A 72,089-nucleotide genomic window follows, 5' to 3' on the forward strand; every position below is an offset into this window, starting at 1 on the left:
TGTTGGATGTTTTGGTATCTTTTCTGTTAGGGATCTTTCCTAATATGTTGTATACACTTGTTTAGGACCTTCTTCTCAAGTTTGCCAAGATCTTACTTGATTTCTTAGGATTCCTTTGCGAGTTATAAAAGGTAAGGATGGTTATTTCCTTAATTGCATAGATAGCATAAATCTAGTTTCTATATTTGAATATCATTGATATGTTTCCTTAATTAGATTCTTACAATGATATACTACTGTTGCATAACTTTGATTACAGTAGCATTACTTATTCATATTGAATTGATTCATGTATGATTTACTTACCAATTATATACAAAGTGATTGTAATTATTGATTTCTTTCCATATATGAAGTTACCATATATGTGATGATATGAATTGATGCATGTGTATGCTTAAGTATGGTTTGGAAAGGAGAGGTGTCCTTTTGACACTTCGTCCTTGGACTACTACGGGAATATTATGGGATGTTTCCGGAGATGCCCTCTGGACACCTTCCTAAAACTGTTGGATGACATATCTAGGATTGTCTAGTAGTGTTTGGCTAGGATGTCCTGTTATGTCGAGACCCTAATCGGAGGGGTATTGAGACCGAACGACCCGTGGTAGCAATGGGGATTCATGGGCGCTCAAGACCGGTAACCAACCCGTGAGAGGACAGGAATCACATTGTGGGGGCCATTTATTGGTAGGGTTGCATATGGTTAGACTTGGGCTCACGGGCGCTCAAGACCGGTAACCAACCCGTGAGAGGACGTGAGAGCTTCCCGTTTACCACATGTGAATGATCAATAGGGTTGATGAGTCCGTAGTCAGGGACTATGAGGACTCTAGTGTGAAGGATATCTTGGAAAGGATCGTCGGGGACGAGGAATGGACGTATCTGGATCGACTTGATGTAACTAAGTAGAAGACTTGCATTTGGCTAGGTTTTACCCTGACATGTGCCGGTACTTAGACCAATGGTGATGTGAGAGAGTGGTGACTTAACCCCCAGCCATGGAATGTCCCGAGGGATGCCGGACCCATTACCAACTGATGATGAGTGATTGAGACCTTCCTAAAGAAGTACGGTGCTATGACTTAAAGCATGTCTGCCAATAGAGACCAGCATACATAGAGTTAGATTCATTCATTCATTGCTTGTCTCATGTCATATTGCATTTATGTTTGTTCTGAAATCCTGCCATTTATGTTATTATGGATTTAATCGCTTTACCGAGTTTCTTTGAAACTCATTCCTTTATTGTACAATGTTTGTTAGACTATTCTGCAGGTACTGAGTATTATGACGGTCCCTATGAAGAAGCGCAAGGCGAAGAGGCATATCTCCAGGAAGGTGATTGCAGTTACAACAATTACACTGAAGATCCCGCGAGTGGTTATGCTCCGTACGATGCTTAGTCCGACCATTGAGTGGAAGCGTCCTTGTGCTGTTTATGAGATTTACACTTATAGGGATGTTGTCTATAAAGTGGAGAACAATTTAGTTACCCATTGTACTTGCTACTGGGATTAGATTTTGTCTAGTTTATTCTCTTTTAGAGCTACTTTTCCGCTGGTTGTAGAGTGGGATTTTGCCTCACTTTACTTATTTGTCTTAGACACTCTGATTATATCTAGCACTCTGATTTATTTATGATTCATTCTTTCCTTATTGGATCTATGGTTTATCTTCCGCACTTTTATTATGATTGTTCATGATTGTGTTATTGTTTATGTGGGAGGTTGACTACTCGATACCTGATCTTCGGGCTGTGGATCACACTCTCGGGTATGCCAGATAAGGTACCGGCTGGGAGGATGTGACAATAAGTCTAGAAGAAACAAAAGAAATCTAATCCACATCTTCAGTCAGCTCTTCATGCTCTTCAGTCTTCATCTTCTTCACCTTGTGCTTCCTCATACGGGCCGTCAAAGAAATCCAAACCTGTAGAGAAGTCTAACAACAGATTGTACAAAAAAAGGAATGAGTTTCGAAAGAAACTCAATAAGGCAAGTTAATCCATAACAACATAAATAACATGGAAGCAAACCATAACAAGATGCAATGCAATATGAAACAAACAATGTATGTATGCATCTAAACTCTATGTATGCTGGTCTCTATGGCAGACATGCTTTAAGTCATAGCACCGTACTTCTTTGGGTAGGTCACGCATACGGCTCCTGTTGGTAGTGGGTCCGGGCATCCCTCTCGGACAAACCATGGTAGGGGGTTAAGTCAACACACTCTCTCACAACCATTTGGCATAAGTACCGGCGCATGTCAAGGAAAAGCCTAGCCCAATGCAAGTCATCTAGTCAGTTACATCAAGTCAGTTCCAGATACTTCCATTCCTCCCCTCTCGGGATCCTTTCCGGTATCCTTCACACTAGAGTCACGGATATTACTCACCGGACTCATCAACCCTATTGGTTATCCACATATGGTAAACGGGAAGCTCTCATGTCCTCTCACGGATATAACTCACCGGTCTCGGGCGCCCATGAGCCCAAGTCTAGCCATATGCAACCCTCCAATAAATGGCCCCCACAATGTGATTCCCGTCCACTCACGGATATAACTCACCGGTCTTGAGTGCCCGTGAATCCCCATTGCTACCACGGGTCGTTCGGTCTCAATACCCTTCCGAATCGGGTCTGATATAATAGGGGTATATCCTAGCCAAACACTGCTAGACATCCCTAGGTATGACAACCATTGATTCGGGAAAGCGTCGATGGGCAACCCCGGAAACATCCCATACTATTTCCGATAATGTCCAAGGACAGAAGCATCAAAAGGATACTCCCCAATCCCAAACCAAACTTAAGCAAACACATTCTCAAAACAGTCATGACATACACAACCAGTAGTTCATCATATAAAAGAGAATGTAAAAGCAACATCAAATTAAGCAGTAATAAGTAATTCATATAACATAAATAATGAAAAAGATGATATAAACAAGTGCTACTGTTCCCACGTAGGAGATCAGAATTAAAATACAATAACAGTAGGTAATCTCATAGTTTCATAGAGTAGAAACCAGAGAACAAGCAATCTATGTAGTTAAGGAATTAACTGTCCTTACCTTGATTATCGCCGAAGATAATCCAAAGATCAAAGAGAGAGACACCAAACATGGCAAATAAACCCCTAACAAGCATAGATACAACATTAGGAAAGATACCTAAAAGATCAGAGAGCAAACGAATCAAATCGAGCAAAAATTGAAGCTACTGACTTCATTGGTCGATTGCCTTGGTCTACTGACCCAGTCGACCAATCAGTCGACCAATCGAGTCAGTACGAGATAGTGAAAACTGTTTTGGCCATAACTTCTTCGTTTGAAGTCGGATTGATCCGAAATTCGAAGGGGAACTTCCTAGGATGTATTAGAATCATATGGGAAGATAAAATCATCAAGTCATGGTCAAAAGATGGGTTCTTGATTTAACCCAAGAAACTAGGGTTTCAACCTTTATGGCTCTCATGAAAAGGTTATGATCACAGGAAGAAAGGGAATGGTTGCAATCAAGAACATAATAAGAAAATCTTGTTTAGGTTAATAGAAAAATTATGGGAAGATAATCATGGTCAAAAGATGGGTTCTTGATCTAACCCAAGAAATTAGGGTTTCACCCTTATGGTTCCCATAAAAAGGTTAAGATCACATGAGGGAGGGAATTGATGATTGGCCAATTACAACAAGAAAAATTAAAGAATATTGAATTTAGATCAACCTCCACATTACCCATGAGGTTTCCTTCACATGGGAGGTTACCAAAGGTTCTCCGGATGATCCCACAAGGTTAGGGTTTCAAAGGTTAGGGTTTCAAGAATTCAACTGGCTAGGGTTGAGATCATGATGATGATCATAGATCTCAAGGGACAAGATGAGATCATGGAGTGGATGGTTGCAAGAGTGCATCATCTTCTTCCTGATCTCAGCCAAGAACAGATTAAAGAAAGAAAATCAGAGATGGAGAAGAGAGAAAAGAGAGTAGACATATCTTTGATGCGAGAGGAAGAAGATTACTTCAAGTCTTGTGAGAGATCACCAAGGAATGCAAGGGAATTGATTAGATTAGGGTTCTAACTCGTTCCAGAGGCTTAGGAGGCATAGGAGGCGGAGTATTCCCGAGATTAGACTTAAATATAAGAGACAGGACCAAATTGGTAAATTCAGACACCATTGGTCGATTGATTGGTCTGTTGGTCCAATCGACCAATGAATCGACCAATCAGGACAGCAAGGTTCAAACAGGGATTCGAAGGGCTATACAGGGTCAAATTGAGTGAGGTTTTCTTCTACGAGTCAATCAAGAGGTCTAGTTTCCAGAGATACTTTCAGATCAAGAATTGGAGTTCATTAGGTCCACCAAATAAGCTCACCTTCTTTTATGCGCAAGCAGGATTTGTCAGACATAGTTCAGCAACTTCGGACAAGGATTTGGAAGGTTATATGGGGTCAAATTGAGTGGGGTTTTCTCCTGGAAGTCCATTAAGAAGTCTAGTTTCGGAAAATATAATCGGATTGAGCACAGGAGTTCATTAGGTATTTCAAATAATTCACCCCTCTTCGGTGCGCAGATTCAGAACAAAACTGATGGCTCTCATGGAAAGGCTAGGGGTAATCAAGATTCACCCTAGGGAAAGAGAAACAAAGAATGCATAATCTGAAAAGGTGTTGGGAAGTTTCCAACAGATAAAAGAACATTAGGGTCTCAGATATGGTTACCTCTCATAAGAGTTGGTTACCTCCCATGAGAGTTACCCATAATTAACTCTTACAAAAACAACCCAAGATAGATAAAGGAACATCTCATTAATATTTCAAAATCAAGAATGGAATTAGGAAGGGTCTACCAATGAGAGAAAAGAATGTAAATAAATTCAAGGGAAAGAAATCCTAATATCCCATGGGAAGACTAGGGAGAATAAAGATTCACCCTAGGGAAAAGATAAAGAAATCATAATAAAGAAAGTCTTGGGGAGGATTCAATGAATTAATAGAAAATAGAAGGGTTGCCAATTGGTCCAAGGAAAACAAGGACTAACTCCTCAATCATGAGGACACAAGGGAAGGTCATGGTAATTGTATGAGACCTTCCCCACAATCATATAGATAGGTAGAAAATTCAGGGAAAGTATCATCAAGATTGTTGGTGGAATCAAATTCAAGAATCATCGCCATATGGCTTCAAGAACATAGAGTGAATTGGGGAATTCACTCTAGGGCTAAAAGAATTAGAGAAGAGGTCATTACAGCAGTGTAATACCCTTCTCATAATCAGAATATCAGAAGTAGAGAAGAATGAATGAATTAAAGAAGAAACGAATTGAATATTAACCTTTTAGAAGAGAAGCCGATGAAGAAATCTGAACAGATGCTTGAGGGTCTTCCTTGGCTTCGAAGGAGAGGATCTAGGGCTCTTCCCACGTTCTCCAAAGGCTTGGAACAGATTGGGATTGAAAAACATGGAGTTCCCCCTTTTAAATAGCACACAGAGTCCAAGAATTACTAGGATTTCACCAAACTGACCAAATTGACCCTGCTGATTGATTGGTTGCCAAAAAGGAAGATCTAAGGTCCTTTCCACGTTCCATAGAGAGTTAGAAACCTAGTGGGAATGTTTACCACGAAATTAAAAAAAATAAAGCTTTTAAAAACCTTAAAAACAGAAAATTACCAAAATGCCACTGCCTAGACAGCTTGTTCAAAAATAGGGATTTAATGGGCCTAACTTCAATATTTTTGGATGGGCTTCTTTCAACACATCATACTACTTACCTAGTATGGAGGGATGTCTTCAAACCAGGTCCAACTAAGCTTTAGGTCCATCAACCAAGTTCTTCTTCACTAGTGAGTAGTTCAATACCAAATCAATTAAGGTTTCCATAAGGAAACACCATCATCAATATCCATGGGTTTTGGGTCAAACACCATATCTTCTACTGAGATGGCCCACGAAGACATCATCCCTTATTTTGGGACACTGGATCAACCCTAAGAGAAAGGTCTGACATGGCTTCCTAAGATTTTCAAAGATAGTAAAACTGAAATCACGGTCAAACTTCAAATCAACATTTAAACAAAACTGAAATCACGGTCCAACTTCAAATCAACATTTAAACAAACCCTTCTTTACCCAAAACAGATAGGGTGACCTGGCTAGGTTTGGGCTGTATTTCACATTCTCCCCCCCCCCTTAAAATAACTTCGTCCTCGAAATTGGGAGAGAACGAGGTTTCAAAAAGGCAGGGGTACTTTCCTATTATCTTGGCTTCCTTTTCCCAAAGTCCACGGAAAACAAATAACAATAAGTCTTTTTGTAAGAAAACAAGGAATAAATCTGACATGCTTTGAAATCAAATCGAAAGTATGATCATGGCTTCATGAAGATTTCACAAGGATCATGGCGAAGATTAATATGAAGATCATAAAACTTTAAGAATGAAAGGAGATTGTAGAAGAGATGGTTGCAAGGATCAATATGTTGCAAGGATGCAACATCTACTTCATAATCTCAATCTCAAAGAATAAATCATAGCAAGAGTAGATCAATACAACACAAGGGAGATTACAAATATTTGATTGAAGAATAGGAGATGAAAAACTTGAAGTCTTGAAACAATTAGAAGGAATAACAAATCATGAAGATCACACTTGATTTCTTTTCAAAATCATCATGTGGAGAATTCACAAGGTTATAGAGTGTATGGAGGTCCACTCTAGAACAGCAGGGATAGAAGAATCAGTCATGGGAATGATTTAAGATCATCCTCCTATCAAAGGGAAAGTAAGGCACAAGAAGAAATCATGGAGAGAATAGATCAACTTTGGGGTAAACTTCTACCAAACGAAACTAGGCAATTCGTACAGTAGAGAATAAATCTAACAATGCATATGGTACATATGTATTTAGTACAACAACAAGGTTAGGAATAGGTGGGATCTCACAATCATAGTCAACAGTAGTAGTACCTGCAATAGAGTCTAACAAAAGATGTTGCAAAAAGGAGTGAGTTCAAAAGAACTCAGCAAGGCAGTTATTCCATAATAACACAGATACATGATACAAAACATAACATGATGCAAGATGATATGAGACAAACAATGCAAGTATGAAACTAACTCTATGTATGCTAGTCTCTATGGTAGACATGCTTGAAGTCATAGCACCATACTTCTTTGGGTGGGTCTCAAATCACTCTTCCCTCAACCATCTCGGTATCTTGGGTTTTCCGATGGTACTTGGGTCTTGCATCCCTCTCGGGCAATTCATGGCTGGGGTTTAGGTCACCGCTCTCTCACATCACCATTGGTATAAGTATTGGCGCATGTCACGGTAAAGCCTAGCCCAATGCAAGTCATCTACTTAGTCATATCATGTCAGATCCAGATACGTCCATTCCTCACCCCGGGCGATCCTTTCCGGTATCCTTCACACTAGAGTCACGGATATTACTCACCGGACTCATCAACCCTATTGGTCATCCACAAATAGTAGACGGGAAGCTCTCACGTCCTCTCACGGATATGACTCACCGATCGTCGAGTGCCCTTGAGCCCAAGTCTAGCCATTTGCAACCCTACCAAAAAATGGCCCCTTTCGGGTATCCGCAATGCGATTTATGTCCTCTCATAAGATGTTTACCGGTCTTGAGCGCCCACAAATCCATACTACTACCACGGGTCGTTCGGTCTAAATGCCCTTCTGATTCGGGTCTGATACGACAGGGACATCCTAGCCATACATCTAGACAAGTCCTATGTATGTCATTCAATAATTCGGAAAAGCGTCGATGAGCATCTTCTGAGAACATCCCATACTATTCTCTCCGATGTCCAAGGACAGAAATCTCAATAGGACATTCCCCAATCCCAAATCATACCTATTCAATCACATTCTCAATCCCATCATATTATACATAAATGACATTTCATCATATAGAAAGATACATACCATAACATGATCAATTACATATGAATTTATCAAGAATACATAATCATGACAACAAAAGAATATGTAAACATGGCACTACTATACTTGAAGTACTTATAACAGCCATATAATGTAGGAAATATGATAAAGAAGGTAATTCTACTAAGTCTCTAACATAGAAGCAAGGATCACATAATCTATGTAATTATGGTAACAATTGTCCTTACCTTAAGTTGAGTTGATGACGATCCAATAGTCACAAAGGAATGATCCAATAATAGTGTTAAGACCCTAAACAAACATAAATAAGAGATTAGAGAAGAAATCGAGAAGATCGGAGATCGAAGGGTCAACACGGAGCAAGGTTGCTGTCAGCAGCATGTTTGGTCGATGCTCTTGGTCGATGGCATCGACCAAAGATAATCGACCAAAATTGTCTTCGGGGCTGCATAATGGGTTTTGGGGATTTTGGTCCGAAATTGGTTTTCCGGGGTTCGGATCGATCTGAAACTTGGAGGGGATGCTAGGAACAGTAGCAGGAGACTACGTATTCGGCTTCATTATTTGAGGCCGGGAAATTGAATCTTAATGCATAGCTAACTATCCTTACCTTGATTATCGCCGAAGATAATCCAAAGATCAAAGAGAGTAACTCCAAACTTAGCAAATAAACCCCTAACAATCATAGATACAACATTAGGAAAGATACCTAAAAGATCAGAGAGAAAACGAATCAAACTGAGCGAAAAATGAAGCTACTGACTTCATTGGTCGAGTGCTTGGTCTACTGACCCAGTCGACCAACCGAGTCAAGATGGAATTGCAGAAACTAGATTGGTCATAACTTCTTCGTTTGAAGTCGGATTGATCCGAAATTTGAAGGGGAACTTCCTAGAATGTATTAGAGCTATATGGGATGGTAAAATCATCAAGTCAAGGTCAAGAGATGGGTTCTTGATTTGAACCAAGAAACTAGGGTTTCAACCTTATGGCTCTCATGAAAAGGCTAGGGTTATAGGATGAAAGGGAATAATTGCTTAGCAATTAAATAACAAGAAGATCATCGGAAAGAGTTTAGATTAACATAAATATAACTCATGTGGTTACCCTCACATGGGAGGTTACCAAAGGTTTCCAAAAAGATCAAACAAGGGTCAGGGTTTCAAGAAAAGTTCCAGGTTAGGGTTAAGATCACGATGGTGATCATGGATCTCAAAGAATAGAATGAGATCATGGAATAGATGGTTGCAAGAATGCAGCATCTTCTTCCTGATCTCAATCAAGAACAAGATCGAAGAAAGAATAATTTAGAATTCAGAAGAGATACTAACCTTGAATTGTCAGATCAGAGATGAGAGGCTTCAAATATGTAGAGGAATCTTCGAAATCACCGGAAAGAGTTTTGTAAAGGTCTTCCCACATTCACAAAGTGTTTAGGAGGTAGCCGTAACTAAGAAACTCGAAGTAGGTTTAAATAGAGAGTGAAAAACCCTAAAATTGGATTTTCTCGGATTTAACACACAGTTTGTCGACTGCTTGGTCGACTGGCCCAGTCGACCAATGAGTCGACCTATCAGGTCAGCAAGGTTCAAACAGGGAATTGAAAGATCAAATGGGCTCTAAACCTCAAGGGCTTTTGCACACACAACAAGTGACAAACCTAGTGTGTAGAAATGCCTTCAAACCAAGTTAGATAACACTCCAAGTCCTTCAACTAATCTCATCTTCAGACAGGTGCAGCTTCCTTTCCAAATCTGCACAGATTTCCAAGTATGGAACTCCATCATCAACATCTATGGGTTCAGAGTCAAACACCATGTCTTCTACTGAGATGGCCCATAGTTGGCTTCTTCCTTTACTCCGGGTCTTCGAACCTAAAAACAACCGGGTTTCGGGGTCAAGGTCGGGGTTAGTGTGAAACCCAGCCCTAACCTTGACCCGGAAAAACCCTGTTGTTTGTAGGACCGACAACTCGAAGTAAAGCAAGAAGTCAGCTTTGGGCCATCCCAATGGAGGACTTGGTGTCTGGCTTTGAATCCATGAGTGTTGATGACAATGTTCTATTTATGGAAACTGAATCTTGATGAAGATCGGATTAGTTGATGGACTTGGAGTGCTCTCTATCATGGTTTGAAGGCATTTCTACCTATTAGGTAAGTCACTTGGTGTGTGTGCAAAACCCCTTTATGTTTGGTTTTGATCTGAGCCTTCAATTCCCTGTTTTGAACTTGCTGAACTAATTGGTCGACTGGACCAGTTGACCAATCCAATCGACCAATGGGTTCTGTCTTTGGTAATTAGGTCTTGCTTGCTCTATTTAAGTCCAATCTCGAGTCTACTTCGTATTTTCTACCTCCAAACTCTTTGGAACGAACCAAAGACCTCTACAAGTCATCTCCCTTGCGCTCTTGGTGTTTATCTTGACGGATCTTCGTCAAAACTCGTGTTCTTATACAAAAAGGTATGTTTACACTCTCTTCTTCTTCTTCATCCTTGTTTTCTTTCCTTTTTGAGTTGAGACAGTAGAGGAGATGCTGCATTCTCTGTTGCAAACATCTCTGAACTTATCTCTCATGATCTTCCTAAGGATTAATGGCTAAAGCAATGTTCGTAATCATGATCATTGCAAGCTTTTGAAGGAATCATGATCTTGTCTTCATTTGTCTTTGATTTAAATTATGATCTTCTTAGATCTATTTTACTGATCATATTAGTAGTCAATCGCTGTGTTTTCCTTACATGATCCATGATCTATCAATCTCTAGTTGTTTCTCCTCTGTCATACCATGCTTTCTTCAAGTATCGTGACTGATACATCTATGGTAAGTTTTGTTTCCTTATTTAGATTCAGGTTCTTAGATCTATTTCTTGTAGATCTATGTATGCCTTCTATGATATCTTTATCAAAATCAATGATTCATTCTCCTATTGTTCTTGTCTATGATTTGTATTTTTAATTCTTCAAGAACCATGATTAATCTAATTATGGTAACTTTTATTTCCTAATTTGTAACTCCAAAACTTGATTCGATTGATGTTTTGAAGTCCTCTTTATGTTAGGATACCACCAATGTAGTTTACCCCTTGTTTAGTACCCTTTTGAACCACCAAATTCGGTTCTTTATTCTTAAAACTTTGATTTTGTAGGCCACTGTCTCTGTTGGTTGACTGATTGGTCGACTGGGACAGTAGACCAATCCAATCGACCAATGAGTACAACAACTTCAGATTTGGTCTGTTTTGGATGTTTTGATATCTTTTCTTTTAGGGATCTTTCCTAATATGTTGTATACACTTGTCTAGGACCTTCTTCTCAAGTTTGTCAAGGTCTTACTTGAATTCTTAAGATTCCTTTGCAAGTTATAAAAGGTAAGGATGGTTACTTCCTTAACAACATAAATTGTATATCTTGGTTTCTATATTTGAATCTTGTTAGTTTATTTCCTTAATTAGATTCTTACAATGATATACTACTGTTGCATAATCTTGATTATAGTAGCATTACTTGTTTATGTTAATTGATTCATGTATGATTTACTTACCAGTTTTATACAAGATGTATGTTGTTATTGATTTCTTTCCATGTATGTGATGTTATGGATTTATGTTTGTGTATGATTAAGTATGGTTTGGAAAGGGGAGGTGTCCTCTTGACACTTCTGTCCTAGGACTACTACGGGAATATTATGGGATGTTTCTGGAGATGCCCTTTGGACACCTTCCTAAACTGTTGGATGACATATTTAGGACCGTCTAGTGGTGTTTGGTTAGGATGTTCCGTTATGTCAGACCCTAATCGGAGGGGTATTGAGACCGAACGACCCGTGGTAGCAATGGGGATTCATGGGCGCTCAAGACCGGTAACCAACCCGTGAGAGGACAGGAATCACATTGTGGGGGCCATTTATAGGTAGGATTGCATATGGATAGACTTGGGCTCACGGGTGCTTAAGACCGGTAACCAACCCGTGAGAGGACGTGAGAGCTTCCCGTTTAAAATATGTGGATGACCTATAGGGTTGATGAGTTCGTAGTCAGGGACTATGAGGACTCTAGTGTGAAGGATACCGGAAAGGATCGCCAGGGGCGAGGAATGGACGTATCTGGATCTGACTTGATGTAACTGAGTAGGAGACTTGCATTTGGCTAGGCTTGACCCTGACATGCGCCAGTACTTAGACCAATGGTGATGTGAGAGAGCGGTGACTTAACCCCCAGCCATGGAATGTCCCGAGGGATGCCGGACCCACTACCAAAAGGCGTTGTGTGATGAGACCTTCCCAAAGAAGTATGGTGCTATGACTTAAAGCATGTCTGCCAATAGAGACCAGCATACATAGAGTTAGATTCATACATTCATTGTTTGTCTCATACCATATTGCATTTATGTTTGTTTTGAAATCCTTCCATTTATGTTATTACGGTTTAACTGTCTTACTGAGTTTCTTTGAAACTCATTCCTTTTGTACAATGTTTTGTTAGATTACTCTACAAGGTTCGAGTATCATGATTGCTCGTATGAAGAAGCACAAGGAGAAGAGGCATATCTCCAGGAAGGTGATTGCGGTTACTACAATTACACTGAAGATTCCGCGGGTGGTTATGCTCCGTACGATGCTTAGTCTGACCATAGAGTGGAAGCGCCCTTGTGCCATTTTTGAGATTTATACTTATAGAGACGTTGTCTATAAGATTGAGAACAATTTAGTTACCTATTGTACTTGCTATTGGGATTAGATTTTATCTTGTTCCTTTTCTTTTAGAACTACTTTTCCGCTGGTTGTAGAGTGGGATTCCGCCTCACTTTACTTATTGATTTAGACATTCTGATTATCTTTCGTACTCTGATCATATACATGGTGTATTCTTTCCTTATTTGGAGCTTTGGTTTATCTGTTGCACATCGATTATTATTGTTCATGATTATGTTATTGTTTATGTGGGAGGTTGATTACTCGATACCTGATCTTCGGGGCTATGGATCACACTCTCGGGCATGCCAGTTAGGATACCGGCTAGGAGGATGTGACAGTTAGGTTAGGGCTGGGTTTCACAATAACAGCCTCGTATTCGACTTCATTATTTGAGGCCGGGAAATCAAATCTTAATGCATAGCTAATTGTGAAACCCTCGGGACTTTTGAGTGTCAATCCAACTCCCGAGCCAAAGATGCTACTTGAGCCATCTACATGTAAAATCCACAAGTCTGATGTCTCAATTGTTGCCTCTTGGTCTTTATCTTGTGGTAAACTGTTTTCCACAATAAAGTCAGCTAAAACCTAAGCTTTTATGGTTGTTCTTGGTTTGAACTCGATTTGGTACTTACTCAGCTCCACTGCCCACCCGTCCATTCTTCCTGCTACATCGGGTCTTTGAAGGATTTTCTTGAGTGGAAAGTTGGTCGGGACAATTATTGGGTGAGCCTGAAAGTAAGGCCTTAACTTCCGTGAGGCCACAAAAAGTGCCAGAGCCTGCTTATCAACGTCCGGGTATCTTGTTTCCACATCAATGAGCACATGACTCACATAGTAGACCGGGTTTTGAGTTGTTTCTCCTTTTACCAATACAGCACTTACTGCATTTGGTGAAATGGCAAGGTAGACAGTTAGACTCTCCCTGGTTACTGGTCGAGCTAAGACGGGTGTTGTCCCGAGTGACACTTTTAATTGTTCGAATGCCTTCTAACATTCTTCTATCCACGTGATTTCTCTCGAGCTTGGCGTGGCCTTCAATGCTTTGAAAAAAGAGTTGCATTTTTCTCCAGCTCGGGATATGAACTGATTTAGCGCTGCCACCCTTCCTGTTAAGCATTGAATTTCTTTTACTGTTCTGGGATGTTGCATTTCAATCAAGGCCTAAATCTTCTCAGGATTGGCCTCAATCCTCTATGAGAAACCATGAAGCCGAGGAATTTCCTAGAGGAAACCCCAAAGGCACATTTCTCGAGATTTAGGCGCATCTGATAAGTTCTCAAAACATCAAATGTTTCTTCTAGGTCTGCTAACTGCTGAGCCCAAGCTAGACTTTTACAAGCATATCATTAACATATACTTCCATGTTCCTCCCGATATGGTCTTGGAATATTTTGTTGACGGCTCTTTGGTACGTGGAACCTGCATTTTTTAAACTGAATGGCATCACTCAGTAATAGTAACTCTCTGTATTGGTCATAAAGGATGTATGCTTCTCATCCTCCCGACTCATTAGGATCTGATTGTATCCCGAGTAAGTGTCCATGAAGCTGAGAACTTCATGCCCAGCCGTTGCATCAATCAACAGGTCAATCCTGGGCAACGGATAGCAATCCTTCGAGCAAGCCTTGTTTAGGTCAGTGTAGTCAGTACACATTCTCCACTTCCCATTCGCCTTTTTGACCATTACAACATTTGCCAACCAGGTTGGGCACTCGATCTGTTCAATGAAACCTGATTTTTAAGTTTCTCAGTTTCTACTCTGATGGCCTCATGTTTTTCAATTGCAAAATTTCTTCTCCTTTGGATGATCGGGATGGCATCCTTTCGAATCCAAAGCTTATGCTCTGTTACCCGTCTGTCTATCCCGAGCATGTCATTTGTTGACCACGCAATGATGTCAACGTTGTCACATAAGAATTTGATCAGCTCCTCTTTTAATTCTTCGGGTTGTTCGGATCCGATAAACGTCCCACGGTCGGGTAGAGATTGGCTTAGTTGAATTCTCTCCAGTTTCTCGACTGGTTCTACACTTTGCATATTTTCTTCGTCCCGATTGTCACGGACTTCAATGGTCAAGGTGCTTCCCGAGCTTTCGACCTCCGTTTTTGCTTCCAGATAATTCACATAACATTGTCGGGAGGTGGATTGATCAGAGCTACATTCGCCCACCCCAGCATCTATCGGGAACTTAAGCTTCATTGAGGGTTGGTCGTCCCAGAATCACATTATATGCAAATAGGTCTTTTACAACCATGAAGTTGACCCATACAAGTGTGTCCCAAGGTGAGGTCCCGATCCCTAGATCCAAGTGGATTGTTCCTTCGCTATTGCCTGAAGATCCTGCAAAGCCATAAAGGGGAGTTGCGGACGGGGTGAGTAAGTCATCATCTATCTTGAGTCTTTTGAAAGCCTCATAGGACAACAGATCAACTGATGAGCCCGTATCAATCAGAACCCAATGGACTTCCCAATTGGCGATCTTTACTTTAATGATGATCGCATCGTCGTGAGGCGCCACAATCCCGCTCAAATCATCATCTATGAATGTTATGGGTTCCGGGCACACTGGATTTTGCCTCTTTTTTGGCAAGTGTACAGCTCCCACGAACCGTGCTTTCTGTTTTTGACTCCACGGTTGGGCCACCCATTATAACATAGACCAGTGTCTCCTCTTGATCCTCCTTTTCTTTTCCTTTGTCAACCTTTTTGGTGACTTCTTTCGAACTGGACAATCAGGCCCTTTTTCTTTGCTTGGGTGAGGTTTCTCGAGGCTTCCCAGATCTTCGAACATACTGGCCAAGTTTGCCTTCTTGGATTAATTTCTCAATCTCTAATTTGAGGATTCGACAGTTGTCTGTGTGATGTCCATAATCTTTATGGAAGTGATAGTATTTTGTCATATCCCGATCTTCTAGAAGAGAATGTAGTTTTCCGGGCCACTTTAAGGATTTCTTGTCCAGAATATTCATCAGAATTTCCGATGGTTTGGCATTGAGGGGGGTATAGCTTCCCGTCTTTGGTCACGCTTCCATCTATTCTTTGATCCTTGATTCCGATCGTTCGAAGAATTCTTTTCGGTTTCCCGATCGAGCTTTCTATCTCGATCAGCTTTCGCCCGAGCGTTTATTACTTCATAAACAATAGCTTGCTTTTGGCACTTACGCAACAGTGTCCCGTATGTCTTGGGTTTGTCCGTCGACAGGACTTCCAAAAGTCTCTAGTGAGTAATGCCACTCCAAAGTGCATTGTATGCGACTTGGTCGTCTAGATCCTCGATCTTAATGGCTACTTCGACGAAGTGAGTCTAGTGCTTCAGGAAATCCCGAATAGACTTGCTTCATCCCTACCTTATAGCAAATAGGTTGTCAAACGTTTCCTTGCTCCTGATCGCGCTTTTGAATTGGGCTATGAACTTTCGGGCAAGTTCCCTGAAGTTATGGATGGATCCCGGTTGCAAGCTGCTGAACCACTTACTGGCTGGTCCCTTCAATGAGGTCGGGAATGTTCTGCAAAGTAATTCGTCTTCCCATCCAAGGACAGTCATTACCGACTTGAAGTAACTAATATGTTCTTTCGGGTTTGTCTTTCCTTCGAATGGGAATGAAAGTTGGCATGATGAAATTTTAAGGAAGAGGCATATTCATGATTTCATCTGAGAAAGGTTCCCGATCAACTAGGTCTAGATCTTCATCATGATCCCAATCTTCCAATTTGCGCTCAACCTCCGCCATCCTCCTCCGAAGGCGGTTCTGCCTTGCTCCATTCCCATCGGATTCAGCGGTGTCTTCTCTTCTGGATTGCATTCGGGCAACCGACACCCTTGATCGGGTTGCTTGAGATTGGCTTTCTCCTTGATGCTCTATTTCCTCCCAACGGCTTCTTTGAGGTAAAAGATCCGGTCTTAGAAGGTACCGAGATTCGGTCTAGTGCATTGATCCTTGTCCCGTTTGGTGTTCTTTGACATTGGTCAGGACCAGTATGGATGGATCTCTGACCCTCAGCTTGTCTTCCTCTCGGGTACCTCTCCGTTGTCAGGATCTTCTGGAATTCTAGAAAGCTCTTAGTAGCCTTCCCATTTGAGTGTTTCGTCTTGGTTCCTGCTCAACTCCAATTTGATGGACCAAGTCCCGCAACACCCCTTGCATCTCGAGCATTCCCTTCCAGAGTTCATCTACATCTGTTGTAGTAGCATGCCCCTAGGATCCTTTGGACATACCCTCCCCGTTCAGATTTTCTAGAATCAGATTATCCTCGGGAGGATCCTGTTCCACTCTAGTTGAGCGTCCAGCCCCCTCATCTTGGTGTGTTTGATCATCTAAGTTTGGGTTCTCGCCAGCAGTTTCCTGCCGAGAGCGCCCATTATTAGCTCCTCGTCTTGCCATGACTTGAAGATTGTCATTCCCACAGTCGGCGCCAAACTGATGCGTCACAGTTATATCGTTGCTCCCGACTAAACCTCCTCTTGTTCTCGAGACGATGAGTCCTACAAAAAGGGTTAGACGCGGGCCGGCTCGAGTGTCGGGCAACCGCCTTCGATGGCTTAGTCAGACAGTGAACAGATTAAGATCTCGTGCAAGAGCTACACAAGACTATGTTCAAAATGTATTGGATGCTTACCAGAGAGGTGAGTCCTTGCTTTTATATTGTAAGTGTTACCTTTTGCGAATTTGGTAAGTTTACCTGATGATGGTTCCTGGGATTATGCCTCCTTGTCGTTGGTCCTGCTCAATCGGCTGCTGAGTTGACCTTCCATATTGTGAAACTCTCGTATCAAGAACGTTGTAACTATTGTAACTGACTGAATGCTTACTGATTGCCAAAGAAAATGTATTGCTATTCAAATGTTGATGTTGGCTCAAATATTTTGTATTATGAGTGCTTAATACTGGAAAGTAAACGTAGCCGGATGGGTGTCAGTAAATCAGTAAATCAATGTTATTTTTCCTTTTATTTATTTATTTTTGGTACCGGTGCTTTTTTTAATACTAGAAGTGTAATGTCGTCCACAAGGGTCGAACCCAAGACCTCTCCACTGAGAAGTATGAATCTTTACCACTGAACCAACCCTGCATTGGCTACCAGTAATTATTATTAGTTATTAGTAAAGATCAATTAATAATATAAATTGATAATTATTATCATTATGATTATGATATTATTTAGTATATTATAAAGTAACCAAAAGATTAGAGGGAGGTGTAGAGAAATTGGATCCTAATCATGACAGTGGAAAAAGAACCATTAAATATTTATCCAATTATTATTAGTAAAGAACAACTAATAACTCTCCTTTGAGAGTTCTAGTATTAATGAATAAATATTCTTGTTAGTTATAAGGGATTTCATTTTTCTGGGGAAAACAAAGACACATTGAATAACATATCAGGTAATTAATGTTTTCTTGAACATATTAGGTAATTAATGTTTTCCTGAAAATTGAGAATGGAAGACATTGGGAATTAAAATTATTTCAAGAATTTAAATATACAATTCTAGACATTATTTATTACTGGCTCAAAGGTTTATTGAATACAAAAGCATATTTGAGGAAAATGAAATATAGTCTGCCCCTTGAGTTTATGTTTTTACATAATAGTTAGTAGTGGTATGATATATATAACTTAAATATAACAGAAGGATTCACCTCTAGTCCCAAAGAAATTGAAACCTCATATTATAAAATATTAGTCTTTTTCAACTTGAGGTCTATATTTATATTATTTTATTCATGAAAGCTAATTTTTTTCAATAAAAAGAAAAAGAGGGGGGGAAAGAATATTTGATGATAGGAATCCTAACAAGCGTGCTTGGACTGGGTTTCCAACCTGAGGATTGGTCAAGGTTGGAAATTGTGGTTCTTTGATCAGGGCTACCTCTTCTACTTTTCCTCGCAATTCTCTTTATCTGGGAGTTGTGACAAATGTCTAAATATTGGGGAGAAAAAACATAACCTTCATTTTCTTTTTTTTTTTTGGGTAAGATTTTCTTTAATCCATAGGAGGACCAAAATGATATTAGAAAAATCCGGTGCAAAAATTGGTTAATAAGGGCCACCCGGATGGTCTAGAATCTAGACCAATAAAAATTCAATCTAGTGAGCCCTAATTGGGCTTAACCTAACAGAGTTAGGATTAGACTTCAAGGAGTTGGTTTAGTTGGCAAGAGACCAATGCCTTATGGTATGAAGTAAGGGTTTGAATCTCCCTTAAGACCAAAGGTAAAACTTCACCATATTTAGATTATATATAACAGATTAAGTTATCTTGAGGTTGAAGTCAAGATATGCATAAGCTGACCAAGAACAAGAAGAACTTGAAATCACCTCCTCCTCTTGTTTTGCTTACCAGTTCTTTTGCTTTCACAACCTCCTCTTCGCTCTCTCCTAATACAGTTTCTCACCGTCACCCTTGGAAAAGACCCATTCAGGTACTGTTACATTTTGTTGTTTAACTCTCCAAATAAATTTCTTTCATAGCTTTTTGGGTGGGGGTAGTTGCGTTCCATTGTAGTGCATTATTCTCATATCAAGGAAATAAGCAACACAGTAGAAGGTAATTTCCAACAGGGTGAAGATGGTGCTTTTAAAAAAAAAAAATTGTAGTATTGTTTCTGGTATGAACTTTGAATATGTCACAATGACGGTAAACAACGGTAAAAAATGGAACAGCCATCTCTAGTTATGACCAAAGTCTCAAACCCCTTGGCAATGAGTAAGGTAGGTTTTAGAACGAACACCAATAAATCATGAACAGAAAAATAGACAAACCAAAGGAACATAGATATTTAACATATATACACCAAAGCAACGTTTTTCATCCACGGGAAAAGAAATACTTACACAGTGCATATCACATGCATATTACACACAACCTGATATTCCCAGTCAAGCAATAGTAATAATCCCCCCAGCCAAAAAAATCTGCTAGTTAGTCTTGAAACAGCTCTAGAACACAAGGAAAGTTCCATCTGTGGGCACAATGGGTGGTGGTTGCATATATTCCCTCTGTCCCATGACTTATGGTCATACTCTTCTGAACCTAGTTGATCCTATAACAATAGTACCCATAGACATGCATTAATTAGTTTACGCTGCTCAACAGAATAGCTACGGTTATTCATAAAAAAACAAATACTACTTTAAGTAGGAGATCATAATTCGAATCCCCGTGGGGTCAGGGGCTTCTATCATGTAAATACCCCATCCCTATAAAAAAAATACTATTCTTTTTTCCTGCTGGTTGGGGGGGGGGGAGGTGGGGGATTGGATGGAGGGGGAGTGCGTCAAGCAATGCCGAAAGCAGTTACGATGTTTGCATTAATTACGGTGTTGGAAATTCTAATGCTGTAGAAGTTCAAATGGTTTATGGATAGCAGCTCGAACAAGAATTCTGTGCAGTTAAAAGATTAGATGAAGTTTCAAGTGCAAACTTTGAATGTCATGGTGACAGTAAAAATGGAACAGCCATCCCCAATTATGACCAAAGTCTCAAAACCCCCGGCAATGAGTAAGGTAGGTGTTAGAACGAACACCAAGAACTCACGAACAACAACAGAAACAAACGAAAGGAACACAGATCTTTAACGTGATTCATGCACCAAAGCCATGTGCTACATCCATAGGCGAAGTAGGAGAACTTACACTATCCAGGAAGAAGATAACAATGGAGATCTCTCAACCAACAGCCAAAACAGCACATCACACCCAAATCCCTGAAGTGAAAACCCCAAATCTCACAATTATCTCATAAGAGAACAGATGGTACATATTTTTATAACTTTTTAATCGGTAATTGGGTCAACCCGACTCACTACTTTCATCATAGATCTCACAAATCAAGTCATTTGAGTCGCCTACCAAAATATGATGGTGCGAGTCCATTATCAAAGTCGGATACATGATTTTGGGTCACACATAACAGTAGCTTAATCCTTCCTTTTCTCCTTTGGGTTTACATCAGATCAACTATTTCATCCATCAGTAAACTTTTGCAGGGGGAACCATGCTCCAGCTTCTACTAGAACCAAGTGAAATCCCCAGAACCTAATCCAAAGAACAATTACAGGCTGACAGCATCACTCAAGCAATATCTCAACCACATTTCTGAAGTAACAAAATAAAAGGGCATCCTTCCAACCTAACATAGGCTTAGCATGATCCAACATGCACCTAAGCCCTTATATCAAAGAGTAAACTGCCACAATGTTAAGTTGGTTCCATTTGGCTGTTCAGTGAGAGAGAAAAATACCAATTCAGCTTTTCCCACTTACCTTATAGTGGAGAGAAAAAATAACAACAGAACCTACCAAAAGACAAGGAAAGCTGGATAGTTTGTAAAAATTGACAGAAAGCAAGAACAAGAACCAAGAATGTAGGACAGCTGATGGGTCAGATGGTTGAAATTCATATAACTGGTTCAGCTCTTGAACATGGGCCAATAAATTGAGAATTTAGATGATGGCTATGAAAGAACACAAATGCCTTTTAATTGTGGAACACAGATCAGTGAGTGAAAATTAATCAAAGAATGACTAATGATAACGACAAGGTAGGGCATCTATGTTAATGTTCATCTATGTCGAGGTTTATGTCATGGAAAATTATAGGTGAAAACTGAAGAGGTCATGGATGAGTGGAAAAAATTTGATCCTGCTACTCATGCTCCATCTCCGGTAGTAGTTATTCAGAATCAACCATCTTCCTAAAGCAATCTTACGAAAAACATAGAAACCAAAACGTTCAACAAATATCACAAATATCCAGCTATGCTCTCAGTTGAACCCCAGCTATGAGGTTTCCCTCTAACATTAGCCATGGAAAACAAGATACCATTCCTGAAGCTCAAGTGAACTCCCTGAAGGGAAGCCTTTCAATTTCTAAATACAGACAGTTGAAAGCTATTCATGTTACTTACTAGAAACAATCAGGAAGTGGTTGAAGAATTCTAGAAATAAGGCAGAGCCACTTATTCTAATTCTCAAGTGAACAGCATAAGTCCCATAATTTTCAATTCCACCCAGAAATTTCAACATCTTCCAACAGAAATTGAGAAATTGAGACATACATGAGTAATCTGCTTTCAAGAGCTTCCTCTGATTCGGTAATTTCAGCTAAGATCCGAAAGCCATTTAACGTGCAGAATGAAGCCCAGGAGGAGGAAAAGAGGAAAAGAGGAAAAGCTGAAAGTAGAGTCTGTAGAGAGCAACGTGAATTCAAAGAGAAGAAACACTAGTTCCGGCTTAATTTCTGACATTGCTATAGTCTACATTGTAGTAGATTCATACACAATAATATATCTTCTTTTAGAAAACGGGACGTGTAGCACAATTGACCTAATGAAACCCCAGATCTGCAAAGAGTTGGGGGAAAAGAAGAAGAAAGGCTCGCCAGTTAATCAGAATGCTTCTTCGATACCAAATTCCTCCAAAGGTAGCGTCCACTTGCCATATCAACAAAAGTCCAGAAACCAGAACCAATTACAGAACAAACCTGTAAACCAGAAAAACTGAATCTTTAGGAAGAAAGCAAAAGGGGGAAAAAGAAAAGAAAAAAAAAACCCAAGAATGTATACAAACTGGGTAAGATAAACCATTGTTTAGGATACCTTGGTGGATGGAGACACTTTAGGTGATGATGATTCTTCCTCAGCATCGTCGGAAAGAGCAATTTCGGGTTTCGATTTTAGGTTTCTCAAGACGAAGAATCCAGCGAGTGTGGCGGAGAGGAAGATCAGAATCAGCCGCAACGGACACATTTTCTCTTTCAGCGAAGAAATCCCTCTCCACAGAGAACGAGAGAGAGGGATGATTAGTCGGAGAGAAAACTGGGGCTTTTCAGTCGGATTTTGGATTTTCCGACACGGAGAGAGAAGAAAATCTCGTTTTAAAGTGAAGCTCGCCGCACATCCAACCAGAGTTGTTGACTTTTCTCTGGGAATATTTCATGTCGAGAGCGTTACCTATAACCTAACCAAACCAACACACGCTTGCGACTTGCGACTTGCTTGTTTGGCCCCACGTTCTAGATATAGTCTGTACGTGGGTCCCACCGAGTCGCAGTGTAATATGCTGGTATCTGCAAGATTCTAATCTAAACTTCTTTCTAAACTTGGACCACAAATTCGTAGAAGGCATCAATGGATTGGACAAACCCGGAAATTGACAGATGACGTGGAACTGTTGAGATGAGAACACCGAGAGGTTACCAACCTCATATTTGACTTTTGGTCACCTGGTTTTGGTGCCAGCTGATGTGCGCACCATTAACCTCTTCTAGGGCTGCTAGTGTTTGGTTGGGAAAGAAGGCATCCTCTCAAGTCTTTTACTTTTCTTTTATTTTATTTAATTATTTTTTATAATAAAATTATCTCTAAGTCTTATTGTTTTCTTGGATTAGAACATTCTCTCAAAGGCTAATGCATTGTTCCATTGAGATTTATTCTTCTCACCTAATTCAGGCCAATATTATGTTCATTAGATGTGTGACATATGTTCCAACATCACATCAAAAGGTTAACATCCATTTACAGATCACATCAATCAATTTTTTTTAACTCGTAAACAGATTTCAACCATTTGATGTGATGTCGTGACATCTATCGCACATCTACAAATAAATGAATAGTCCATTTTTGAAAAGGAAATGAACTAGATCAATTTCTAACTTATCCCACTTGGGGGGCATGTATATATTGGGTTCTGACCATTAAATCTGTACTGAATACCAACAACAAATTAAAGTTGGGTTTCTTTCTGGCATGTGATGTTAAGGCTGAAAATTATAAGTTGTGATTCTCAGTCAGCAATGTAGAATATTGAATACTTCTTTTAGAGCTCTATCATATATTTAGGAATGTCAAATTTGATAGAGTTAATAGGTGAATTTTAATTTGTTAGTGTTTATAGGTAAATTAATTTTATTTCTCTCTTTTTAAATGTATGATGAAAAAATGTGAAAAGAGCACAATCTTAATCAAACCTAAATTAGAATTGGGTCAGCCAAACTAAGCTTGGTTAGGGCCAATCAAGACTTAGTCCCAGACTCTAACCCTAATCCAATCCATCTTGATTCATGGTTTGTAATTCTCGAGTCTGAATTTTTTTATATACAGAAATGGAAGATCATGCTTCTTTCACATATCTGCGCCTCATATTAAAGAGAAGATCAACCTCTAGTTCACCACATGTTTTTTAGACGACGCATGAACCAACTGCATGACCAAGTAATATTCTTTTACTATAAGTTAATGATTTTTATTTGAGAAGCTTAATTGCTACGCAGTCATTATATATAACCCCTTCATGGAGATCTCAAGATCTTTTGTATGACCTTGTCACATAAATCTTCCATCTGATTAAGCAGGAGTGTGATTTGGCCAACCACTAATGAAAATTCTTGATTTTCATTTAAAATCTTCAAACAATACTTCTATTTCAAAATAACAAGTGGAAAGATAAAGCAACATCCAGCTAGCCACATGATAGTTTCTGGAGAGAAAAAAACGCATGTAGACTTGCATATGATTCTCACACCAGCAGCAAATTTAGACATGCAGGGTACAAAGACTTCTCAACAAAGTCTCCCTCTACACCTTGACCACTCATGCAAATCATTTCAATAATCTTGTTTTAAATGAACTAGAAGAAAATTTGTGTATATATATTTTTCAATCTAATAAAAATATTTTGATATGTGCAGAGGTACCTCACTAGTAACTAGGAGTAACAGGTTGGAACATTGGGACATACAGAGACAAACACCTACAATCTATCAATTTTGGAAAGAAGAATACTAAAAGGATTTTGGAGGCTATACTTCTTGCCCTACAGTTAGGAATGGATAAAGTGACAAAAAGGGGATAAAGATAGATGAAATTTGGACCAACCACCATCGTATTACAAAGCTCTTACCATGGCCATCAAAAGAAAAGTGGCCTTTTGAGGAATTGCCAAGGTTAATGGAGTTGACTAACACAACAAAATATGTGAAATATGTTAGAATTCTCCAACCCAGTGCTCCAATTGCTTTTTGAAAAGTATGCAAACTTTGCAGCCATACAGGCAGATGACTGTAGTAGTATAATAGATAGTATTTGTAAGTGCTTTCAGCACTAATATCTTATTAATGAAAGTTTTTATTTCACCAAAAAAAGTCTCCCTCTACAGTACAACATTCAAACCTAAACTTAACTTTTAACGGAACTTTCAATCCATTGTTGGATTTGTATTTGTCTTCCTCTACCGCCCACAACCACTCCACTTCTATTTTTGCATCTTCTACACGATTCCTTCTCTCTAAATATATTCATCTTCCATTATCATGTGGAGGTAATATTAGAAATGGATAAATAAAAACTTATTGAAACTACAATACAAGTAATGAAGGGTTTAACTGATATATTGGATAACTTCAGGGGATTGCATTAATTTTAGGGGGTAACTCAAGTGGGACTGAAAACTTCCCTATCTATTATCTTTTAAAGATATTAAAAAACAAAAAAATACGAATCACATTTGATTAGGTTTACATTTTGTGAATCAATGACGGGGTTTTTTCTTAACTACTAAATATGGATTACGCTTATTCATAGGTCAAATATGACCAAATAAAGTTAGATACAAAATTTTCTCCTACCCCAACACAAGAAAAATGACACAATCTATGGATATTCTTCCTTCAGTATAGCCTCTCACAGAATCTCATCCCCCTCCCCCATATGATTTTATTTTTTCGGTAATCCCATATGATGTTGATATCATGTTTGACATCTCATCGAAAAGTATCACGTTTAGTACTTCTGTTTAAAAAAAAAAAGAAATTCAAATTAGACAAGCAACAATTGCTTTGACTTGTGATGCAACCAGCAATAGTATTGCTTTAGTATTGCTTTGGTTGGTAAGTTTCATCTCTGCAAAGTCTAACATACAGCTATCACCCCCATTGACATTGGGATCAACATAAATAAATAAATAAAGAACACAGTTGGACAACAGCAGGCTACAATAAAATTAGGAGGAAAAAACGGGTAGGTGTCTGGTAAGAACCTGTACGTTGCTCTGCACTTTGGTCTATGGCTTTCACCTCCAGGAAGCTATTATCCAGGCCAAACCCACTAGGTTAATATTGTCATCGCAATATCACTCAGTAACGAATAGGATCACCGCTCCAAATCCCAATCAGGACACGGCGAAAGCATAATACCGCCATGGCCTAGGTGTTCAACGTCGTCTGGTTCAAAACCAATTTGATTCAAGTCCAAATGAACCTGTTTCAAAAAAAAAGGGAGGAAATTCTTTAGAAATCATTAAGAATATAAATGAGAACAGCAGCCAATGTAATAACAAAAAACCAAATCTATAGAAACCACTCTCTTAGAACTCTGTGCTACATCTATGCAAAGCCTATCTAAGAGATCGATACTTCGATAAGACAGCAACCAAGTGGCTCATTTCAGTTTTAATAATAACCTGATATTTTGTGTGGCAAGAAAGGAACAACAGGATTTTCAATAACAAATCCCCAAACCCCAACAGAACATTATCTAATGTGCATAACTGAATACGAAGCCCAAAGTTAGGAGACTGGGAAACTGCCCTGTTTGAAAGGAATCACCAAGACCACAATGACAAGTATGCATATGTGATACCTTAGCTTACTTGAATAAAATACTCTCCTCTGTCTTAATTTGTGCAGGGCTTTTTGATCACGAGTTGAATCATACAACATGGTGCTTAGGACCTTTTTTGGATGGAAAATTCCACTTTTGGTCTAAAGGATGCATAAAATCAGCTAACAGATTGGGAAGGTACAAGGAATGCTTAAGCTTCAGGATTGATCAAGCGCAAAGAATCAATTCGCCAATACATGAAGTATGGTACAACATGGAGGAAGTCCTTGATTTACTACCAAAACCAAAGTATCCATGGCCTCTGGGTCTAGTTTCATCTCTAGTTAATATTGGCATCAAGACCATGAACAGCCGGTTTTGTAACTTTAAATCCTGAACTCTATTATCTTGGTTTGTTATGGAGGCTGCCAATGCTAGTAGGAAAGTACAAACTAATCCTAATGTAACCATATAGTTGTGTATCTGCAACTTAGATTAATGCACTCTTTCTCTTTCTCATCAAAAAATAGATAAATAAATTATGCATTCACAAAATGCAAATTTGCATGAACAGAGATCATCATTACCTTCTAAACTTTCACAAACCGAGCAACCTTAGCAAGCACCGTCCTTAGACATTGGATTCCAGCACCTGTCTTTGAGCTCACCATCATCTTGCATCATGATTGAAATCAAAGTAGAAAAGATGAGTTATATTCATAACCATGGTCATTGATGTCAAAAATTATAGTTTCTAATTCGTACCACTGGTTGAATGAGAGACTTATGTGCCCTGAGTTTCTGCAAAATAAGATTGCGTTATAAATTATTCAATTTTCCACTGTAGAATGCAAATCTAAAGGCTTCATTTTCTCCGCTAGAAGAAAATGGATTCAGTAACGTTCACTGCAGGTAATCCAATCACATATAGACTCAAATCCTCCTTTGCATGCCCCTCCAAAATTCTGAAAAAACTAAGGTGGGGCAACATATGAAAGTATATGCTGAATCATCAATACTAGAATGAAAAGACATTATTTCCTCACGTCCTTCAAAATATACCTCTTCAATCTCCATGGCACGACGAGCAACATCCAGTGGAAATACTACATCAGTCTTGGTTAATACTATTTGATATTTTGTTTGAGATCTGCAAAATTCACAATATATGACATTAGATATAAACAAATATCTGACCAATACCCCAAGTACTTCCTTTTTCCTAACAATCTTTCCTTGTAACCTTACAATCTCTGTACCAATCCAGCATTCTCCATCAATGATAAATATGACTGGCTATGCCACCTTTAGTTGTTCTTTTTCATTATCTTGCATACAGTCGGCTTGCCGCCTAAGTACGCATTGCGTCTGAGTCGTTGACTCTCACTCTGTCCAGGCAGATCTTAGATCTGTTAATCACTGGACGGTATAGTACACACACCTGCATATTTTGTTCAAAGTCTTGTTTATTTCTTCTTGCTTAAGCATGTTGATGGCTGGCCTCGCCACCTATTTTACTTAAAAGTTTAGATTATTTATTTTCGTGTTTACATATTCATCTTTATATTCTTTTAATTTCCTTTAAAAATTTACAAGTAACACATCATTGTTCTAAAGCCCATCAGAATAACTCCTCGTGTTGAGGCAAAAGGTGAGTGTAAGTCCTCATTTATGTTGGGGGTGAAGGGTAAGAACTTCTATAGGTGACTTATGAATTTTCAGGGGGAGGAATAAAGAGTAAACCACGAGTGTGTTTTCCCAAAGCATGTCTTCGTCAACTTTGAGTGGAGCTGGTACAAGTTCTGCTGCCAATATCCTTAACCAAGAAGAATTGATCAATGATTATGACCACAAAGTTGCAGAATGGAGAATGCCCAAAATTCCTACAGCTGAAATTTACCAACAAACTTTACTCAGTTTTAGGGAAACCGTAAAACTGTAGAGCAAACTTTCCGAATCTCTTCAGATATAAGAAATACGTCTTTTAAATAATTAATCCATCAAGAACCTCAAACAACAGCAATATAAATACATTCATTTCGGATGCATCCAAGTTGCCACAAAGCCCCTTCATCGTGAAGGCTTAAACACTTCCCTTTTGCTTGCCCTTAGAGACCAAAGATGGAATAAATTCCATGATTCATTGCTTGAAGTGGTAGAGACTAGTCTTTGCCATGGACCAATATATTTTAACCATTTCCCAGACTTAACCATCGACCTTGATGATAAAAATATTATGGATCCTTTGGTTATCAACCTTAAAACCGGTGGTTACGCCATGAAACCAGGATCCATACCAATTGCCCTTATTTATAGAATCCAATATTAGGCCATGAAAACTGTGGCCCCCAAGGCCTTGCAGAAATCCATAAAAGGCAAAACTGAATTCCTCAAAGGCATTTCATGCCATTCAAGAACTATCAAACCCAAATATGTCCAGTGGGAAGAGGTCAGTTTTCCTGAGCAATGGATGCTTCAGACCCAGAAACCCCAAGTCCAATAAGACCCAAACTCGGCAGTTAAGTCTCTTACCCAGGACAAAACTGGATTGGTAATCATTGCTTCTGACAGAGGGAAACCATTTGACAGGGTTAAGAAAACACCTTCTAGGGGAACAACTTCTAGATCAAAACAATCTTACCCCACCACAGTCCCCGCCAGAGCATTATGCTCTAGCATCACCTGTGAAACTAGTAGCCTCCTGTCACAATCAACTATCCAACTTAATAATTTAGAAATCAATAACCAAATCACCCATGGCGTTCATACCAATGACAAACAGTCTGATGAGAGCCAACTAGAGCCAGGATCTCCCACAGGATCAGCAATAGAGATTCCCAATACCCTTGATCCTTCACACAATACACAGAGAATTGAAGCAATTTGGGATAATTCTGATTCTGAGTCTGACTCAGATAAAGATGAATTAACTCCCGATTTAATCATGAAATCAAGTATGATGGTAATACTTATACCAAAAATTTACCTCATTGTTACCATCGACCTACCTACCCCAACGTTCTACTCAAAGAAAATGGTAGGACCCAAAGCCCAATACCGATCCGGCTTCTTCTATGAATGGCACATAGATGGCCTGACGGATTACCAAATCAATAACAAATCCAAGAAATGACCATGGTAGGCAATGGTCATCGCCAGCATAAAACAAACGACCAAGCCATTGCTATGCTACTCAAAGCAGAGTTTACTAGCCAATTGAAAGGATGGTGGGACCATGTTCTCACTACTGATCAACAATGGGGCATCCTTAAGGCCACCCGACTTGATGCAAATAACCAACCAATTATGCAAAACAACCAACTTGTCCAGGATGCTGTAGATACTTTAATTTACAACATCACTGACCATTTCATTGGAGATCCATCTCGATTAAAAGATAGATCTTCCGAACAATTGTCCAATTTAAAAGGTAAAAAACTTCATCAATGCATATGGTACAAAGATACTTTCATCTCCAAAGTTTTAACTCGAGATGATGCAAATTCTGCATTCTTGAAGGAAAAAAATTCCTTACATGTTTACCAAGTACCTTTTTTGAAAAAATCAAACAAAGAATAAGAAAGGAAAATGGAGAAAAACCTTACGATAATCTAACTTACGTCGACCTTACTACCCTCATACACAAAGAAGGCCTTGCTTATGTGTAGACATGAGACTGCGTAAGCAAATTCATAAAGAATCTAAAGCATATAAGGAAGAATTAGGAGGATTTTGTGAATAGTTCGGTTTTGACCCTATAAAATCTATAAAAAGAGAGCACAAAACAGTTTCCTAGATATAAAGATAAACAATCAACATAAAACTTTGGAACCCTATCACAACAAATCTATAAACAAAACCAAATTCAACAAGGAGAAAAAACCATTCAAGAAAATTAATAACAAGAAAAAACCCTTTTCCGTAAAATGTTTCAAATGTAACAAAGTTTGCCACTTGGCAAAGTATCGGCGAGTAGCCCAAAAAGTCAATCTTGTAATTGACGACGAACAAATTAGAAACACTATTCTCCAACTGTTCATTGCTACAGACAGTTTGTCTGCCTCCGAACAGGAAATTAATACGACTCTGAAGCCATTATCCACATGTAATTGTAAAGATATATATATATATATGTGTGCCATTTTTTAACACTAATGGGATCAATATGATCTAGAATGAAATTATCCCAAGTTTCTTCCTTGAATTCGTTGACAAAATTGATGACCCAAATCTTAAGAAACAATATTTGGAACAAGCTAAGGAATCCCTACTACCTAAACCTGTCCCAACAAAGCAAACAAATTATGACATAAATAATATCTATAACAGATTTACACCATCCACCTCCCCATCTTCCCAAATCTCCACCCAAGATTTTATAATCCAACAACTAGAAACGATGACTTCTGACCTACAAAGAGAAGTTAAACAAATCAAGCAAAAGCTTACTTTTCTTAGGAAATAGGTCTGTAGTACATCTAATCCAACAACCCAAACCAAACCCTTTACTAATTCTTCCACCAACCACACTAATTTTGTTCAATTAATAAATAAAATACATTGTCAACAATGGTACGTCCACATCAATCTTGTCAATTATGGAACCTTTCCAACCTCAACAATTGCCTTAATAGATTCAAGTACCGCCTTTAATTGTATAAAAGGACTTATCCCAACCCAATTATATGGAAAAATCCACCCATAAACTTTCTGGAGCTAATAGACAAGGATTAATTGTCAATTATAAATTATCAAATATTCACATCTATAAAGACCAAATGTGTTTAACAAGTTTCATTCTTGTTAAAGACATTGTCACTAGTGTCATCCTAGGACAACCACTGCTAGAGATGATTAAACCCTTCACTGTCTCTATTGAAGGTATAACCACCAAACTCCAAGGGAAAAAAATTCTTTGAATTTAGAAAAACCCTAAAGCAAGGAAATAAACCAATTAAGGGAATTAGCTATTTCGACTATTAATCAAATACAAAACAAAGAGCAACTCCAATTTTTGAAAGATGTGAGATATGTTATAAATGCACTGAAGAACGTCTAACCAAACCAAAAATTCAACAAAAAATTCAACATTCTAAAATTTTATTTTAAAAAGACTTATGCTCTAAGTTTTCTGATGCCTTTTGGCTCTGTAAACAACATGTTAAATTACCTTATATTAAAGGATTTTCTGAAAGCCAAACCCCAACTAAATTACATGCTATCCAAATGACCCAAGCATTGCAGGAAACCTGTAGAAAAGAAATTGATGATCTATACTGCATAAAAGCTCATTCGCCCAGTAAATCCCCCTAGAGCTGTGCAGCCTTCTATGTCAATAGAACTGCCGAAATTGAATGTGGAACTCTATGTATAGTTCTTAATTATGAACTGTTGAATGAAGTCCTTAAAAGGATTCAATATCCTTTACCAAAAAAAAAAAAAAGGATTCAATATCCAATCCCTAATAAAAATAATATTTTACAAAGAATTCACAAAATAAAAAATTTTCTCAATATCCAATCCCTAATAAAAATAATCTTTTACAAAGAATTCACAAAATAAAAATTTTTCTAAATTTGATATGAAATTTGGCTTTTGGAAAATCTAGATTCATGAACAAGATAGGTATAAAACTACCTTTACTATCCCCTTTGGACATTGCAAATGGAACGTGATGCCCTTTGGTTTGAAAAATGCCCCCAATGAGTTTGAAAACATAATAAACAATATTTTAAATCCCTATAAACATTTTACATTAGTCTATATTGACGATGTACTCGTCTACTCTAAATCCATTGAAGAACATATCAAACATTTGAATAAATTCCCAGACCCAATACTTGACAATACCCAAAACATATCAAACATTTGAATAAATTCCCAGACCAAATACTTCACAATACCCAACTCCAAAAGGAGCCTTAAATTATGTTCAGGATTTCATCCCACCAATCAGGCCAATCTGTGAACCCATTACATTCCCGACTCAGGAAAAGTCCCAAGCCATGGACGGCTAATCATAACAAGGCCGTCCAAGCCATAAAAACAATCGTTAAAACTATTCCTTGCCTTAACCTAGCCAATCCTGACATTCCCAAAATTGTTGAAATTAATGCCTTGGACATCGGATGTGGAGGAATCCTAAAACAATTAGATCAAGGAAAGGAGGTCTTAGTTGGAACCAAGCTTAAAAGAACTATAATACTAGTCAAAGAGAAATATTATCTATTGTTTTGTGCATTCTAAATTTTGAAAGTGATTTATTAAATAATTTTTTTTTAGTAAGAATTGATTGCAGTGCTGCAAAGCAAGTTTTGAAAAAAGATGTTCAAAACATAGCCTCAAAACAGATTTTTGCCTAATGGCAAGCATTATTATCAAGTTCAGATTTTGACATTGACCATATCAAAGGAGAATTCCATTCAATTCCACACTTCTTAACCCGTGAATTTCTCTAGGAATCAAAGTCTATCAACTTGATCATGGTTCCTCCCAAAGAGTCCCTTCCTCTTTCCACTATCAAACCAAAGGCTTCTTATGCCAAACAACCATTACCAAAACCCTCAGATTCCAAAGCCATTGTTGCTTCCAACAAACCATATTCCTATATTATGGTTGGGCCCAGTTCCACTACAGTATCCAAATCCATTGGACTACCCTCACGGGTCCCCAAAAAAAACCAAACCGCAATCAAAAAATGACTTCTCGATCCCAAGCAAAGTCTACCCAATCCACAGCAAAAAGCCAATATGTGACCAAAGAGTCCATTCAAACAATCCTGTCCATTGAACCCTATTAGGCTCAACCAACCAATGTTGACCCTCTTGTCATTGCTTGCAAGATGTTTTGACAAGGATGGAATTATTATTCTTGTAGCCTAGCAAGAACTCAGGAACTTTATGAATTCATCCTGGTTGACACTGGTTTTGTCATCTGGAAGCAAGTGAAGGACAAAACAACCCATCACTAGTCTTGCATACCACAGTCATAATTAAGAAGGTTTTGACCCCCTGAAGAATGGGGAATGCACCCCTTACAGATGAGGGACTCTTCAAAAACATTTAGTATCCCTAGATATCATTATCAAGATTACATTGATGCATGGAACCGTACATTCCTGTACCAAAACAAAAAGGACCGATGTTCATGGTTCTTCTGCTTTGACCACAAATTTCCCTGCCAATTTAAGTTCCCATACGGACGCAGCCAATGGTGGCAGATGATGGGACCAACTGACACAACCCTACAAACTAATGTAGCCAAAGCATATACAATCTTCTGCCAACACACCACCACGATCCCCACTCTGCAGGATCTGCTCCAGTTTTATATCCATTGCAAGCTCGTGTGGATCATATACTGGGACTGCTTCATCATCAAATAGTGCAATGGTGATAAAACTTCCTCGAACAATGAATGGGTCATCCCCTGCTTGGTCCATAGCTTCCATGTCAAATGGTGGGATTCCTACAACACTACTAAATGCAACATCTCAGCGCTTATCAAATCTCTCACAGGACTAGAACCAATCCCCGCACAATCCCAAGCTTCAACAAACAGCGGAAGGACTCACCTAATGGCACAGCAGGTCCATCTTAGAGCCTAAATCACCGCCCTTAACTTAGAGGGAGATGAAGAAGACAACGATGAACAACCAATCACCAAATATCTCTAGCATCATTGTCGCATCGGACAACATACTCAAAACCTATTTGAGGAAGAAGATGATCTCCTCACCCAAAGACGAGAATTTATGGCATCTACTACATTCATTCTTGTTTCTAGGAAAGGTGGCAAGAAACCTACCACTTGAGCAAATGATCAAAAATAGTCCAATACCCTGGACTTGAAGTTGGGTATTCATCAGCCATAACGACATCAAAGAATGACACATAAGTCGTGACATCAATATCGGCATCCTATTACACGGGCTTAAATCTATTCTAGTCTTAAATAATTCGTCAGTCCTAACGGTAAAGTAATCATCTGAACCAAAACTTGGGCAAACAGTGTCATAGACATGTGGAATGCCTACGTAAGGTTATAAAAGATTCAAATCCAACGGTCAGAATTCTACCAACAGATTTGATAGTCATACTTAAGGATAATCTACAACACTCCCATATTCAAATCCAATGGTCAAAATTCTACCAATAGATCTAACGGTCACAAATTAAGGACAATCTCCAACACTCTCACCAACAAATTTAACATTTTGAAAATGACTTATGCTCTGAGTTTCTTGATGCCTTTTGGCACCGTAAACAATACGTTGTCAAATTACCTTATATTAAAGGATTCTTTGAAAGCCAAATCCCAACTAAAGCACACACTATCCAAATGACCCAAGCATTGCAAGAAACCTGTAGAAAAGAAATTGATGATCTATTGCATAAAAAGCTCATTTGCCCTGGTAAATCCCCCTAGAGTTATGCAACCTTCTATGTCAATAAAAGTGCAGAAACTGAACATGGAACCCCACGTTAAGTTATTAATTATAAACCATTGAATGAAGTCCTTGAATGGATTCGATATACAATCCCTAATAAGAAGAATCTTTTACAAAGGATTCATAAAGCAACAATTTTTTTTCGAAATTTGATACGAAATATGGCTTTTGGCAAATCCAGATTCATGAACAAGATAGGTATAACACTACCTTATTATCCCCTTTGAACATTACGAATGGAACAAGATGCCCTTTTGTTTGAAAAATGCTCCCAGTGAATTCCAAAAACATAATGAACAATATGTTAAATCCCTATCAGCATTTTACCTTAGTCCATATTGACGATTTACTCTTGTACTCTAAATCCATTAAAGAACATATAAAACTTTGAATAAATTCTACCAGACAATGAAAAATAATGGGTTAGTCATCTCACAAAGAAAAATGGAGTTATTTCAGACCCGAATCAGATTTTGGGACACATCATCTATCAAAGAACTATTATTCCCATTGACAGATCTCTCGCCTTTGCGGATACATTCCCAAACCAAATATATGACAAAACCCAACTCCAAAGGTTTTTAGGAGCCTAAAATTATGTCCAGGATTTCATCCCACAAATTGGGCCAATCCGTGAACCATTATATTCTCGGCTTAAGAAAAAACAAGCTATGGATGACTGATCATACCAAGGCCATCCACACCATAAAAACACTAGTTAAATCTATTCCTTGCCTTAACTTAGCCAATCTTGACCTTCCCAAAATTGTTAAAACTAATACCTCTAACATTAGGTATGGAGGTATCCTTAAACAACTAGATCAGGGAAAGGCGGTCTTAGTCCAATTTACTTTTCGGAATATGGAACCAAGCTCAAAAGAGTTATAGCACTATCAAAAGAGAGATTTTATCAATTGGTTTGTGTATCCAAAAATTTTAAAGTGATTCATTAAATCAAAAAATTTTCGTGCGTGTTGATTGTAGTGTTGCAAACAAGTTTTGAAAAAAGATGTTCAAAATATAGCCTTAATACAAATTTTTTGCCCAATGGCAAGCATTATTATCAACAACAACAACAATAAGCCTTGTCCCAACTAAATGTGATCAGCTACATGGATACTTGCCTTCTAATCAGTTTTGTTTGAGGCCATGCTAGATATAAGGCCTAAGCTATGCATATCCTTTCTCACCACTTCCCTTAAGGTTATCTTAGGTCTACCCCTAACTCTTCTAGTTCCTTCAATCTAGATATATCACTTATCCAAAAAGGGGCATTTATAGGTCTCCGTTGAACATGGTCGTGCCACCTCAAATGACTTTCTCGAAGCTTATCACTTATAGGAGCAACTCGCAGACCAACTCTAATATGATCATTCCTTATCTTATCCCTCCTAGTTTTGCCACTTATCCATCTTAGCATCTCATTTCTGCTACATTGAGTTTATCTTTATGATTATTTTTAACAGCCCAACACTCTGCACCGTACATCATGGTTGGTCGAACGACGGTCCTATAGAATTTTCCTTTAAGCTTTAATGGAATATGTCAATCACAAGAACCCGGATGCACCTCTCCACTTCATCCATCCTATCTTAATTCTTTAGAAAACACCATTCTCTATATCACCTCTTTTATTTATGATTGAACCTAAGTACCTAAAACAATCACTCTGAGGAATCTCCTTATCGTCAAGTTTCACCATCTCATCGTCCATCCAATGATAACTAAAGTTACAAACTAGATATTATGTCTTCGTTCTACTTAATTTAAAGCCTCTTGATTCCAAAGCTGCTCTCCATGATTCTAACTTGGTATTAATCCCCACTTGAGTCTCATCTATCAACACAATATCATTAACAAAAAGCATACACCAAGGGACCTCGTCTTAAATGTCCTTGGTTAATTCATCCATTACAAGTGCTTAAAGTTGATCCTTGATGTAGCCTAACTGTAATTGGGAATTCATTATTTTGTCCCCCCACTGTTCTTACATTTGTCACTGAACCATCATACATATCCTTAACTATGTCTACAAATTTACTAACAACACTTCTTTTCTCTAGTACTTGCCAAATTAACGCACTAGGAACTATGTCATAAGCTTTTTTTAGGTCAGTAAATATCAAATGAAGGTCTTTCCTACACTCTCTATACCTTTCCATAAGTCTCCCAATTAGGTAAATAGCTTCTGTTGTAGATCTTCCCAATATAATCCCAAATTGGTTCTCCATAATTGTGGTTAAGTGTCTCAATCTGGTTTCAATTACTCTCTCCCATAATTTCATAATATGGCTCATCAGTTTAAAGCCTTATTACAGCTTTGAATATCTCCTTTATTGTAAATTGAAACCACGATGCTTCTCCTCCATTCACCTGGAATTTTCCTTGTGCTCATAATCTTATTAAACAACTTAGTTAACCAAACTAGCCCGCAGGTTCCTAAGCTCTTCCATACTTCTATTGGGATTTTATCAGGACTTTGTATTTTGCCTGGTTTCATCCTCCTTAGTGCTTCTTTTACTTCAAACATTGAAATTCTCTGCATATATGTTTGAAAATTGGTGCCTTGGTGAATGGTATACTCATCCAAATCATAGGTGCTTGAAGCATGCTCGTTTAGTAGACTAAAGAAATAGATTTTCCATCTTTTCTTAATGTCTTCATCACCTACTAGTACTGTACCATCTTCATTTTTAATACATCTAACATAGTCAACATCTCTACTTTTACAATCCCTTATTTCAATTATCTTATAAATAGATTTGTCCCCTTCCTTCATGCCCAACTTATTGTATCAAAGGAGAATTCAATTCAATTCCTGACTTCTTAACCCATAAATTTCTCCAAGATTCAAAGACTATCAATTTGAGTTATCTCACCGGCCGATCTTAGACTATCTCCCTGGTATCAAAGCCACCGGTGTAACAGTAAGTCCCAAATACCCCCACTTTCTTTTCCTTAGAATCTTTCCTTGTAACCTTACAATTATTGTACCAATCCTACATCCTCCATTAATGATAAATATGGCTGGCTATGCTGCCTTTTAGTTGTTCTTTTCCATTATTTTACATATGGTCCGCTTGCTGCCTAAGTACTGCAGAGAGCTAGATGACTTTAATTTACAATTTAGTAAAGAACCATTCGGTCTTGTAACTCTTGTTCCTCATCAATGCAGTTTAAAGAGGATGGTTCATTAAATTCTCTTATTCCCTTCACACCTCAAAACTAAATCTGAAAGGAAAGAAATAACAACTTTTACATTAGCAACCTCCCCCAACCCCCACCCCCGGGCAGAAAAGAAAGGGAAGATCGTAGGATATGAATGCTTAGTTGCGTAGGCGAAAGGCGATAGGGACAGGTTCACCATTTAAGTTTGTGACGCAGTTAAGATTGCTCACTTGACTTTAAAATGATGCACATAAAACACAAAATTAAGCTTATTTTAGTAGAAATAAGCCATGGGTAGGGTTATTAATGCAGATGCAGTTCCTTGGAAACCTTGGACTGGCCTTGGGTAATCCATGTGAAGGTGAATCAGGTCTAATTTGAATTTTTGAGTTTAGCATGAAAATTATTTATTTATTTATTTATTTATTTTTGGTTCATTAATTGGCTTTATCTTGTAATTTTTGTTTTACTCTGAATCGACTTACCATCAAAAGAGAAGAGTCAAAGCAAGTGGCCCACCTTAGATAAATGGTCATAACACCTCAAATCATTTTCTCATATCTTATCATGTACTAGAGCCACTGCCAAACCAGCTCTAACATGGTCATTCCTTACTCTTATCTTTCTTAGTTTTGCCACTCCTCCATCTCAACATCCTCACTTACAAGGTTTAAAGTATCGGTATCGAGTATCGTATCGTTCTGGTTAATGTATTTTAGTGTAATTCAATGGAGACACGTATCAAGATGTATCGTATCGGTTGGGTCAAACATGGATACGTATCGGCTAGTATCGTATGGTATCCTGGGATACTTTAAACCTTGCTCATTTATGCTACACTAAGATTATCTATATGATGCATCTCAATTGCCAACACTGATTCATTTACAAATTTCTTTAAAAGTTTCCCTTAAGTTTCAAAGGAATGTATCAATCACACAAATTCATCCATCCTACTGTTATTCCCTAAGAAACATCGTTGTCTATATCACCTTCTTTATCTATAATTGAGCCAAGATATCTAAAATAACCACTTTGCAGAATCTCCATCTCATCAAATTTTACTAATCAGTAGAACCAAATGTCTAGTGTTCATTTGACTTAGCTTAAAACCTTTTGACTCCAAAGTTGATCTCTATAACCCTAACTCGGTGTTAATCCTTGATTTTGTCAGCCCATTCTTACACTTGTCTCCAAAAGAAAAGGACTTCCTCAACAACCAAGAAAAAGGGGAAAAAGAAAGAAAACCTAGAAAGGTCATACTAATCATGTGATGTAGATGCCTAAGGTATTAAGAAGAACTAGGCTGGTTTACTTTAACCAACCCCTTGGGCATAGGGCCAACAAGCTGCGGACCTAGACTTCTAGACGTGCCAAAAGAGGCCAAAACACAGTTTACATTACCATTGATGGAACAGTGTCAAAGCCAATTTATTGTCATGTTTTGAATATTTTTGGAGTCACTTGCATCTGCAGCTTTGGAGGACTGCAGACATTAGATTCTATTCTTAGTTGTGTCCTAAGATGCTATAAAGTTGTTTCTATTTTTAGACCAGACCATCAATCTATTTTCAGAGCATCTAAATGCTAATTCCTACATAACTTGCTATGCAAGCATTCGACCTCCATACAAGCATACTAGGGTTTGCTTTGAATTATTTTTATGATTAAAGGTTACTCAGAGCAGCAGTAGCAAAGAAGAAGACGGAGAGGCAGAGAAGAGAAATGAGATGTAGCAGAATGAGGGGAAGGAGAGATAAATAGCTCCACCAAAGGAATCTCACAGCAGCAATTGATTCCAAGAAAAGAAAACCTCCACCAAAAGAAGTTTTCAGCCACACAATGGATTGCGAAAAAGGGGCAAAAGTTCCACCAAACAGGTCTTCACAGCAATGAATCTTCAATAATCATAACTAGTACTCTTTTTTTTTTTTTTTAAATCAATGAGGAGTGTTTACATGAGCAGTAATTGCTGGCTACACACAACAAAGCATCTAGAAACCGAAAGGAGAGACCAACAGCAGGAGACTGAAGGAGAACCTTTGATTCGATCAATATGGCCTTAATGACAGTAACAAAGTAGAACTGATTGACCAACCAAAGGCAAGGTGAGGACAAGAGGGAGGAGGGAGGAAGAAAAAAGAAGAAGAAGAAGAAGATGAGGAAAGATACCACAAACTGTTCAGAGAGAGCAGCCTTCGCTAGACTGAAGAAATCCCATTGCTGGCAGCCTCCTTTTATAAACTTAAGTTCCCATAACTAAAAGATACAGTATTAGGAGCTTACAATGTCATGGTGGGAGATCTCGCGAGATCTCACCAATATCTCACTATTTGGAGAGGGCAAGACGAGATGAGGGTCGAGTTGGGAGAGATGGGAGATCTCGCCATCTCTCGGTTAGATCTCGCCAAATCTGGTCCAACTACCTGCTTTAGGGGGTTTTAAAACCCCCTATCTCGTTCAAGAGAGGCCACCTCTCAAAAGTCGCCGAAAACTTGATTTTTGGCCGGAATTTTTGGATATTCAACTTCTAAATATCTTTAACACATCTACAATATCAGATTATCATCATTCAAGCCTATTTCAACTAGATCTTCAACAAAGGTAAGATTTTTCCCCAAATTGAATTTCTTCAAATAGAATATTCTACAATGGGTGTGTGAGTCTAGTATAAACATATGTTGATCTACTAGCTTCAATCTACACTTCCATAGAAACAAATTTAATTTTCTGCTATTAATTTATTTTTTGAATTTTCGTATTTAAAAAATATTATCTAAAATATTAAAATTAAAAAATATAAAAAATACTTATGATATGAATGTGATTACACTTATGTTAAACTACATTGAGAGGGCTACAACCCCATGTAGTCATATTTTGATTATCATGCTTGCTGTATTTAATTTTTTTATTTAAATAATTAAATAAAAATTATGAAAAATAATATTTTATAAAAAAAAATTTTTATTATTATTTTTTTAAATGATGCTCATATTATGTAGTTTATTTTAAAAATACAACCATGTCTGTTTGAGCATTGTATATATGTTATCTTAGAACAAAGTGTGTGTTTTGTTGTTTTATAAATTATTTTTATATGTTTTTATTTATCTAAAAATTATTCTAATGATTATTTAAGAACATTCATGTATGTATTTCAGTAGCCGACCCCATTTAGTTGGGACAAGGCTTATTGTTGTTATTGTTGTTGTATTCATGTATGTATTTCAGTGTTGTAGACTTGTAACTTAAATGGCAACTAGTGGGAGTGGCAGCACTGACAGTGGGACTCAAAACATTGCTTGGCAACATGGGGAACATTTGGGTGATCGCTACAAAGATATTGCCAAGTGTCCCAAGGTTCCTTTTGAAGTGCAAAAAGCAATTGCAGCAACTTTAAAGGGAGGGACACAAAATGAGGATGAGATGGCACAAAAACAAAGGGAATTTTAGGATATAGTATTGTGTAGACCTTTTGTTGATGTTGATGAGGAGTCAAATGACAATGAGGAGAGGAGGGTTATGTGTATTGAGTCACAGGCCGAGTGAAGACAGATCAAGGCTGCATTGGAAGCTAGCAGACAGTCCTTACATTTTGAGAATGTGAAGCAATATGAACAGACAAGAGGAGTAGGTGGTTCAGGGTCAGGGGCATCCATGCCACCTAAACATAGTTTTCATGGAAGTGAGAGGACTGAAAGGAGGAGGAAGACTGCACATTATGATGCCACATTTGACCAAGACCCCACCCTCTTCAAGCATCAAGACACCTATCAAAGAAGCATTCCATATATGTTTGTTGGAGGTAGAGAAGGCAATGGGGAGGAGGAACCTAGGTTGGCGATCAACAAATTCATGCTCTACAACAACATTGCAGCAAATGTAGCCAAAACACCATACTATTAGGGGATGATTGATGCAGTAGCTAGGGCAGGTGTAAGGGTTAAAGGCCCAACAACTTGGGAAGTAATGAATAAAGTGGATGCCTCAAATAGAATCAAAGATGCTGACTACCTTTACAAGCTTCTTAAGCCGGTGGTCCTCAAGGTAAGGCCAAACAATGTTGTCCAAATTGTCACAAATAACAGTGCTAACTTCAAGAAAGCTGGTGAAATATTGATGAAGAAGAAGAGCAGCAGGATCCATCTCTTTTGGACACCATGTGCAGCACACTCGATTGATCTTATGTTGAAGGACTTAGGGAAGAGAAAGTCAATTAGTGTTGTGGTTGGCAAGGCTAGAACGGTCGATAATTTTATTTGTAACCATGGTTATGTGCTAAAGATGATGAGGAACCACTGTAAGGGTGATCTAGTCAGACCTGGATTGACTAGATTCGTCACCAACTATGTAGCTCTGAAAGGCTTCTAGAAAAAGTGGTGGGTCTATGGCACATGTTTGCAAGTGAGGAGTGGTTTAATTGGCGTGGATCTAGCCATCCTAATGCAATAGTAGTCCAACAAACCATTGTTGATGATTCCTTTTGGAGGCAACTGAATAGGATAGTGGGCATTTTAGAGCCTACTGTGTTTGTTTTATGGATGATGGATTTGGAGAAGAAGCCCACAATGCCCCACATATATGCTGCCCTCCAACAATGGAAAGAGTTGGTTAAAGCTGATGCCCCTGGCTCCTTCAAATCCTACGAGACGATCATCGATGATAGATGGGAAACGCACTTAATGCATCCTTTGCACTTGGCTGGTGAGTCACTTTTAAGCCTTTAAGTTTTTGTTGTATACTTTAATTTACATTGTTAATTTGTTATAAGTTATAACTTATAATTTATAAACAAGTAAACAACCAAATCACTAACCAAATTTTTTTATTTCCACAATACAAGCTTAATACCTCAACTCAAAAAACCATTACAAGAATGGGGGCTTAATGTAAGGTTGATGAATGCGATGCAAGACGTGGTGGAGAAACTTGTGCCAAATCCCATCATGCAAGAGACAATTAATGGAGAGGGGAGAACCTATTCAATTGTTTCTTCAACTTCTTGCATTAGCGCGTATACATTAGTAAAAGTACAATAATTGAACAACTGGTGAACAGATCTGGGAGTTCAGGGATGCCTCTGGGAGTTTTGGAAAGCCTTTTGCTATTGCAAATAGACAAAAAATGATCCTGGTAAATAGTCCATTACTATAAGTCTATAACTCTGTAAGTATTAAGATTTACTTGCCTAATGCATTCTTATATTTGGTTATGCAGCTGACTGGTGGGTGTCTTATGGAACTAGTTTGTCAAATCTCAAGGACATAGCAATTAAAATACTCCCACAGACTTTCTCATCCTATCTGATTGCGAGAGGAACTAGAACACCTTCTTGTTCATCCATAGTAAGGTACGTAACAAATTAGGGAGTAAAAGGCTTGAGGACTTAGTGTATGTGCATTACAACATGAGATTGAGAATAGAGCACATACAAGATGATATGGATGATGAAAATCGGGAACCGATTAAGTTAACTGATATATTCCACGAGCACCCCCCCCTCGGCGCAGAGGATGAGGATGATGATGTTATATATCAGTGGGTTAAGGATTGAGGTGGCCCAGTGCTGTATGGACCAGGAAGGCAACCAGATCCTACCATTGCTACTACCATGGGCCCAGATGTTGTGGCTGATCACATGCCTTCTGATGAGGGTCAAGTTGTTGTAGCAGCATTAGCAAGACCAAGTGTACCATTTGTGGAGCCACCTGGTCGACTTGAAACAGCGGCAGTGATGTCTAGTAGTGGGAGTTTAGATGATGCCGATGATACCATCCCTCCAAGTCAGCCATCGAGTCATACAGGTTGGTGGTGTTGCTGGTGGAAGTTAGGGTCAACAAAGGGAATCACCTCCACCAAGTTTGAGTCATCCAACACATGCGAGCCACAGTTCCCCTATCTCCTAGACTTATACTAGGAGTAGGAAGAGCAGATCAAACCAAAGGCAAACGAATGATGATGCAAGCATGCAGGATCTTAAACTGAACATGGGAAGCATGAGCCTAGATCATGGTCACAAGGGTTCACAACAGCAAAGATTCGCTAGTTGGCAGCCATCGAAGTACCTATATGGGGATCACAGCACTAGGTCAGATTCATAGTTGTCACGACGATGAGGCAATGCGAGGCGATTTAGGCTAGTTGAGGCAATGAGTCGATGAGGCGCCCTCCGAGGCGCTTTTGAGGCGGTTGGGGCGTTTTAAGTGAAATTTTTAATGTACATCTCATTCACTCCAATTCATTATAAATCTATCATATCTTATATGATAGATAATAAAAATAAATAAATAAAACCTAATATTAGCCTACCTCAAGTCATCCAACATACCACAAACCACACATAGTAGATCCTAAATAAAAAGTCGCGGGAAGAAAGGAAGAGAAGAAGTCATCTGTCGCGCGGCTTGCCAGAGTGTCATCGCGGGAATGGAAGAGAAGAAGAGAGGAAGAGAAAGAGATTAGGGATTAAAGTGAGAGTGCGAGACTCGAGTCAAGAATTTATTCTCTTTCGATTTTATTTTTTTTTATTTTAACATTTGATCACATGTAGCATCATTATAAATATGCATATAGGTTCAAACAATAGATACTTTACAATTGGAATCTAATAAATAATTCAATATATGCCTTCGATTTGGCATCTTTCAAGTGATTTAAAAAAGAAAAAAAAAACGGATGCCTTGGGGTATAAGGCGTCCGAGGCTCTTGAGGCGATGCCTCATACCCCAAGGCGGTCGCCTTATTGCCTGAAAATGAGGCGACACCGATTTGAGGCTCTCTGAAGGTGCCCAAACGACTAGGCGATGCCTTGACAACTATAGTCAGATTACACTGGGTATTCTTCTTATGGAGATCATGTTATTCCTCAAGACTGCACCTAAAGAGTACACATATGGGAGTGAAGGTGCGTTATTGACTGACTGGTTTAGAAAACCCTACCCATATATTCAACAGCAAGAGCAACAATGGCTCTTTCACACCCACGATTGACGGTTATCCCAGAGTGTTATTCCTCCAGTATTTTGACATGGAGACATATCGGTCCCACATAAACCGATATGTGACATATTATAGTGATGAGTTGACTTGGGAGTCATATGTGGGCAACGTTCAGAATCAGTTGATGCAGAATACTGAGTGATACTCTTGTTGTCTTGTAGTCTTGTTACTCTTATACTCTTGTGAACTTATGGATTATGATTTATGACTTACTAAAAGTCTAAATCTTCTTATGGTGGTAAAATTTTGAAGACATTTAAGTTCTTTGATAGTTTGATGTGTAATGTATTTGATACTTGATAGTTGATAACTTGAATTACTTGATATCTCAACATTACATGTTGTCTAACCTTGCATTTCACAACATTTCGGTTTACATATAGGGTCAACTTAGAAGACATACTTAGGGTTATTTTCTCACAAATCAAAGGTCACCAGTGTTCAAAAGTCCTTAAATAGGCTAAATACCAAGTTTCAGCCCAACCGAGGCCCTAAAACCCACCGAGTTTACGCCAGAAAATTTGTACATCTCAACCGAGATCTCCCCATCTCAGTTTTTTTAATGGCGAGATCTCAAGATCCCCCACCATGTACAATGTTACCCCTAACTTCCACCATCTTATCACAAATTACTAGAGACAAAAGATATAATAAAAATTTTAAAAAGGAAAAACCCAAGATACCAAACTTCTGAGAATAAACTACCTCTAGTTTCAGCAGGCATTTAAGACTTCCATGTCATACTGTGCTGAAAAAATGCACATATTCTTCAACACATTCAAATCTTCTTGAAATTTATTGGATTTGTTGCAGATCTTGCCTTCTTTTTGTCTGTGTCTGTGTGCAGTGATGATAAAACAGGATCAAGACCAGAATTTTTGAGTTTGGACTTCTTTCCTGAAATCAGTGAGACGACAACCAATCACTGACCTCAAATGGTCTTGGTACGGTTGAATAACACTTTATTTGGTGGTTGGGTCAGTCTCAATGAAACCGAGATCTTGGTCTTGACTGAAACAAATCAAACAATGCACCATTCTCATTTCAAATATGATCCAACCTTGGATTTCCAAAAAAACCTGATGTAACCCCAGATTTTAGGGTTAGCTTCCAGGATCTTCTAATAAGGTTGCAGCAGCTAATTAGGTCTCTTTGAGGTTTTGGCTAGGGTTTAAAGCGGTCTATAAAGCTGCTGGAATGCTGAAACAGGTCTAAAACTAAAAGACATTCAAAATTCAGAGTTCAAATTTTGAATTCTAGGTCAGTCTAGGGTTTCGGTTGGGGTAAGGAAATGGTAGGTTTGCTGGTTTCCTAAATCAGAAGTGCTTCCTATCTTGTTCCCTCAACTAGAATGGGTTCTAGATGCGAGAACTCAATAGAATTTAATTTTCTGCAATTCTGGACACTTTCTGCAACTTCAGATGAAGAAGATGAAGTGCAGATGTTTTAGATCTTAGGTTTAGAAGAAACCAGTGGTATGAGTAGGTTCCTAAGCCCCAGGCAATTCCAAAAAGGGTATATTGGCAGATTTTAGGGCAGGGGATGAATAAGTCCCAATGGGACTAGGATCAGGTATCTCTGGAGAGGGAGGTGGTGGGGCCTATGGTTGCCAAGGCTGCGGGTGGGGGGAAAGGGGCTGAAGATGTTGGGAAGGGGTTGGGGATGTTTAAGCTTACTTGTGAATGGCTGTTCTTGCTGGAGTTGAGGAGGGAGCTTGAAGAAGACGTTGAAATCTCAGAATTGAAGGAAGAGCGCTCTCACTACCCAGCCGTAGGGTCCCTAGGGGAATCCCACAACATCTCAAGCCAAGTTTTCAACTCAATCAATTCATTAATCATCAAATTTCCCAACAACTACAATAAGACTAGGCTATTTATAGCCACTCAACCCAAAGTAGACTCAAATAATGGAACTTGGTTTCTTAAGTAACCAAGACTCAACAAACTAGGACTCAACAATTTTGAATAAGTCAAAATACTCTAATTAACTTATCAACTCATACTAACTAACCCAAACCAACTTAAACTCAATAACTAGGATTCCAAATAGGAAATAAAAACAGAAATAAAATTGGACTCAATCCTCCTAATTGGCCCCTTGGTCATATTCAGGTCCCCCCCCAAGTTTGGGCCTTCTTCCGGATGGGATTAGGCCTCTTTTGGGCTCTTTGGGGGGTTGGGGGCTGGTTACATCAAAACCAAGGTATTCTAAGATCTCAACCAGTTCAGGGAATAGGGTAGGAACTGGGTTTAAGCATGTATGTTTCAGTCTTCCAAATTATTTTGCTCCTTTTTAGAATGAACATCCTCGAGAAATCCCAATATTTAAGGGAAGTACTTCCATTCAGGGGTGCAAGTTTGGCCCTGGCGGCCCTAACCCGCCCTGAGCCCGAATAGGGCTTGGGCTAAAGATTTTGGCCCTAAGGGCGGGTTAGGGCCAAAATATTCTGGCCCTGAACTAGGGCCAAGGGCGGGCCTGGGATTACTCTCTGGCCCGCCCAGCCCATCCCGGTCTGTCCCTGATTTTTGGCCCTGACCCAGGCCCTAATTTTGGCCCTGATCTTGGCCCTGATCTTGGCCCTGATCTTGGCCCTGACCTAGGCCCTGATTTTGGCCCTGATCTTGGCCCTGATCTTGGCCCTGATCCTGGCCTTGATCTTGGCCCTAATTTTGGCCCTGATCTTGGCCCTGATCTTGGCCCTGATCTTGACCCTGACCTAGGCCCTGATTTTGGCCCTGATCTTGGCCCTGATCCTGGCCTTGATCTTGGCCCTGATCCTGGCCCTGATCTTGGCTCTGATATTAGCCCTAATCCTGACCCTGATCCTGGCCCTGATTTGAGTCTAAAGACTCTGGACCCTCCACCCACATGGAGAGGAATTAATTATAATACATATGGGTGGATGCTTGACACTTGTCAAATTTTAGAAACACGATATGTTTTGTAGAAAATTAATAAAAATAAATTATAACCTCATTACCAATGTAATAAGCATCTATTTGATTTTAGCCATGATCCTGACCCTAATTTTGGCTCTAATCTTAATATTAATTTGACGATGATCATGTACTACAGTACTAGATTTTTACCCTGATCTTCAAACAGTGATATGAGTCTTGATTTTGACATTTAGTCACTTTGATCATATTAGACTATAAATTAACTTTTTATATTATTTTTAAGGTAATTTTTATTTTTCCAACAAAGTCATTTTTAGTTCAATAAAATATTGATTTTGTTTTTTGACTAAGGCGAGATAATATATTATAAAAATAAAAACTATTACATAAAGAATTAATATCTAACAAATCTATACCCCAACTTCTCATCATGAATATCTAACAAATCTACTGTGATATTTCAAAAAAAATCATTAAAAACATATAGCTATGTTTGTAACTAAAACATCATTTTCTTTAACTATGAAAAAAATACTTCTTTTTTTTTGTTGAATACTAAATTATCGTCGATTTACTTGTTAACAAGGTTTTGAATATGAATTTTTTTGTATTGAATAAAGATATCAATTTATTGAACAGTTGTGAATGAAAACATACCTACCTACGGCTTAAGTTCTTGACTTTGAAGATAAAATTTTCATTTATCAGATTCCTTTTGAATTCTGAATCTCTGATGTTTCTAAGTTTACAAAAAGAGTTTGTGTGACATTCTCTATAATTGACTTGACTTTCAAATATGCCTATATTTAATTACAATTCTTCTCTCTACATATTCTATTTCATGAATAATTTTAACTCTTTGCTACAGGAGAAAAACCAAAGGAAAAAACAGAATAAAAGAGAGAGAGAGAGAGAGAGAGAGAGAGAAACTTGGGGGAAAGACAAATTGAAAATTTGGAATGAAGTTTGACCATTGTCTTAGAAGTTAGAAATTAATTGAGAATTGAGATAAATCTTTTTCTTTTTCCCTTCGAGCTTAATAACCATAATTTTCATCGAATAGCAAATTAAAAAACCCTAGAAATTTGAATTTATCTATTTCTCTAAAATCTAAATGGGTATAAATAGTTAAATACATATTGAATATAAGTTTTGGATTATTTATTGACATCTTTACTATTTTATTTTCCAGAACTGAGTTTGGAATTTAAGAATTTAATTACTTTAATATGTATTTTAATTACTACCTGCCTTACATTTGATATTTACGACCAAAGATATGGCCAATTAAAGCTAGGGACAAGGCCAATTAGGGCCTGGGCCAATCAGGGCCAGGGACAGGGCCAATTAGGGTCAGGGCCAATCGGGTCAGGGCCAATCAGGGTCAGGGTCAGGGCCAATCAGGGCCGAGGGACGGGGGGGCCAATCGGGGCCAATCGGGGGGACAATCCAATCAAGGCCAATCAGGGCCAATCAGGGCCAACCCATCCCCCGACCCGGCCCAATTAGGGCCAATTAGGGCGAGAATGGGCTTGGCTTGGCCCTGTAGGGCTTAGGGCCAGGGACAATAATCATTGGCCCTGAACTAGGGCCAGGGCGGGAATGGGCTCAAACTATACCATATAGGGCTCGGCTTGGGATTGCAAAAGCCCGGCCCAGTTGCAGCCCTACTTCCATTTATTACATATAAAGGGCAGTAGCCAAATAGATAAACTCTAAATGTAAACTCTAAAGAATTCAAATGGCCCAAAATGGGAAGGACACTATGGTTGGGCAGGGTATCTGGTCGTCAATTATCATTTTTTTTTTTTTGAAACAGATAAAAAAATAATAAATAAAAAATAGGTGGATTGTTTTGTCCATGGCACCCCTCTATAAGGACCAAATGATGAAACCTTATACATGTTCTATCACTTCTCCATCATTTTTACGATTTGAGCTAACATGGTTGAAACCTTATGAAGGATGCCAAAATATCAACACAATATTGAAATTGATTATGCAGGGAGGGTTTTCATGCACTGTTGCATAAGCAGAGACAGATTACGATGGATCAATTTATTTTCTTTATGGTGGTTATCATTTCTACTCCCCCCCTTTTATCAGAATGGGAGAAGAACCATGCACTGTGCAAGATGTGAAGAAACCTTTTGCCTGATTATACTCTGCTATTCAGTCAAAAAGTAACTGTACAAAAGGCAGTCTGAGGATCAGAAAGTAGCTGTAGTGTCATCATGATACCTTTCCATCAGGCTGATAAGCTCATGATCCCTTGGCTTCATTCCCCATTTGGTGTCTATAAGAAGGCAGACCCGCTTAAGACCAACCCGTGTAGAAACATACTCCTTCACCTACATAATTGAGAAATTCCCAAAAAAATCAAGAATCTAAGCATTAGCTTGGTACAGCGACTGGAAATAAGGCTTTAAAGGTGTGAAGGTGAGAGAGGGGGTAGGGGGGATATATGCCACTGATTGTGTACTAAAGGTACTTCTGTCACATGTCCATTAAGAATGTATTTAAGACGTATTTTCTTTTCTTTATTTATTTATATCTTATCTCTCTAGGGAGGTCCCATGTAACTCTCAAGATAATCTATGAGAATCAAACTGGTGAATAAGGCAACAATAGCTCATTCAAGTTCTTCTCTCTCAACCCTTTCCTTCTTCTCTTGTTCTTCAACTTCACTCTTCTCAGCTCCACCCCTCCCTCCTTCCTCCTTGTCTGATTAACTTCATCTCTCTTTTTCTAACTTTTAATTTTTTTTCTAAGGTTGTGGGATTTCTGGGGAAGCCACAATCAAAAAGCCATCCCCACCTCAGAGACTAAGGGTTTGAAATATTTTTCTCTCTTTCATTTGTCATTTTCCAATGTCATCAAATTTCCTATTCCTCTCCGATGTCTTCCTTTCCCCTTCTGTTTAGACCTCAGTTTCCCTACATTGCTTTGTTTGGTCCCTTGTAGGCATATAGCCTACCCGCATTAAGTAGGGATTAGGCTGAGTTTCTTCTTCATTTTCTTCTTCTTGTTAAAACTTTCCACCCAAAAAAGAACCATTCAGTGTCAATTGTGAACCCGGTGCTGAAGGCTTCCATACAAGTAGGGTCTAGGGGCACAATTTACCTACGCAACCTTGCCCTAGCAATTTTTTCTGAGAGGCTGTTTCAGTACCTTGACCTCAGGCTACAACTGTGGTCCACTGACCATGGGGCCAAGGGCAGCCCCTCTTCAGTTGTCAATTGCATACGCTAAAATTTCAAGGATATGAAAGCTCACATACTCAACATATTTGAATAACAGGTAAAATACATCATGAAGTACAAAAAAAGAATCACACGTATACTCACAAGTTCCTCCCAGGATTCCTTAACTTCTTCTTTCGCATAAGCAAAACCATATCCAGGTAAATCCACCAAGCAGAGCTTTGTTCCAAGCTCGAAGAAATTGATGGTCTACAGAAGCATTATCAGTAATACCTCAGAAGTCCCATAAATTCTGTAACTTTATTTTGTCCCCACTCTAATATTTGTATACATACCTGAGTAAGCCCAGGTTTATCTGATGTCCTGACTACACCCCACTGTCTTGTAAGAGCATTTAGTAGAGATGACTTCCCTACATTTGACCTCCCTGGTAAAAGAAAAAGAAAATTTGTTAAACCTTTTACATCATCTAATGTAATGTAGAACTACATATCCAACTACAACAACCAATAAGCCTTTACCCCAACTAAATGGGGTAGGCTACATGAATTCCTAATCAGCTCTGTCTGACACCATACTCGATATAACATATCATTTCTCAACACTTCTCCTAAGGTTATCTTAGGTCTGCCCCTAGGTTACATTTAGTTTTTTTAATGTAAAACTACATTATAATCAAAAAATAACATTGACATACACAAAATAGCAGAAAATCCTAGCCAACATATATGCTGCTGACTGTGTAATGGGATAACTAGGCAAACAAGAAAAAGAAAATGATAGGCATTCAAATCTCAAGATAGAGGCACGCCTAGACACAAAGGTAAAGGTATTTCCATTGTGACCAAGTGGTCACAACTTCAAATTCGGTAACAGACTTTCTGCAAAAGCAGGGGTAAGGCTGCGTACTTTATGACCCTCATCAGACCCTGCAGTGGCAGGAGTCATGTGTACTGTCTACAGTCTTTAGTCAGCTGCAGGAAATGGGAAATTCCACACTCCTGAGATGCAGTGAATAAAACATGAAGATACTGCATTGATAGTGCACCAACAGTGAATATGTAAAACATGTACCTGCAAATGCTATCTCAGGACGATCAGCAGGGGGAAAAGACGAGGAAACTTTTGCAGCAGCAAAAAAATTCAATTTATTCCTAAATGCCTGTGAAACACATTCAGAATAAGATACATACCATTAATAGTATATAAGAAAAGCAAATCATGCACTAGTAACATGTTTATAAGGTGTTATACTGCAACAATTATAATATTTATGTTGGTATCTAGAACAACTAATCAGAAGAATGAATATCATATATAGCTAACAGTAGACAGTTCCCAGGCCACTTGGCTGAGAAAATGGATGATGTAGAAAGATTTGCCTGTTTGTAATCCACTTAAAAAGTGATTTACTGAGACCAGTTAAGTGATCTTAAAGAATATGAACATCAATTAAAACTTCAACATCCACAGCATCACCTTATAGCTATAACGTGCCCGAGTGAACTGGTAAAGTGACATGAAAATCCTACAACACTTTTTGTATTTCATTTCAAGCAACACAAGTTTTTCACGACACTGACTCTCATACATCCATATAATCATTGAGATTACTCTGCTACAGTATTTCAAAGATATACCGGAGATCAAATCCTTCTTGCAGCAACATTAGATTGGATTTCAATAAGCTGGAGGCTTCAAAACCTGGATTATGTTCTTTTCTTTATTGTGTTGTGGTAGAGATTGTACTTGAGAGAAGGAATAAAATAACAAATCCAGCAACACATAGAACCTCTAAATTTCACCACTGTATCTGTGCAACTAATGGTAATACGTTTAACAGGTTGTCCATAAAGAAGAACCGACAGCTTCCTCCCAAACTTCTATTTGAGTATGCTTTTTACAATTATACAAATACACAGTTGCAAGACAACATTCTAATTTTGTTTTTACTGTTTTCTTAATCAAGATTTTGAATGCCTTGTTTGTGTTCAAGCTCATTCTTCTATCAGCATGAGAAAATCATGCCTAGGTTGGAAGCAATCAGATCCCCATTGTTCAAGCAAGCAATAGTATCAGGAAGGCTATGGGATACTCCCCTGACTGGGTGTTAGTATTTAAAAAACGACAATAGTCAAAACCTTTCCAAAAATAGTATCATTTATCCCTCAATAAAATATGAAAAAGATGCAATAACATCTGAAAGAACGAGGATTCACAAGAATAGCAGGCATGATTTGCCAAGATTTGAGTCGAAAAGAACATAGCACTCCCTTAAAAATTAACAGAAATCCATGAAGAAAAATTAATCAGGAATTCTGCATCATAAAAACATACAGATTCTTCAATACGTTCCCTTTCTGAACTTGTTGAGAAAGGGACATTATCTAGAGGGGCAGAGAGCTCAATGTTGTAGCCTGACCTCCGCAATTCAATCAAACGCCTCCGACCCAATAACTGTAAGCAACTCCACTTAGTATCATCATAAAAACAAAGCAAAGAGACATGGAAAGTACGGACCACAAGGCTTTGCTGAGTTAAAACTTACATTATCTTCCACAAAGGAAAGGATGGAGGGACTTGGTTGTATAGCACGAAACTGTGCATTTTTGGAGAGTTCAGTCTGTTCCTCTGGATCTGCTTTCCCTTTTACAGTACTCTCTAGAAAGCATTGAATGAGAATGTATGTTAGAAAAGATAATAAGATTCTTTTTGACAATATATATACAATACACAGAGAAAGAACTACATCAAGGTATGTGGGATCAGGCAACATTTCTACTTAGTCACAAAAGGTCATAAAGGAATAACACAAAGAACTGAGATAGCAATAATATCTGGCAGAAAAACATATTTAAGGTTAATAAGTTTTGCTCCTTTCTAAAAAACCTTCACCTAAAGAATTGTTCTGTTAAAATAATTAAGAACTTCTGGAAAACAGAAGAATACTAGCTGGTTAAGTTGCTAAAGTCTAGGATCATACAAGTTTCTTCACCTCTAATTGCAACATGTGTCCAGCCAAACCAACAACCTTCCCCCCCCCCCCCCCCAACCCAAAAAAAAAACCAATGGTTAAATAAGAAAAAGCCAAAATATCACTAAAAAGAATGGTGTAATATAAACAACTACCAGCAGAAGTTTAAGCATATGTTAAAAACTCAATGATATAAAAGCATACCAAGCTAGAAACAACCATAATAAAGCAAACACCTAATGTACAAGAAACGACAGTTTGAAAATACTTACCAATATTTGATATACCATCATCTAGTCGCTTATTTGAGATATCATGTGGATCTATTCTAATAACTCGCTTCTTTTTCTTAGGTGGCATATCAGTTTCCACAGATTCACCATCCAATATTTTTTTGTAACGCACAACCTTCTTGGTAGTTTTATCAAGAAATTGATGCCTGTTCTGCCTCTGGTTCACATTAATAGTTGAGTCGGATTTGCCTTTTCCCTGCTTTTTATGTAAGCCATCTAAACTTTCATCCAGACTAGTAGATACCTGTCTATCTTCAGCCTTTTCTTTTGTCTTCAACTTATAATCAGACATTCCAGAACTTCTGTTTCTATTTACATTGCTACGGGAACAATCTCTCACATATAGAGTGTCATTGTCCTTTGGCAACTGCACAGCTTTACTTTTTCTTCTTCCATCAATGACCTTATCCTTGTAAGAGTTTCCTCTCCTGACAGAAGAAACACCTCCATTGGATGTCTCAACTTCACGGGATTTTCTTTTTGTATCTCTTTGGCTGTTAAAAGAGTCATTTTTATCTCTGGACAAAAATTTTCTATTTGGTGCCTCTTCCTTACGTAAAAAACCTTCTTTGTTGATGTCTTGATCTGCATAAATTCTTTTTCTTTTCCAGTCCAGGCTTGCTTGCCCCCGTTGCAGTTTTTCATCAATGTTTCCCTTGTAACCTTCTTGGCCTAAATGACGTCTCTTATCTTTTACACCTGATCCATAGTTCCTCCTTTCTCTATTCTTCTCCTTGACCAATACAGCTCCATCAATCTTATAGTTCCTACTTGGTCTCTCCATTTCTGTTTCACTTGGCTTCTTCTTTCTACCTTCTGATTTAAAGCCATTTTTAGTGGTTTTTGCTTTTCCAACTGCAAGTTTTACTTTTCTATTGAGCTTGTACCCTGGGCCTGCGGCATCATTCATTCTCTAAAACTGTTCAACAACAACTTACTCCTAACAACTACTCATCATCATCCTTCACGCAATGGCTATAACTTCAATGGATGAAACTATCCTCCGTTTTCACAGCATCCAAGCCTCACCACGATGTCTGGAACAAACAAAACAAAAGCACGACACAAGAAGACCATCAAATTAAGACAGGAATGAAGACAAAAATCAACAGCACGGAAACTACTTTGATTGAACATTTTCTCCTGCAATAATCTGTCACCAAAAACCTAAAATGTGGGATCACCAGTTAACTTCCAGCAACAACTGGAGAAAGTCCCAAATTATACTTCCGTGTGAATACATAAACCAGAACCCTTAAAGGCAACAAATTTCAAACTATCTTAAGAAAATGCATTTAGCCACTTCCGATCTGCAGTATCAAAAATATCAAATGCACGAAGTTAATGTTCAAACGCCAATACCTCTGGGTTCAGGAGGTCTGATAAGTCAAATAAGATTTCAAATTTTCATATCCTTTCATTCTCAAGGCTGAATAGAAGTTCCTAAGGACTCTCTGTGTTTCTTCGGGCTTTCATTCATATGCAATGGCAGGCTTTAGAGAAGAGTGGCAGAGAAATCAACTAACCAGCAGTTTGTTTTTGCGTTATTTTTTTTTTTTTTTAGGGGAACAAAAACCCTCAACTGGGGAAAGTGTGTGCTATTAGGGTTTACGAAGAAAACGATCACAAAGAGTGGGGTTTATGGCGAATGGCCCCGTCTCGAGGGAGCTCATCGTCCAGAAAGTTCAAGGCCATACATGGGAGGACGATACGCCTCTACTAATATGCTAAGAATCAGGGTGTTAATTTGTAGCCCGAACCGCCGGCCCATTATAGCCCGAATCGGCCCGGCCCAAACCTTAATGGGCTGTGTTTGGCTGAGGGTGGTAGAGCCCGCACCAACCCGCAACCCATTATAGCTCGTTTTACGACCCATTTTATGATGTAAAGATTTTACATTAAATAGTATTAGAATCATTATATTATCACTAGGTAGTTGGTATAGACAATTAAAAAAATTATGCATGAATTCAAAGAGCAAATAGTCAATCTACTGCTTAATATCTAGGTTCTTGATTTCTATAAGATGGGTGGATTTTTTTAATAAAATTTCTATAAGATGGGTGGATTTTTTTAATAAAAATTGACCCATAGAAACTTTGTTTTTCATAGAATTTTGTCTTTTGTTGTAGGATGTTAAATAACTTATTCTTGTTCTTTTTCTTGCACACCATAAACTGTTAGTCAACCCGAGTTTAAAACGTTAGCCCAAACCGTTAGTTAGCCCGAAACCAAACCGCACCAAAGCGAAACCGGCCCGAAACCGTTATTTTGCTAATAGGCCGTGTTTGGGCTAGGTGTTTTTCAACCTGAAACCATTAGGCCCGGCCCAAAACCGAATCATTGACACCCCTAGAATCAGATCTCGGTTCATAAATACTTGGGAAATATTACTTGGTTTAGTAATTTTTATGACCAAAGTATCCCTTTACCCTTTTATGGGCTCTTTTTGGTATTAATTATCATTTTCAATTATGAAAATTTTTCATTATTTTAAATTATGTGGCATCTATTATCAATTTTATTTGGGTAAATTTCACTTACCTCCCCTCTTAGCTAGATAAATAGCACTTACACCCCCTCTTAGTTGGATAATATCATTTACCTCCCCTCTTACCTAGCAACATATTAAACACCTCCCATATGTTAACTTTCTCGGTTAAATTTAACTTTTACCGTTAAATATTTTTCTAAAACCACAAACTACCCTTGACTAAAAATATTTTTTTAATTTAAATCTTAAATTACAGTAATCATTTAATGGTTAAAATACTAAATTATCTTCAATTTAAATAATTGTTAAAAACCAAAACACCATTGTTAAAACTTAAATTATCACCAACGGGGTTGGTCCAAGTGGTAAGCAACTTGGTTTGCTTAAGCAAGGTTCCGGTATCGAATCCTTGTAGATGCATAAAATCCCCAATGGGAGACTCACCCACCACACCGGTTTATTTTCTAGGTGGATTATGGTGAGAATTCTTTTTTAGTTCCATTTCTGTCAGAGGGCAATATGAATGTTCTACCATGTGCAAGTAATAAATTTTTCTAGTTAAGATGAGGCTAAAATAGCCAATACATACTCTTTTATAAAAACCATACTTTTTCCCTCTTTTGTCACTTGCTCACTATTATTTTCTAACAATTTTTTATTTTGACACCAAACTTATTTTTCATTCTTGATCAATAATGAGTTCTTATACTTATTTCTTTTAAATAAGCATAATAGAGAATGAGAATAGATAAAAAAAATAGCCTAGATTTATTTCTTTTATTCAACATACTAAAATAAATATTACTAAAAAATATAATTAAAAAAAGAAAAAAAAAAAAGAGAGAGAGAAAAGAACTTACTAAACTAAACTCTCTCGCAAATCGAAATTGAAGGTGGTGTTGTTTGAAACTTCAAGACCTTCAACTTCAAGGATCCACATCCTCTGTAATTCCTTTCCCTACAATTCCCTGTAATTCCCTCATAGGATTGTGCCTGTTTTCCCCTATTTAACTTCATAATAACCCATTTACTCCCAGCTTTTTTAACACTTATTTTCTAACCTTGTCTTTCATTTCTACAATTTAACCTATTATGTGATGGATTTTTCTTTCAAGTCTTCCTCTTCTCAGGTTGGTCATAGCCACATAGAGACACTCGTTTGGGTGAACGAGGAGAAGGACTTGTGAAGGTAATAATGCCGGCTATTTGTTCCATTGTTATCTCTCTGTACTATCTATCTTCCGTTTGGTCCCAAACACCATTCTCTATGTTTCCTGCTGTTCTCTTCTTTCCTGTGCGGGTGAATAAGCTATTACACCATCTTTCTCTTGGATTGCTGGAGCGTCTGCAGAGGCTTCACTTTGGGTGTTGCTTTTAACTAAAATTTTTGACTATTTGTTAAAAGTAGAGTTGCATGCAGACTTTGTGAACTTCTTTTCAATTGCTCATCACTTAAATGGCTTGCTCCTTCGAGTCTTCATCTTCCTCCCCTATTATCATAGGCTCAATCTCATACCCTACCTCAGGTTCTAGAATTGGTTTCTTCCCTCACCCTAAGTACCTCCTCTCTTGTTGACCCTTCTTCTAATCCTTGTGCACTCCAGATATCCTTGGACTTTGGTCATCTTTCTAAGAAACTTTCCAACAATTTCGACCCCCAATACTCCAGCTTTCCTTGTTGTATATGGTTTCTATGGTGGTTATCCGAAACCAAAAAGAGAGGAGTTGTATCTCCTTAGCATCTTCTTGGCAAAATCTGGGAGTAATCTGAATCCATTGTTTTGATAAGTGATCCTTTTATGCTACCTGTTGCAGTTTGGAAGCCAAAAATAAACTCTTGGTCATGGCCCCATGGTGGTGTGGGGAGACTATTACAGTTGCCTAGTGTTGCTCCCCAAACTATTCAAGGAGCTCTAGAAAATGAAAAGTGCTAATCTGGGTTCAACTGTGGCTTATCCCGAATGACTGTTTTGAGCTTGACGCCCTAATCCAAGTGGTATCCTGCATCAGTCGTGTGGTGGAAACTTCTTTAGAAGCTTCAAACGAAGAGTTCTGCAGTAAAACTACAAAAGTAAAAATCTTGTTCCCTAAAGGCTACCAATGATTCCTACCTCTACAATTAGGAACCTAAAGGTGAAGCATTCACTGTAAAGTATGAGCTAACTTGTATGAAGTGTGGTCATGTATACAACAGTCAAATGCCCTTCGCCCAAAAAAAAGCAAAAAAGAAAAGGAAATGACAAAAGAAAAGTGAATGTAAAAGGGAGAGGGAAGAGTATCTTAATACTTAATTCAGCTCCCTTGCAGAGATTATCACCAAGCAATTCACATCAACACTCCCTAGATGGCAAAATCTATCTTGGTAGGCTTTCTAACTGGCAATGACGGCCCATTGAATATTCTTTTGATCTCCGCCCCTGAATCCACTATGTAAGGCAATGAATTCAAAGGGCTCTCAAAATTATTCTCACCTCTAGCCCATGAAGAAAACAACCCTCTTGAGATTGAAGGCCCAATCCAAAGAGGATTCCCTTTCTTACCGGGCATCTAAACCAAACCCTGCTCTAGTTTGCCAGGATTTGTCCAAACCCATTTTCTCTCCCTTAGGTTAGAATGAATCCCTCTTTGCCGAAACCCTACTATGGAACCTTGAACCCTTGATTGGAAGCTCTTCTTCCAAACCTCCTTGATTGGGTGACCTATTTTCGTTAATGAAACCCTTAATTTCCTCCAACCCACCTAAACTTCAAACCAAAAACATATTTTGACACCGTAGGAATGACCTTCTCCCTCTCAAAGTTTCGATAACGTTGATCAAAATCAAACCTTCAATGAAAATCTATTTTTTGGGAGGTACAAATGTTAGGGAAGAACCACCACTGAAGGAGAGAGTAGTGATGGAAGATTCAGCTCCTTTTCCCCCTTTGTTAAAGAAAAGGAAAATTTTGTGAACCTGCTCTCCCCTACTGTGATTGAACTAGTAAATTCGGTTCGCCTCTTCATGGCTTATGAATTCTCTAAAGTTCACCCAGAGGATCGAAAACTAGTTCTCGACATGCTCTCATCTTGGCTAAGCTCCCAATCTGTGGAAACCATAATGGGCTTCCCTAATGTCGGCATTGTTACAGGCCTTGAAACTGAAGTTCCTAACCTGCACCCTGAAGAACCAAAATACGAGGTTTGTGAGACTCACCAGGTGCTTGAAGATTTTCTAGGTCTTTTTATTACTTTGTTTTCTTCTGTGTGTTTCTCTAGTCTACTGTGGTGTGTTTAAACCATTTTATCAAGACCTCTCTTGAAAAATAGTTTCTCCCTAAAAAACCCAAATAACCTCTGTAATTTTGTTGTTTTCCAATAATGCATATTTTGGCTTGGAATGTAAATCTCTTTGTTATCCCTATAAGAAACATATCTATGATGTTATTTTTCTTGCTGAAACTAAATGCTCTAATAACGAAACTTTTTCCTTATCTCAATCTTTAAACCTTTTCAAATCAATTGCATTTTACCCTAGCCAAGGAAAACACGAGAAGAGTGTGGGGCTTGGCTCCCAGCAAGAGATTGCATCAAGTTCCAGAAAGTAATTTGCTCTATTTGTCACTGGTTCAAACACCTGCAACCCTTTGTATATTCATATATGCTCTGTTGAAAGTTGAAATTAGGAATACTTTTTGGAAACATTTAAATGATTTTTTGGAAACTATATTTATCCCATTATTGCTAATTAGGGGCTTCAATGAAGTCCTCTCTCCTAAAAAAAAAAAAAGGAGGCAAACCTTTTGAAATAACCAATAGTGCACTCTCCTCACTCAGCATTATAAGCTTTCCCCTTTCACATGGAGTGGTAGCCCCTTGACATGGACAAACAAACCAAAACTGCCTTTTAATATTGTTGAAGGTCTAGATAAAATTTTCACTAGCCACCTTTGGTTTCATTCCTTCCCTAACTTGTACGCAAAAAAAGCTCTTCTTACAATTGGTTCAGATCATAACCCTCCTCTCGTTCTCCTGCAAGCACGTAATCCCCCCCCCCCCCAAATGAAGACTTTCCATTTTCAATTGGCATGTTACTCCATCTGGAGTTCATAGATTTCCTCCATGAACTTGGTTTTCCCTTCCCCAAATCTTAGTCCTTGCAAAATTGGCATCCTCGTATGTAATTCTTCAAAAGTAGAACAAAGAATGCTTTGGTCATATTGTGAGGATCAAAGATCAACTTTTTCCACAAGCTTTGGTTACTAATACCTTTGATGACTTTGATTATGTGGAAAAACAAATAAAGTGGGTTTTTGAAGTAGAGGAGCTCTTCTAGTTTCAAAAAAATCCATAAGCAATATATAAATGATGGGGACTAAACTACAAGGTATGACCACTTTATAGTCAAACTTAAAAAACAACAAAATCATTTTACTCATGAAGGTTAGCTACTAAAAACTCTCTATAAAATTAGTTTATGTTTTGTTAATTATTACTTTTTTTCTTCATCCTCCCCTTTAGATGTTGATTTCATTGATCTGTTATTTCAACCTTGTATTGACTCCAGTAGAGCACAACACTTAATTTGCAAGCCCTTAGATTGTGAAATTAGCGACGCATTGTTCTCTATAGGCCCCCACAAAGCCCTTGGACAAGATGGAATATCTATTGATGTCTACTAGAAACTCTGGTATTTATTCTCCAAAGATGTTTGTCAAATGGTGTGGGAATTCTTTGATCACTTCACTCTCCCTCCCTCAGTAAATCATACCCTTCTCACCACATACTTAAATGAAAAGATTCCCCTTTTTTAGGCTTATTAGTCTTTGTACTATTAATTATAAAATCATTGCCAAAATCCTAGCTAACAAGCTAAAACCTCTACTGTCTTTTTGCATATCACCTCTTCAAGGTGCTTTTGTCCTAGGGAGACAAATTGAGGAAAATCATGTGATTGCCCGTAAAATCTTTAACTTCTTGGAAAAAAAGAAATTTGGATCCTTGGGATATCTAGCTTTAAAGATTGATCTCTCTAAGGCTTGTGATAGAGTTGAACAGAGCCTCCTCCCTAAAATCTTCTACCTCCTAGGATGTGTCAAATGATAAAATTCTCTAATCTCTACCTCATCCATCTCCATCAAATTCAATTGCTCTCCCTAGGGCTACTTCTCAGCTTCTAGGGGGTCTTAGATAGGGTTGCCCCCCCCCCAAGCCTAGCTATACCCAAACTACGGACTCATCAACCCTATTGGTCATCCACAAATAATAGACGGAAAGCTCTCATGTCCTCTTATGGGTTGGCTACCGGTCTTGCGCTCCCATGAGCCCAAGTCTACTATTTGCAACCCTACCAATGAATGGCCTCTCACGAGTATCCATAATGTGATTCATATCCTCTCACGGGTTGGTTACCGATCTTAAGCTCCCAGAAATCCCCATTGCTACCACGGTTTACTCGGTCTCAATACCCTTCTGAATCGGGTCTGATATAACAGGGACATACTAGCCAAACACTGCTAGACAAGCCCTAAGTATGACAACCAATAATCCGGGAAAGCATTAAAGGGCACCATCGGAAATATCCCATACTATTCCCACTGATGTCCAAGGACAGAAATGTCAAAAGGGCATTCCCCAATCCCAAATCATACCTAATCAATCACATTCTCAATTCAGTCATAACATACACAATTGATATTCCATCGTACAGAAAGATACATAATAACATGATCAATTCCTACCTAATATATGTATTAGAACCAATTGTAATGATCTTTCCTTGTATATCCCCTCCCCCTCAAAACCTCTACCTCTTATTGTAGTTCCCCAGTTTTCTTGTCTTTGTAAATAGGGGATCAAATATTTCCTTAGAATTTAACCTTGATTTTGAATATATGCATGTAACTATTAATGTAACCCCGTGGGGGGGGGGTGAATAGGTTGCAACTATTGGATAAGCCTAAATTTTCAATTAATTGCATATATAAGATTAAGTAGGCAACTCAAATGAAATAAAAATAATATTGGGCAAGATTGTAAACACCACAAACCACAACACAAGGATTTTATAGTGGTTCGACTTTCCAAGTCTACATCCACTCCTCTCTTAGCCTCAAGAGAGATTTCTTCTAGTGATTCTCTTTCACTACGGTGGAAAGATAATCAAACCCTTACAATCTTGTTCATTGGTAAGAGCACCCTAACAATCTTGCTCACCGGCAAGAACACCCAAACATCAACTCTAAGCTACCTAGACTAGAATTGAAAATACACAATTACAATAGTGAGGTAAGATATTACCTAGTAAGGGTGTGACACTTACACTTACCTTTTGTGTGTCAGTGATGCAATGAGAGTGAATGCACAATGTAAATGATTTGTAACACAAATGACCTTTCCAATAGCCTTTTATCACCACAGCCTTACTCCTATGAGGTTGCTTATCTTCCTTGGAATATACCTCAAGGGATGAGAGAGAGTGAGAGGCAAGAATTGTGAAATCCAGCCCAAACCTAGCCAGTACACCCTATTTGTTTTGGGATAAAGAAAGACTTGTTTGATGTTAGACCTTAAAGTTGGACCTTGATTTCAGTGTTATTATCTTTGAAAGCCTTAGGAAGTCATGTCCGACATTTCCCTTAGTGTAGATCTATGTTCCAAAGTGATGGAAATTGTCCTTGTGAACCCTCTTTATGGAAGACATGGTGTTTGACCCGAAAACCATGGACATTGACAATGATGCCCCTTACTTGAGTACATTGTCAGTGTTTAGTGAAATTATGCGCATCGAAGAGGGGTGAATTAGTTGAAGTACCTAATGAACTCCCGTGCTTGATCCGAAGGTATTTCCTAAAACTAGACTTCTTGATTGACTTGTAGGAGAAAACCCCACTCAATTTGACCCTGTATAGCCCTCCGAATCCCTATCCGAAGTTGCTGAACTATTGCTGAGTTTTCTGCTTAACTGTCTTTGGTCGATCCCATCAACCAAGGAGCATCGACCAAGGCAGCCCAAATTCGAGAAAAAAGATGCTTTTTGGATATTCTTTCCTCTTTTTAAGTAAAACCTCGAACCTAGAACCCTATTTTACTCATTTCAACTCCTGAGAACGAGAGAAGGCTCTTCTTAGCCTCCTCCTTGGCTTTGGTGAAGATTTCTTCACGAAATCTTGGTCTCTCTTCTCAAAATTCATCTACAAGGTATGTGTTCTCTCACTTTCTCTCTATTCTACTCCTATCTACTATTGTTCTTGCTACTGAGTTCGTGAAGAAGGTGCTGCAACCTTGCAACCACCTCTTCTACAAGCTTTTTTGCTTTGATTAAACCTCTCTTCATCCATTCCATGCATTGATTCTCATACATGATGTTCTTACTTTCTTATTTTGATTTTTCTCTTCTTTACAACATGAATTCATCTGTTAATCTGATTTCTTCTTTCAATTAGGTCAGATTATATGTTAGTAATTGTCTATATTCTGTTGTTCATCATTGTATTTGTAACATCCAGCCCAAACCTAGCCCGGACACTCTTTTTATTTTGGGATAAATAAATACTTGTTTGATATTAGACCTTAAAAGTTGGACTTTAATTTCAATATTATTATCTTTGAAAACCTTAGGAAGCCATGTCAGACCTTTCCCTTAGGGTAGATCTGTAATGTCTGGCCTTATCCTAACCTTGACCCGGCCCGGGACCTGTTATGTTTGTAGGTCCGAAAACCCAAAGTGGGGGAAATGAGACTTGTGGACCCTTTTGGTTGATGTTTTGGTGTCGGAACCCAAGCCCTTGGACATTGATGATGATGCCCCTCACTTGAGAGCATTGTCAGTGTTAGTTTTGAATCTGCGCACCGAAGAGGGGTGAATTAGTTGAAATACCAAATGAACTCCTGTGCTCAATCCGAATATATTTCCTAAAACTAGACTTCTTGATGAACTTGTAGGAGAAAACCCCACTCCATTTGACCCCATATAGCCCTCCAAATCCTTGTCCGAAGTTGCTGAACTATGTCTGGCAAATCCTACTTGCGCATCCAAGAAGGTGAGATTAGTTGGTGGACCTAATGACCTCACATGCTTGATCCAAAGGTATTTCTGGAAACTAGACTTCTTGATTGACTTGTAGGAGAAAACCTCACTCAATTTGACCTTGTATAGCTCTCCGAATCCCTGTTCGAAGTTGCTGAACTATTTCTGGATTTTCTGCTGAAACCTGTTACTTATTTTGGTCGATGGTTTTGGTCGATACCATCAACCAAGGACCATCGACCAAAGTTGCCCAGAATCGAGAAAAATATGCTTTTTGGATATTCCTTCATCTATTTAAGTGAAACCTCGAACCTAGAACGATATTTCACTAATTTCAACACCTGAGAACGTGGGAAGGCTCCTCTTAGGCTCCTCCTTAGCTTGGGTGATGACCTTTTACAAGAATCCTTGTCTCTCTTCTCCAACTACCATCTTCTAAGGTATGCTTCTCTCTCTTGCTCTCTATTCTACTCACTTCCCTTCTTCTTTTTACTGATGAGACCATGGCCAAGGTGCTGCAACCTTGCAAACACCTTGCCATGAACGTCTCTTCCCATTTATACTTGCTTTTCCTTCATTCTTGCTATGCTTCACTTGCATCTTGATCCTTACATATACATTACCATGATTCCTTGCTTAACAACTTGATTTCTTATAATAAACTGAGATGTGGAGTATGATTAGTCTAATCTCTGGCTTGCAAATGATTGTAATCATGTTCCTAACCTATTCCCCAACTAATTCTCTAGCTTCCCTTTCAATTACATCAATTTCTCATGAATGCTAGGATTCTTGTCTTTAGAACATAGGACCTCAATTTGGGGGTTTTCATTTGGACCATTGGATTGTGATAATACTTGCTAGGTAGTGTTCTTACATTGTTATTAATCATCCCTCCAAGTTTCAGATCGATCCGAACCCCGAAAGACCCATTTCGGACCAAAATCCCCAAAATCCACTATTCTGTCCCAAAGACAATTTTGGTCGATACCATCGACCAAGACTATCGACCAAAGTTGTTGCTGACAACAACCTTGGTCAGTTTTGACTCGAATGACATCCGATCTTCCCGACTTCTTTTCTAACTTATTATTGATGTTTGTTTAGGGCCTTAACACTTCTATTGGACTATTCTTGGTATTCTCAATTCATCATCAACTCATCCAAGGTAAGGATGGTTATATCCATAAACATATAAGTCATCAAATATTGAACTATGCTCTATTCAAAGAATGAAGTCCCTAAATTTCTTTCAATCATTATGATACTGATACATATGTGTTGGAACAGTAATATTTAAATCTTTATACAATTGTTGTGTTACTCTATCATTTTGATTTGCTTATGTTTATAATGATTCGTTTCAATATCATGATTTGAGTACTATTATGAATATGCATTGGATGCATGAGAAATGATGAGATTTGATGTGTGATTGCTTACGTATGACTTGGGATTGGAGGGTGTCCTACTGACACTTCTGTCCTTGGGCATCGGAGGGAATAGTATGGGATATTCTCCGATGGTGCCTATCGACACTCTCCCGAGTTATTGGATGACATACATAGGAGTGTCTAGTTGTGTGGCTAGGTTCATCCTTGTCGTGTCAGACCCGAATTGGAAGGGCATTGAGACCGAACAACCCGTGGTAGTGTATGGTTGGATGGGCGCTTTAGGCCGGTAGCCAATCCGGTAGGGGACATAAACCATGCTACGAATACCTGAAAGGAGCCATTTATTGGTAGAGTTGCATATGGATAGACTTGGGCTCATGGGCGCTCAAGACCGGTAACCAATCCGTGAGAAGGCGTGAGAGCTTCCCGTTTACTATATGTGGATGACCAATAGGGTTGATGAGTCCGAAATCCGGGATTTCGCTGACTCTAGTGTGAAGGATACCGGAAAGGATCGCCGGGGGCGAGGAATGGACGTATCTGAATCCGACTTGACCGACCGAGTAGATGACTTGCATTGGGCTAGGCTTTACCGTGACATGCGCCAAGTATTTGACCAAATGGTGATGTGAGAGAGTGGTGACCGATTCCCCTTACCATGGTTTTTGATGACTTTACCGATCTTCCCGGGCATTCCCAAGATATGGAAATGGGAGAGTGACTGACGACCCAGAGAAGTACGGTGCTATGACTTAAAGCATGTCTACCTTAGAGACCAGCATTCATAGAGTTAGGCTCATATCTCGCATCATATGTTCCATATCACATTGCATTATTATATGTTACGAATGTGTATGATTTCTAATTATGGAATAACTTCCTTCTTTGAGTTCTTCGAACTCATTCCTTTTGTGCAAATGTTTTAGATTACATTCCAGTGTACCGAAGATTACGATGGCACCTCCTATGAGGCGGACTATGATTCCACATACTACCCTCCGGGTAGTGGCGTCGATGAGGATTCGTATATTGGAGCCGAGGAAGATTATTATTCGCACTGTGGTTAGCCCCACGGTTGTGTGGGAGCGGCGTACTGGGTTTACTTCATCCATCTTGTTGAGGAGACTACTATTAGTATAGAAGAAACCCTAGCATTGTGTCCCATTCCCCTTGTGTATTTGTGGAACCATTGGTCTTGTAACTAACTTATCTTTGAGTTTATCTTTTGACACTTAGACATGTATTTGACGTTATCACACTTCTTTTCCGCTGTTCTGAGAGAGTGGTTATCATACCTTCTCTCACCCTTATGATTATGCTTTAATGTTATTGCCTTCCGCACTCTGATTTATTTAGTCTTATCTTATTCATGATATTTAGTATTAACTGTTTTTACCATTGATTATTACTGTTCATGATTGTGTTACCGTGTATGTGGGAGGCATGGACCTCAGATCATTGATCCTTGGACTGTGGATCACATCCCGGGTATTCCAAATGGGGTACCGGCTGGTGGATGTGACAGTATTGATTAAATTCCTAAGTCCTCTTGAAGTTGCAATGATTTTCATTGAAGACTATGGTTCTAGCATATAGAACATAGGATTTCAAATTGGGGGTTTTCAATTGGGCCATTGGATTATGATAATACTTGCTAGGTAGTTTTCTTATACTGTTATTAATCATCCCTCCAAGTTTTGGATCGATCCGAGCCCCGAAAGACAGATTTTGGACCAAAATCCCCAAAATCCACTATGCAGCCCCGAGACTGTCTTGGTCGATCCTCTTTGGTCGATGCCATCGACCAAGAGCATCGACCAAACATGTTGCTGACTGCAACTTCACTCAGTTTTGACCCGTTCGACCTCCGATTTTTTCGATTTCTTTTCTAATCTTTCATTTATGTTTGTCTAGGGTCTTAATACCATCTTTGGATCATTTTTTTTAGATTATTGGATTATCATCATCGCGACTTAAGGTAAGGACGGTTATTACCATAATTACATGGATTATGTGAATTATGCCTCTATGTTGGATACTTAGTAGATTCACATTAATTGTTGTATTTCTAACATCATATGACTGCCGTATATACTTCAAGACAGTAGTACCATGTTATATATCACTTTGGTTATCATGATTATGTATTCTTGTTTATTACATATGTGATTGATCATGCTATATTATATCTCGTTTCATATGATGAAATATCATTTATGTATGATGTGATGGAATTGAGAATGTGATTGAATAAGTATGATTTGAGATTGGGGAATGTCCTATTGACAATTTTGTCCTTGGACATCGGAGGAAATAGTATGGGATGTTCTCTGAAGACGCCCATTGACGCTTTCCCGAATTATTGGATGACATATATACGGTTTGTCTAGTGGTGTTTGACTAGGATGTCCCTGTCGTATTAGACTCGAATCGAAAGGGTATTGAGACTGAATGACCTGTGGTAGGGTATGGTTTGATGGGTGCTCAAGACCGGTAACCAACCATACTATGGATACCCGAAAGGGGCCATTTATTGGTAGGGTTGCAAATAGCTAGACTTGGGCTCACGGGCGCTCGAAGATCGGTGAGTCATATCCGTGAGAGGACGTGAGAGCTTCCCGTCTACTATTTGTGGATGACCAATAGGGTTGGTGAGTCCGGTGGGTAATATCCGTGACTCTAGTGTGAAGGATATCGGAAAGGATCCCGAGATGGGAGGAATGGACTTATCTGGATCTGACATGATATGACTAAGTAGATGACTTGCATTGGGCTAGGTTTTACCTTGACATGCGCCAATACTTAGACCAAATGATGATGTAAGAGAGCGGTGACTGAAACCCAACCATGGATTGTTCGAGAGGGATGCAGGACCCAATTCCCCTTGGTGCTGAGTGATTGAGACTTACCTAAAGAAGTATAGTGCTATGACTTAAAGCATGTCTACCAATAGAGACCAGCATACATAGAGTTAGATTCATACATGCATCGTATGTCTCATATCACACTGCATCATGCTATGCTGTGCATCATGTGATTTATGTTATTGGAATAACCTGCCTTGCTGAGTTCTTTTGAACTCACTCCTTTGTGCAACATATTTTGTTAGACTTTTCTGCCGGTACTGCTACTGTTAACTATGACGGTCAACACTCTAAAGACCAAGTTGGTAACTCATACCACACTGGTTATGGTGAGCACGTTGATAAAGACTAGCAGTCCGAGATTAAGACTTATCTGGAGCAGTTCGGTTTTGCACTTGTGTGCTAGGGATGGGATATCGTCACATTCTCTTTTTGACATTTTATTCGATTCGTTGAGACCGTAGTTTAGTTTGTTCCCTTGCCACTTTGGGAACCGGTTGTAACCCTTATTTTTAGTCGATCTACCTTCCTCTATTATTATAGGATGGGTTTCCCCCTTCTTTCTGCTTTTTGACTATGTATTTGATTGGTATCTTTTCCACACTCTAATGTTCTTTTGTGATCCTTCTGAGGTCATTTATTGACTTTTATTATTAAAGTAATTGAATACAAAGATTTGTTCTTGCTTTTGATTATGTTATTGTGCTAAGTGGCTATGATTGTTCCTAAACTTGATCGGGGGGACCATGAATCACTCCCCCGGGTGGTCCAGATAGGGTACCCCCTAGGTGGATGTGACAAGAATACAATATAGTCTTGAGAATTTGAGAGCTTAAGAGTATGTATAGTGTGTGTGTTCAATGTGCCAGGTTGGAAACTCTCAAATGGGATTATTTGAACTTATATAGATGGCATTCAAGTCATTGGCCCAACCCCCAACAAATAGATTTTAACAGTTATATTTTAATTGAGACGGTGCGCCGTGTGGAATAATATAGTTGTTGAACTAGCCGTTGGGATTTGAGTTCAAATGCATTCCATTTCTCAAGGTGCACCATTTGACCTTCTAGATGCATTCCATTTCTCAAGGTGCACCATTTGAGTTTAGATGGTGCGCCGTTACTAAACAGTGCACCTTCTCATTCAAGCGATGCACCATCTAAAATAACATATGGATTTGAAGGGGGTTTTGGTCCTCCTAGCCACCCTAGGTCCATACATAAACTCCCAACATGTCCTAGGTCATTCTAATGCACATGATTCCGTTATTTATATGCAATTAGAAGTATGAATGTGCATGAGTGTGTTCTAAGGCCTAAGTAAACTAAGTCTTCATCTTGAGCTTGATTTGATCTTCATTCTAGCTCTTGAGTCTTCTTGTACTCTAGCTCAGGTTGACTCAATCTTCATGTCCATCTTGACTCTATTCTTCACTTGGACTTAAACATATCCGTTTGAGTTGGGCTCGGCATTGTACTTTGACTTGTTCTAAAGCATATACAACTTAAAGCACACAAGAGTACCTTGTGTTTATTATCATCAAAACCAATGGAAGTTGAGGTGGTATCAATGTGGCAATGCTGACATGGAATTTCTTCAACAGTTATTAAAGCCCATAGCTGGGCTATAACATACAATATGTAATATCTTCTACTTATGAATATGTTCTCTTCTTTTATCTAAAAAGAAAGCCTATGGTGGAAAGTGAACAATCTACTTTAAATCCATCTGAAATTTCTAAAATGAAGGTGGAAGGCTAACAATCTGCTTCAAATCCATTGATTTGGCTCTTCACTTTCTTTATATCAAAGCCTTGGTTTTCAACCCTTGATAGGAGATTTTTATCCTCCTCCTGAATCCCTTCTTCAGTTTTGAAGCTCAATTTGGGAGCAATGGTAGCAGCAAGTGTTCCAATCACCATGAAAGAGAATCTCTTCCAAGAAGTGGTTGGTGCATAGATCATTATTGAGACTTCAAGATCAGATCTTTATTAGAGGTTGCAGCATAAAAGGATTACTTTTTACCTAAACTTAGTATGTCTTTCTCTTCTTATTGTTGCTCAATCATGGTTGTCTACTTCTTATAATTTGAGTAAACATTGTTATATTATGCTGCAAATTGGAATTCTATGATCTAGTAGTATAGATTGTGTACTTTGTTTCTATTTGGTATTCAACTTTATAATGTCTAGATTATGCATTCAATAGTGGCTATAAGGTGATGTAAAAGGAACTCATCATGTTCCAAATTGTAATTGAAATGGATGAATTGAAGCCTTAAAATATGCAAGTGTGCTAAAGAAAATTCTATTAAATACTTTGATGTTTATTGTTAAAGTTTTGCTCTTTAGGTATTTGTTATTGGTGTAACATATCTTTTGGACATACTTGATTCTACTTTTTTGAGAGAAGCCCATCTTAACAGGATTGTAAAGGATGGAAGATTGCACATATTGAAGGTATATATTTTTTTTCCAAAAACAAGATTTCAACAATTGGATGTTCAGTTCGTATCATGGATTTAAGGAATGAAGGTCCCTCAATAATCCTATTAAACCCTTCAAGGGTGATATGAGAACCCAAACATGACCCAAATGGCCCAACAATGTTGTAAGTGGATCCAAGGTTAACCTAGCTGAACCAGACCCATATGGGCAACTCCCTTTGCATCTAGAGGAATCCAAAGGCCAAGCAATAGCACGAGCGGCTGGTCTACTACTTGTTGCCACTCTTTGGGTTGAAGTGCCTAGTGCACTCCAATTGCCCCAAAAGCCCCAATACCTAATCAAACCTTGGGGGCATCCTCTAGGCATCAATTCAGACCTGTTCAGTAGGGCTTGGTTTAAAAGAAAGGCTTAAGGATGTTTTGGATTGAAGGGCTAATACTATGTTTATACTATATAAGCAAAGTCTGTGAAAGGAACCCATAATTTAAGACCAAATTCTAAAATAGGGAAAGATTAGCAAATTAATAGAGGTGAGTGTGATCTTAAGCTCTCATGCAACATGGATTTTATTCTCTCTCCTTGATCATGCATTGATGCCATATTGTCTGCTAGAATGCTTGTTTGCCTAGGACATGCATGGCATGGCATATTGTTGATTATGG

The 72,089-nt window shown here is 38.5% G+C and overlaps 1 protein-coding gene across 1 annotated transcript; it reads right to left on the minus strand.

The window, feature by feature from the left end:
* Nucleotides 1-24,553: 24,553 nt before the first annotated feature.
* Nucleotides 24,554-55,908, minus strand: LOC149022367 (P-loop containing nucleoside triphosphate hydrolases superfamily protein). Its single transcript, XM_089150495.1, has 12 exons — nt 55,587-55,908; nt 54,204-55,261; nt 53,506-53,618; nt 53,295-53,414; nt 52,032-52,119; nt 51,293-51,384; nt 51,102-51,206; nt 49,996-50,105; nt 27,298-27,385; nt 27,001-27,036; nt 26,823-26,909; nt 24,554-25,893 (listed from the first exon to the last, which is right to left on the minus strand). The coding sequence occupies exons 2-11, from the start codon at nt 55,132-55,134 to the stop codon at nt 26,826-26,828; spliced, it is 1,767 nt and encodes a 588-aa protein (XP_089006621.1). The 5' UTR covers nt 55,135-55,261; nt 55,587-55,908; the 3' UTR covers nt 24,554-25,893; nt 26,823-26,825.
* Nucleotides 55,909-72,089: the final 16,181 nt, after the last annotated feature.

The sequence above is a fragment of the Hakea prostrata genome, chromosome 3 (genome assembly GCF_041222555.1).
Source record: "Hakea prostrata isolate BN-2017 chromosome 3, UWA_Hpros_2, whole genome shotgun sequence".
Taxonomy (NCBI): domain Eukaryota; kingdom Viridiplantae; phylum Streptophyta; class Magnoliopsida; order Proteales; family Proteaceae; genus Hakea; species Hakea prostrata.

Excerpts from the sequence above, each read along its gene's own strand:
- LOC149022367 (XM_089150495.1), bottom strand. The coding sequence starts at position 55,134 with ATGAATGATGCCGCAGGCCCAGGGTACAAGCTCAATAGAAAAGTAAAA. Across the intron at positions 51,385-52,031 it reads TCCTGAGATAGCATTTGCAG|GGAGGTCAAATGTAGGGAAG; the intron begins GTACATGTTTTA and ends TTCTTTTACCAG. Across the intron at positions 27,037-27,297 it reads GTGCCATGGAGATTGAAGAG|AAACTCAGGGCACATAAGTC; the intron begins GTATATTTTGAA and ends CTTATTTTGCAG.